This window comes from Alosa pseudoharengus, unplaced genomic scaffold (genome assembly GCF_046254945.1).
Source record: "Alosa pseudoharengus isolate Yale_2024_CS ecotype anadromous, Long Island Sound unplaced genomic scaffold, YU_APseudo_1.1 YU_APseudo_1.1_scf_15, whole genome shotgun sequence".
NCBI classification, from domain to species: domain Eukaryota; kingdom Metazoa; phylum Chordata; class Actinopteri; order Clupeiformes; family Clupeidae; genus Alosa; species Alosa pseudoharengus.
This window is the reverse complement of record NW_027468620.1, coordinates 24018983-24090751: the sequence shown is the minus strand read 5'-3', so window position 1 is coordinate 24090751 and position 71769 is coordinate 24018983. Positions and strand designations below refer to the sequence as shown.

General features: G+C 42.7%; 3 protein-coding genes across 5 annotated transcripts in view; all 3 read left to right on the top strand.

Moving 5' to 3' along the window:
• Positions 1-4093, top strand: part of lgalslb (lectin, galactoside-binding-like b) — a 7440-nt gene extending 3347 nt beyond the window's left edge. For both annotated transcript variants that reach the window (XM_076285966.1, XM_076285965.1), the window contains one exon: positions 1-4093. This exon is cut by the window's left edge and continues 57 nt beyond it. In XM_076285966.1, the coding sequence (XP_076142081.1) occupies positions 1-87 (87 nt within the window). In that variant the 3' untranslated portion in view covers positions 88-4093.
• Positions 4094-6265: 2172 nt separating this feature from the next.
• aftphb (aftiphilin b) lies at positions 6266-25123 on the top strand. Of its 2 annotated transcripts, XM_076285963.1 has the most exons (10): positions 6266-6448; positions 10069-11646; positions 15393-15556; positions 16696-16822; positions 17124-17180; positions 17501-17620; positions 18932-18992; positions 20623-20727; positions 22499-22622; positions 23908-25123. In XM_076285963.1, the coding sequence occupies exons 2-10, from the start codon at positions 10108-10110 to the stop codon at positions 24044-24046; spliced, it is 2436 nt and encodes an 811-aa protein (XP_076142078.1). In that variant the 5' UTR covers positions 6266-6448; positions 10069-10107; the 3' UTR covers positions 24047-25123. The 2 variants fall into 2 exon arrangements, with proteins under 2 accessions (XP_076142078.1, XP_076142079.1); XM_076285964.1 differs by lacking the exon at positions 20623-20727.
• Positions 25124-27033: 1910 nt separating this feature from the next.
• On the top strand, positions 27034-66768 carry abch1 (ATP-binding cassette, sub-family H, member 1). Its single transcript, XM_076285961.1, has 20 exons — positions 27034-27170; positions 28242-28390; positions 29694-29853; positions 34446-34600; positions 36449-36556; positions 38130-38223; positions 50900-50974; positions 51478-51664; positions 51984-52080; positions 52506-52674; positions 53874-53974; positions 55260-55330; positions 55511-55560; positions 55963-56019; positions 56188-56258; positions 56716-56804; positions 57425-57528; positions 59359-59518; positions 61479-61583; positions 64853-66768. The coding sequence occupies exons 2-20, from the start codon at positions 28257-28259 to the stop codon at positions 64957-64959; spliced, it is 2094 nt and encodes a 697-aa protein (XP_076142076.1). The 5' UTR covers positions 27034-27170; positions 28242-28256; the 3' UTR covers positions 64960-66768.
• Positions 66769-71769: the final 5001 nt, after the last annotated feature.

The following is a 71769-nucleotide window of genomic DNA, read 5'->3' as shown; positions in this document are numbered from 1 at the left end:
TTTGACTTTTATCACAAAGTGAAGTCCTTGCTATCCATCGACATGATCAGGATAGACGGCAGTCTACAGATCACCAAGCTGGGCTGAGGGCAGCCCTGCGGGTATGCACGCAGGCTGTGTCGGATAACCTCTGTCAGGTGACTGTGCCTCACCTGTTCCCCCACCTGATCTACACCCTGCACTGCTACAGGAGTTCGGGGTTCTTCCCTGCTCGATCTTGAGCTCACCAAGGCATCACCCTCCTCCACCCATGGCTTGTCTCATCTCTTGCTCTCCAGTTCTCTCTCTTTCTCTCTAGGGGCCCTTGGAGGGGCCCCATATGTCGGTGAATGGTTGCAATGCTCAGCTTCGTGTGTTGTTCCTGGAGCAACGCTTTACAGTTCTGCTCTCCATTTCTTCTGTTCTGATTTTTTGTTTGTTTGTTTGTTTGTTTTTGTCAGGGATGTCACAATAATACAGTATGCACTCTAGTTCAGCAGAGAAAAGCTATAGGATGGTCTGCTGCGTACTTGCTGCTTCAAGACTTAAGTGCAAAATTTTGAGTATTAGTGTCAGTCTCACAATGGGAAAGAAGTTCTAGTTAAAGCACTCAGGAAATAACTTTAGGTGTATTTATTCATTATAAAAGGCATATTTTGTAATCAGTTGAACATTTATCGTACATAGCTATAAATTGAGTATCGTCAGCATTCTTGTTTATCAGCTTAGCACACAATATTAACATATATCTTCCAGTCAAATTGGGTACAGTGCTTTTCAACAGTATATGTATTTCAAACCCAGTGAACAAAATGGATATATTGCGCTCTCTCTCAATGTAGCAGCATTTTGACAGATGATCTTGATGTTACTGATGTTTCTTTCACACAGCTCTACTCCCAGGTTTCTGTTCATTGCAACCATTCATTAATGAGATTCAAATCATGCACTGACATACTGTAGAATGTAATAGACACAGGAGTGTTAAAGCCCTTAAAAGAAGTGATGATTAGAGAGGCTCAGAGCTGAATCCACTTCTGTTTTGCCAAATTTCCAAGCATATCGCAAGGTTTGATTTCAACACTTCAACAAAATTCTCAATTACATGGCTGTACTACCCTCTTCAAATGGATTGGGATTTGATTCAGGCTTTAACTAGATTTATGTAGTAGTTGTACAATGATTGAAAAAAAAACAGAAAATAAATATACACACAGCCATTGACCTATTTTACAGAAACTGTAGGGACCTCCTCTCAAAGTTTACAGTAGTGTTAGATTTCTGTGATTGTTGTGATGATGAAAAACAGGGCTGATTTAGTTTTTTCTTGAATGTACAGCACAGTACTTATGGTTCTCTTCATAGTATGAATATAAGGTGCATAAAACCGTTTATGAAATAGGCCTGTCGTCTCTTTGTTTCTTCGCTAAATGTAAAGATTTAACAGCTTATTTTATTTCATGTTGCAAGGCTTTGCTGCCATTTTTGGGCAATTCTTATCAAGTTTGCCATGGTTGTGCTTCCTTTGCACTGCATTTTTTCCCCACATGCTAGACATGACATTACTCTTTTTTGGTTTCTCTCCTTCTTTAGTCATCAAGGAAGTCCCCTCCGGGAGCTCTCCCGCTTTGAGGCTGTCGGCGTGCATGTCGGCTACCTTATCTTAACAACTTTCCTTACATAGTGTTCATAAGACCCATGGCACCTGAGTAATCGTCTCCATTTGTGTGGGGCTGAAACATGACATGCAGCCCTCATGCTAGCTCTGCACTCAACAGTATTTTCTGCTCCCTGCACTGCCACAGCACGTCTGTATCAAGTTTAAAATACCTCCTGAGAGCAGTATAAGGCTCGTGATAAAGCCATGTTACTGAGTTTGTATTGTTGTTTGTGTGGTGTGTCCCCCTGTGTGACTTGGCTGAGAGGTCCGCTGTTCTTCATGGAACTTCATGGAACTTCTCCTGAGCTTGTCTCTGACCTGGCGGCGTGCAGCTTGGGTGGAAGCACTGAGTTCATTGTGAGTCAGTCTCTCCGTCTGTCATGGGCCAGAGCCGGACCCAGAGTCCGTATGCCTGCTCTGAGGCTTGGCTTCCCTCTGCAGTGGTCGCTGGATGAGAGAGGGATGTCCTGGAGAGAGAATATGGTACAGAGATGCTATTGTGCTCTGCTGAAGTTGTCCATTGTCCAGCTCACTGCTCCCATTGTCAGACGCTGCTTTGGTCCTGCTTCGCTCCTCCCACAGGCCGACTCTGCAGTTAAATTTGTTTACTATTGAAGTGTTTTGAGTCATAGATGAGCCATCAGAATTTTTTCCAGATGGGGGCTTTTGCTGGTTTCCATGGTTTCGTAGCAGATGTTTGATCACAAAGAGCACCACCCAGCAGTCTGCATGTGCAGACTCTCTTTACAGTGTGCTTAAAGTGTTATGAAGTCAGTTTGATTCCTAAACCTATGCTCTGAATTTCTTTTTACATTCACTAGAGTAATAAAAGCAATAAAAATGCACATCTCTCGGTAATACTCTTATTTACTGGAATAGATTATCTGACAGTCTTCCCAAGTTGGAGCAACTGGCACGGTCCATTTGCATAGGGAGTCATTGTTCCTTTTGGACAGCGACCCAGAAGCGAGTAGTGAAAATACAGTGCAAGAGGAAATCACATGCCCAGACTTGGCAGTGTGGTTCTGAAATACTATTTTCCCTGCTTGTTCTAGATATAATCTTGGCTATGTTACATTGGTGCTTTCATTGTTCTGTGAATAATCTGAGCAGAGACGCCACTTCGGACCCATTTTGAACATGAATCGGTGCGTTCTCTACTTCACCCCACCCTTCCCCACTTCACCCACCCACCCAGTACAGTGCTGCTCACAGAAGAGTACAATGCACACTTGGGAGATGTTTGGCAGATCAAAGGAAAGGAAGGGAAGCCCAGGATTAAAGTCTTTTTCACAACTGGGTCAGACATGTTACTGTCAAGTTAAATGGATATAATTGGAGTTTTGAATCTTTTTGTTTTAATGTCATTTGAGCGTAAAGAAATCCAGAAGCTCATGTTGGGTGAATGAAGGATGTAATGCTGCCATTATCAGAGTTATCTGTTATGATTCCAATCTTTATTTTTTTTTCTATCTGATGCTCATAGTTGTTACCAGTGTATGCTCAATACAATTTGATCAGTGCAATGTTATTTACTTAATTATGAAATGAAGGAAGTATTGCTTCACATGGATGTCTTGGATGTTGTCCTTGGATTCTAACCAGCTTTGCTCACTGGGAGAAAGCTAAAAATAAAGCTTGTATTTAGCCTCAAAACAAATTTCCCGTAGCTTCTCCATTTTCAAAATGTTGTCATAGACCAGTTTGAGCTGAATGTCTTTGCTCATGATTGTAACTAATTGTTACTATGCCTTTTGGACTTTGGATGTAAATATTTTGAACAGGGTGAACTAAGGTCTGTTTTTAATATTTTAAAACAACAGCATAAGTGAAGTGCTATAGGGGTTGATTGATTGTGTAGGCGGTGTATCCAAGTACCGGTCTGTCCTCATGTACCTGCCATGCTGAAGTAGTTAGCTTATTTTCAGTAGTATCTCTTAGCATGTCTTTTTTACTTTCCATTGCTCTGTAGTACAGAAGTAAACAGCTGAAGTCTGGCCCTTATTTTGTACATCAGCATATTAAAAGCAATGTATTAATGGGGTAGCCTAATGCCTAGAGCTAGTTTGTGCTGTTGTGTAAATGTAATGTGTGGTTGTCCGATCATGTTTCATTTGAAAGCATTTAAGTAGAAAGGGCTGCAAAGTAAAAATGGATTCCCCAGCATTTTCATACCTCCAGCAACCATTCCGAAATGTGCCTGTTGAAATATGGCATACAGGATGAGTTTAGAATCCAAGAGAGTGTGCGAGTTGATTTGAATACTTGATTCTAACCAAATCTTTGTTTTACCAATTGACTTACGAATTCAAAGCACTTTTAAACCACACAGAGGCTTAGTACACAGAAGACAGAGCTGATGAATCATGTGTGATTTGAAAACATATTTTATAAATCTAGTGCAGAGACACAACGCAGCCAGTGTAAATGACACAATAAAATGTTTCAACACTATGGGCTATTTGTAACTTGACTCCCTTCTTTCCATTCAGTGGAATAGTGCAAAAATACTTGATATCTGGAGAATTAAATGGTTTAATGTACTTTCCTGAAAAGGTAGATATTGCAACACACAGCTTATACCATTAAACCATTTTCAGAATTCAAACTATTCATTTTATGTACAGCACAGGCGAGAGTGGTATAGTTCAGTTGGTATTTTACAGATTATTTCACCAATTGTAACACTGCAAATGTTGTGTACTCTTATTTGATTTGCAGACTAATAAACAAATAATCAAGAAGTTCTACTTAATGCCTTTCACTTTCAGAATTATTAGTCCACCCTGGGACCAAAGCACCATCTATGGTGTGTCTATATCTGGCAGGACACATGTTCAGTTTCCATTGTTGATAATCTTCATTTATGAATGTTCCATTAATACGACACTTTATCATACCATACCAGGCCGACATGTTAAGTTGTCTCCGGCCGGAAATTAGCAGGAAGCAAGAAAGCATGTTATGTTTTTAGAGGGGTCCTGCAAAACGAGATCTTCTGGATGTTTAAACATTGTCTGTAGCTCCCTCTATGTCTCACTGATGAGTAATGCAAACATAGCTGAGGCCACTAAATCAGATGGGTTTTTTTTGAGGGTTCAGATGAGTTCAAACAGCAATGGATTAAACTAGCTAATGTTGGCCTGGATTTTACTGACAAATGTTTTTCATATTACAAGATTAAATGGAAAATGTATCTATTGCCCAAGTAAGCATTAGATCTTCATCAACTTAATTTAATTCAAAGTTCAATTGTATTTTATACGATTTCGTTTCTGTTCCTTGCTGGATTTTTCTGACAGTTTATTTATGTTACAGTTACTCCACATGCTTGGGTTCAAAATGCATTTCTCCTAATATTTAGTGTATTTCTGAAAGTATGTTCCACAAGGTTTCTCTTTACTGTATCATAATAGTGAGGTCCTCAGTCTACATGTTTTGAAGTAGCAAATGCTTTTCTCACATTACCCATGATGAACATTTTTGCATGTTCATAACAAATACACCCTTGTGTACACTCCATACACCCCTGTCAGCAGTAGCATCAAACGTCTACTTTCTGGAGCTTGTGGCATCTGCAATGATCTTCAATGAACTGTGAAAGAAATGTAAAAGCTATATGAACCTGCAGTAGAGTGTGTGACTACAGAACAAGACCCTTATTATACAAATACCATGCCAATATTAGCAGTAGGACTGTGCAGGAATAAAGAGATAGGCCTAATAAATGCTTCCCTCATCTGAAATGACTGGCTTGTTCATGTAATGGGGATTAAAAACATTTCCTTTATTTTTGTGCAAGCTAGTTCCCAACAATCTAGCAAGTCTTTGACATGCTCTGAAACCATGTGTGGATTTTTATACACACATTAAAATCGCATGCATCTTCAAAGACATGAACTGATGTCCTTTAACATTAACAATCTAATTAAAAAGCTTCACTTTGGTAAAATGCTGGTAGAAGTCCAACCTTTGCAGCCTTATTTGCATCTGCTTTGCAGTGCAGTACCTCACTACAAGAAAGGGAGTTTTGTCATGGTGTCAAAGGGAGAGGGAAAGCTGTGTGAAAATGAATGGTTGGAATTTTCTTCTTTGTTAACATGTTCCCTCAGCTGATCTCCTCAGTAGGTCAACTACTGCTTTGGAACAGTTTTACCCCCTCCTCCAAGACCATTCTCACTCAGACACATATATATGACAATATCGGCCTGTAAAACAATAAAATAGTCTATATAATTCCATTTAAATTAATATCAGATCACAATATAGCTAAAATAGTAGGCCGTTATAATGTCAATAAGATTACATGTAGATCCCTATCCTACATTTTTATTTTTCTATGAAGAAACCAAAGAGAAGTTACCTATATTTCAGAATCAGATGGCAATGAACAGGCATATAACATTCCTATTTTTTATTGACCGGACTCATTTCGGAATGTTGGGGAGTCCCACAGCTAAATGTTGCTACAAAAGTAACAGGTGCCATACCGAGAAAGACTTTGTAACGCTTTAAGAACACTCCCATTTTGTAAACAAGACTCATTTCCGGATATGACGTTTTTGAGACGGCCCCCTTTCCACTCTTTCAGTTGACAAGAAACCTTGCATGCTGGGAAAGGAATAGTTGAGAGAGGTAGAGGTTGGAAAGGATCGTTGGAAGCGTCAGCTGGGCTATTTTAGCCTTCTTTGCAAAAGGCAGTTGCCAAGGATTAGCGGAATTGCACTTGTCTGATTTTCTGCCATCGGTAAGAGGGATGCCGCTGGCTTTTGGGCCATGGACCACATCACTGGGTTAATAACGTTACAGGTAATTTTTTGCCAGCGAGTTGCTAGCTAACGTCAGTGTTTCAACAACACAGATATCATTAAATGTCTTCCCTGGCAACAGCTCATCTAGAAGTGTGAAATAAATATGCCAGGTGTTATGTTGACTTGTATGGACAGTTTTGATCCTAAAGATATGGAAGCTATCGGTGTTGGGCAGGGAAGATCATATTTGTCACATTGCTCTAGCCGGGTCAGTAATGCCCCAGGTTACGGAAGACACTGTTTTTCAAGTCGGCGCTAGAATAGCATCAGAGTTTTGTTAGCGCACCTGAAGTCCAGAGCTTCGCTTATTCTTGCAAGTAACTCAGGCTAGGCAGAGAGTTGTTAACTTTCATGTTTGTTTAGGTCTTCATCTAAACTCATGTGACAGACCGGTTATTCAGATATTCTGTGCCTATAAATAGTCGAAGGGTGGCCTTTCTTATCGTGTTACAAACATGAAGCCATCGGACGTGATCCTACCTAGCCTTATAATAATCTTCTTGATCATAATCTTAAGGTGCTTATCGTGGCTAATCATAACTTTGCCATATCTTGCAGCCTAAATATTTGTGAATTTGCTGTTGAAAAGTGAAAGTTGGAAACGAGTGGACTGACAAACCAGTTGCTTTCGAAGAAGATTCAGAAGAAGTGCAGATTTGTTCACAAAATGATGGATACAGCAGACATACAGCTGCCACTGTACCCCATTGCACATTTGCATATCATGTCAGTGTGGGTATAGCGGTAGCTAGAGAAAAACAGCAGCCTAGTTATTGCCTTTTTATATTTTATATATACTTTTTATAAGTGTCAAAATCTTACTGGGAAATATGTCCATAATACCTGATGGGCAAGCTGGACCGTTTATAAACACCATCCCTCCACATGGCCCAGCAGTAGCACAGACCCAATGCAATAATGTTTCTGCAGCCATCGTACAAAAACAGTCTCTGTTACTGATACTGATACTCCCTGGGTAGAGGTCAAATTACAACTGTCTCCGCTGCATGCTATTTATCGGTAGGACTTTGTTGTGGCCATCTGATTACTCTTTGCCACAGTTTTTCAGAAGGTGGTATTTCACAATGATCTCGCTGTTGACTGTTTCAGTCTTAGTCTACCGCATAGTGGTAGCCCCAGCGTGTGTTTATTGCAGTAACTTAGTTAGGGCTCTCAGAAGTGTGTGTGTGTGTGTGTGTGTGTGTGTGTGTGTGTGTGTGTAGCACCAGAGGTTTGACTCTGAACACAATGGTACCAGGATAGGATGCCCGGCTCAGTTTCACAGGTCCAAACACTGTCACGTCACAGGGTCTGCGGCTGGCCTCTCTTTCCATGACAGGAGCTGGAAACGCCTTGACAATAAGTGCGTGCGTGTGTTCCACTGTTTTTCACCATAGCTGGACATCAACGGCTAGAATGTCTTTATGATTGCTTTGTTGCTGTTTCACAGTTCCCCCGGGAGTGAAGTTCCCCTAAGGTCAGCAGTTATTGAATCGCTTGGAGGGGAAGCCTCAGTTGTTTCAACATTTCAGCACTGTTGTTTTTTTCATCACACACTTCCCTGTAGCTGAGTGCAGATAAAACATTTTTAAAAAAACGTGGGAGGAAGAGTGATCGGCTGGCTGCTACAATAGGAAGGTGGGAGAAATAAAAGCCAAAGAAGATGAGGAGAGAGAAACCAGAGCAGCGAGGCTGTTACTGAGGGGTGAAAAAGAGAGGAATCAGTGAGATGGATGGATGGAGGGGAGGTGACATTGTGGGAGTAAGAGAGACAGTTCAGAGAAACAGAGATGAAATGAAAGAGGAGGACTGATTCTCCCATGCACCATGGGAAGGGAGATGTTGTGAGAGTGTGTGGGCAACACTGCATGAATACGTGCATGATTGTTGTCGTTTTTTTTTCTCCCATGGCATGCTCACACTGAGAACAGGAGAGTCCAATGTAGAGAGTGCCCAAAAAGGGTTGAAGTGCTGGGTAGGCTTACTATTGATTACCCGTGACCTCATTCGGCTGGTAGCTTGTCCCCATTCTGCCCGAGAGGCTCCCCAGCTTAAGAGCCACCCCTCTTCCTCCTGACCACCTGAGCGAGTTCTTATCTCTCTATGATCTCTCCTCTCCTTAATGGAACGCCTGTCCTCCTCGTGCCCTTGAGCCGCTACCTACCACTCTTACCCAGCCATGTGCAAAGCCTTCTTGGCATAGTACACTCGACTGTTCTTTCGTTCAACTTGGAGGCATAATCGGCCACGTGCAGTTTATTTATAGTACAAAGTGCCAAAATGGTGCGTTAAAATTAAATTGAATTTAGTGCACACCAATCTGTCTAGATACTTAAGGAATTGTGCCCAGGATTGTAAAAATGAAAGTGCAGCCCACACGTCTTGGTTGCTCTGCTTTATTTAATCTACACTCCGTGATTACATAGCTCTGCACCTTTGCCAGTGAAGCGCGTAGGACTAACTGAAAATAGGCTGAAATGTCCTTGGCTTTTACATCATGGCTAGGCCAGGCCTCATCAACAAATGCTTATCCATGGCGTCTATATGGATTCCCTAAATTTATTTCAGTTTAGTTATTTCATAAATTCAACACATTGGTTTATGCAAATGTGTACAGACATGCTAAATAACTACAGTAGGGAAATGTTGCCATTGCACTTGCGGAGAGGTTTGGCCTGTGTCCCTCCCAGTGGACTTGGTCTTGGTTGCTGTTGAGCGTGTTAAGGCCAGCACTCCGAGGATGCACTGAGGGAATGTTGTGGTTCTGATCCTGTCACTGTGGCTTTCTGAAGGGGTGTGTGTGTGAGGGGGATTGATGATCTTCTGGTTGTCCTCTGGCTCAGTGGCTTAGCCCAGCCGGAGAGAGGGGAAGAGGAAAGGGTTGGGTTGGGCCACGGTAGGATGGTGATGTGTTTACTGGCCTGGGTGTGGGGAGAGCAGCTGAATAGGTCAATGGATTTGAGCCATTGGTTAGAGACGTATTCAGGCTCATACAGACACACACACATGTAGTATGTGTTGCCTAGTGCTTTAGCATAGTTATTGAGTGCCTTTGCCACAGGTTTGGGACGCATGTTTTTCCCAACTCGCATCCCCTCTGACCCTTGTCGGCAAAGCACATGGTGGGAGACGCTTTGTAATTACAGAATCTGTGACTTGGCTAGCTACCTTACAAAGTCAGTCAGATTTCCCCTCTGTGGTCACAACAGGAAAGAGTGAAGTGACTGTAATCTGATGGTGTTGACCAATCTCACCTATCAGTGTGTTTGTGGCAGTGCTTGATGTCTGCTTGTTAGACTTCCTGTTTTGCTGGAGTGCAGTGTCATGCTGATTGAACTCACTTCTGCTTGGGGTCATGTGACTTTGTCATGCCACATTATGCATTCCTAATTCCATTAATGCATTCCTAATGCTAATATGACTGATGCTAATATGCTAAAAAGTGCAGACTAAACTCCCGCAGTGATATTTCAGAATATCATAATGCATAAAAAGTCTTAAATGTCGTTATTGTGGTTTGAAAAGCTGAAGATTAGTTGAAGGGAATCCTTGAATCTGTGATAGATCACGTGAAACTAGCTCTGGCAAACATTGATGGGTTTTTTCCTTTTCCTCCAGGTGTCTGTGCATGAGGCCCCCAGGTGTGGCTAGGGGACCATGGAGCCCGACGTCATGCGCCTCTACTCCTCCTCCCCCCCTCCAATGGACGAGGGGATGGAGGAAGAGGATGATGAGTTCGGGGACTTTGGGGGCTTCGGCGGCGCCCTGGCCTCCAGCTTCAGCCTCTCAGAGCTGGACACGCCCCCCACGGTCTTCAACCAAACGCAAGCCTCCGACACGCCACCCCCTGAATTCCCCATTGGCTCGACGGCTCCTGGTCCCTGTAAGGTCTCTGTGGTGGGCTCCAATCCCCTCAAGCAGCCAGCAGACACGGCCCAGGATGAGCCGGACCGAGACTCCACAAGATCCGAGGCGAGTGGGCCAAGGACTGAGACTGGCAGCCTCTACGTGAATGGAAATGTGGCTGTCACGGAGCCCTTAGCAAACGGTTTCCCAGAGACAGATGCACAGGACCCCTCAGAAGACACCACCGCCTCTGCCTTGAGCTCCAGCTCTCCTTGTGTGCACCGTGGGTCAGAGGACACTGACCACAGAGACACTAGTCAGCACAAAGCAGCCTCAGGAGAAGGGACCAGCTTACCCAATGGCTTCACCAAACTCCATACTCACACAAAGCAGGAACAAAGTAGTGATGCCCCAGCTACGGTGGCCCCAGAGGAACAAGAGACAATTTCCGTGGAGGAAGACTCAAAACCCAGAGACCAGGGGACATCAGTAGAACCACAAGGCCCACCGGGCTCAGGACTTCACACACAGGCCCAGTCAGGGGCTACTGAGATGCCGCCCAGCCCCAGTTGCATCAGTCAGGATGGAGAGGTTCTCCCAGAGGGACGGGACTCCGAGAGCAACGTCCATCCAGCAGACAAGGACCTCCCGACACCCTCGGGTCCAACGCGGACTTCAGTGAGCGACGACTTTGCCTCCTTCTGCGAGGTCGTGTCCCCTAGCGACCTGGAGGAGTTCGGGGACTTTGGCGACTTCAATAGCACGGCTCCAACTTCCACCACCGAGGGGCCACCTCCGGCCAGCGTCCCCGAAGACGACGACTTTGCCGGCTTCGGGGAGGCAGGGGCGCACTCCACTCAGGGCTTCACCGACTTCAGTCAGACTGAGTCCGGCGCACAGGACGGAGGCTTCGCCAGCTTTCCCGCCCATTTCCCTGCTCCCTCTGATGCTCCGCCAGAGGCCGGCGCAGGGCAGACACTCCCCCAGGAAGCCCCAGAGGAGGACGCTGGGGCCGAGGAGGACGCGGCGGAAGGCCCCGCCCAGGGGGGACAGTTCGGGGACCTCCCCGTCAGTGACAGCTTTGCAGATTTCCAATCTGTGCCTGTGGGCGGTGGTGGTGGTGGTGGTGGTGGGAATGATGCCGGGGAGGAGTGGGCTGCCTTCGGGGAGCCTCCGGTGGATGACCAGGCAGGTGCAGCTGGAGATGGGGATGGCTGGGCGGCGTTCGGGGAGGCCCAGACCGAGACCACCGACCTGTCTGAGATGGAGGAACCCCAGTGGCAGGACGGGGCAGCGGTCACAGTCCCCACCTTTGGCAGTCCACACACCAGCAGGAGGGAGAGTCTGACGGTAAGTGGGATTACCGTATGCATACTTCACAGGCATCTGTAGACAAATATAGGGCCGCAACTAATGATTTTTATCATAGTTGATTTAATCTGTCAATTAAATCTTGATTTGTTGACATCCTCAAATGCATTGTTTTGTCCTCCCGCAATCCTCTGCTCTGCACTGTGCAGCGCAGCTGTAGGCCTATGTAGGGATGCTGCTGCTTATCACTCACACACAGAACCTAATGAACACAGACAGCAGAGGAGGAGCATGAATGAAGGCTCCACAGCAAGTGTGTATGTGTGTGTGTGTGAGTGTGTGTGTGTGTGTGTGTGTGTGTGAGAGAGAGAGAGATTGAGAGAGAGTGTGCGGGTGTGTGCTTGTGATTGAGCTCAAGGGAGAATAGGGGTATGTAGGCACTTTGTGCTTAAGAGTGTGTGTGTGTGTGTTGCAGTTTTGCAGAGGACATTGCTGTCATAGCATATCTTTGTCCTGTTTACCACCACTTTGATATGGGTAGACAGGGCCTGTTTACACAGCACCTCTCCTAAGAACACGAACACACACACACACACACACACACACACACACACACGCACACACGCTTCAAAGATATGTGGGATCCTGTTATCTTAAACAGGAAATGAGGGATCCTGTTAGCTTAAACAGGAAAAATGTAAACTATTTTACTTGCACATTTCTTTACACATTATGAAAGTACACAGCTGCAGAGTTTATCAATTCTGGCAAGTGGACAATGTCAATGTCAATGTCAAATTTATTTATAAAGCGCATTTATCAATTCCCATTGATCAATCCCAGCTCCGCCGCCTGCAGTTGGTTCAGAACTCAGCCGCCCGACTCCTCTCCTGCACTAAAAAACGTGAACATATCACCCCAGTTCTGGCTTCACTCCACTGGCTCCGCATCCGCTACCGCATCAATTTCAAACTCCTCTTGACTGTATACAAATCTCCATGGTCTGGCCCCCACCTACCTGTCTGATCTTCTCCACCACCATTCCCCTTCCAGAGCACTACGGTCAGCAGACCAACTGCGGCTGGAAGAACCCAGGGCGAGGCTGAAAACTAGGGGGGACAGAGACATTTCAGTGGCAGCCCCTAGACTCTGGAACTGCCTCCCCCTCCACATCCGTTCAGCTCAGTCTCTAAATGTTTTTAAGTCCCTTTTAAAGACCCACCTCTTTTCACTTGCCTTTGGCTAGTGTCTCCCTTTATGCCCCAGTGTTTAGTTTTAAATGTTCTTTTTTCTGCTTTTCTTAATTTTCTTTTAACTGTAGCCCTTTTTGTTTTGTTTTTGTGCCTTCCTGTTTTTATTTATTGCACTTTATTGTGAAGCACTTTGGTGCGGCTAAGCCGTCTGTAAATGCGCTTTATAAATAAATTTGACATTGAAATTGACATTGTCCACTTGCCAGAATTGATAAACTCTGCAGCTGTGTATCAGCCCCAACAGCTGGCCAAATGAGCAGTGCATGTGTCAGTAGTTTCCCTCCTGGTGTGCTTTGGAAAATGGTTTCATTTCAAGTCAGATATCAAATATCTTGTTCTGTACTCTACACGTGTCCCTGGCCCATTATTAAACAGCACTCAAGGAAGGAGACACAGGCATGGTTGATGAACATTCTATTATTAGTGTCCAGTGTTTCCCACAGAATTAAATTCCATTTGTGGTGGTTGGTTTGCAGAATTAACTTGAATACAACAGTTTTTAACAAATTAGCACAGCGTGGTTATGATGCTAACCAGATTTAAGCACAATTTAGTACAACCTGGAAAATCATTGTGTGGTGGTCAATGTTGATATTGTGGTGGGCTGCCACAAATAAGTCAATGTATGGGAAACACTGGTGTCATTATTAGTGTTTAAACACATTTAGCGATCACAATAAGGATAGCTTCAGTCTGATTAACGTCTTTGACTATTGGAACTTGAGTTTGACTAGCGTAGAAATCCCAACAGTGGAAAAAGGGAGAGTCTCTCACTCTTACTCAGTCAGTCACTCACTCCTACACATACTGGTATAAACCACAACTCCCCTACCATCATGTAAGCACTGCATCCAGCATCAATGCTCCTGTCTTGTTTAACTCTCTGTGTCTTGATATTGATATTGGGATCAGTGTATCTGATAGCTAGCTTACGTTCAGCAACAACTGCCTAATGTAAACAAAGACTTCCCAAAGTCTCCTACACTCCAGAGGACAGGCGGATAGCAATGTCAGGCCACCTGTGTTTTCAGCTTGCTTACCTCCCAGCTCTGGGTTTTCACTAGTTCCCTTTCTGAAAAAGTCCACTGTACTGCTTGATAGAGCACTCAATGGAGCATGCTAAAACTCCATTAAGATAATGGGAGGGGAAGGTGTGTGTGTGTGTGTGTGTGTGTGTGTGTGTGTGTGTGTGTGTGTGTGTGTGTGTGTGTGTGTGTGTGTGTGTGTGTGTGTGTGTGTGTGTGTGTGTGTGTGTGTGTGTGTGTGTGTGTGTGTGTGTGTTGAAGAGGTCCTATCCAAATCTGGTGTTAAGGAGGCTCCATTTCTCTTCATCAAAAAACGTTTATTCAACTTTAATTGCAGGCAACTTGTGCTGATTGAGTGCATGGCAATCATGCTAATGGTATGCCATGCTAAAGTTCAAGATCACTTCACAGTTGCAGCACCCTCTTGTGGCCACACTCCGTTGATACGCAGAAAGCCAGCAGGCCACTAAGCTAGAAGTGGGATGTGTGTTCAGGATCATCCATTTTTCAGTTAAAAGGCACATATCCAGTATCAGTTCTTTCTCCTTGTCTTGAAGAATTTATAATACTCCTGCTCTGTTGTGCCAGTAAAAGAGACGTAAAAAGAAGGGCAGCACCATTGAGCTCGGTGGGAGGTTGGTCCATTTCCAGCGTTATGCTTTCCCTGTCCAGTAGAGCATGTTCTGATCCAGATCTTCCCAGGGCTCATGTTAGGACAGGCAGGGGTCAAAGCAATGAGACTCTGTGTGTGTTTACTTTTAAATCACCCTGTGTCAAAGATTATTGAGAACATGTTGATGAACCATCTCTGTCTATGACATGAACTGTCAATTGTAGTTAGTTTGGTATGTTTGTTGTTGTTAAGAATAAGACCCTGATTCTGAAAGTATGAAAGTGCAGTTCTTAGCTTCCTCGAGCTCTTGCAGAGTTTATAGTGCCAGTTGTTTCCCTCTTAGTGTGCTGTGGAAAATGGTTTCATTTCAAGTCAGATATCAAATATCTTGTTCTGTTGTCAGGATTTTGTGTGTGTGCGTGCGTGCGTGCGCCTTCCACTCACATTCTGCCCGACTCACCATTAAAGTGCCTCCTCTCCACTCCCTCCATCTCTCTGTCTCAACCTCATCTCTTATCTGTCTCTCTCTTTCAGTTCAATTCAATTCAAGGCTAGCTTGCCTTTATTGGCATGACAAATATTCCTTTGCATTGCCAAAGTAGGACATCAAACAATACTATACAGAACATACAATAGATAAGACATTTATACATATAAACTAGTGTGTGTGCGTGTGTGTCTGTGTGTGTATCTCATGTGCTTGAGTATAGTGTTTTCTTTGTGTGGTCCTTGCAATGGTGAGGAAAGGCGTACGTGTGTATAGTGGTGGTGTCTAATCATTGTCCCTCGTTCTATGGCATTCTCTCTCTTTCTCCCTCTCCCTCTCTCTCTCCCTCTCTCTCCTTCTCTTCTATTCTCTCTCTCTCTTCTATTCTCTCTCTCTCTCTCTCTCAGGCATCTCTGAGCTCCAGAGTCCAGAGGCTGTTCCAGGCCAGTTTCCCCCACGTGGAGGCTCCTCAGGTCGGGGAGGAGATCCCATCACTCAAGGTCTTGCTGGTACCCCAGGAGCCTGAGCCCAGGCAGGAGCAGAAAAACCAGACCCCTTCCTTTTCTCATCGGTGAGCTGCAATACCTGTTGCATGCCATTTCACTGGTTACCAAGCTATACCATGTGAAAGTTCTAATGACGCTTTTTGACAATGGCTCACAAATGGTGCACAAATCGCAAAAATTTAATTCAATGGAAAGCATGGGAACACAGATGGTGTTGAGCTTACAGAATAGCAATATGCATGTTAGTGCACAGTGTTCTGAGCTATATGTAAAATAGGATATTGGATTGCACGGTGATTACTGTGTGACATTTTCATCTTGTCCGTCTCAGCCTTAGCTCAGGTAGGGTACTGGTGTGTGCTAGAGCAGCCGGGGAGTTGGAGAGTGGGTGTAGGGGTCAGTGAGGACAGCCTTAGCTCAGGTAGGGTACTGGTGTGTGCTAGAGCAGCCGGGGGGTTGGAGAGTGGGTGTAGGGGTCAGTGAGGACAGCCTTAGCCTAGCTGGTCCAGCAGGGCTGAGCTCAGGGGGAGGCCACGGCTCACTGCCCTGATGAAGGCCTGATATTCTGGCTGCACTCCCCTCAGTCACGCAGGGCCGTGTGTGTGTGTGTGTGTGTGTGTGTGTGTGTGTGTGTGTGTGTGTGTGTGTGTGTGTGTGTGTGTGTGTGTGTGTGTGTGTGTGTGTGTGTGTGTGTGTGTGTGTGTGTGTGTGTGTGTGTGTGTGTGTGTGTGTGTGTGTGTGTGTGTGTGTGTGTGTGTGTGTGTGTGTGTGTGTGTGTGTGTGTGTGTGTGTGTGTGTGTGTGTGTGTGTGTGTGTGTGTGTGTGTGTGTGTGTGTGTGTGTGTGTGTGTGTGTGTGTGTGTGTGTGTGTGTGGTTTTAGAGGACATGCAGGGCTATAGCTCTGCAACTCTGGTCTGTAGACTGAAAGAACGGCATACTTACAAGCACGCAAATCCGAGGACCTCATCCATTTCTTCCAGCTGGTGCTTGCAAAACTTCTTTTCACTGAGGCAGCATTAAAGTTTTGCCAGTATGCAGAATTCGGTTGCTATATTTGTCTTTGCTCATGGAAGCCCTCAAGTGGGCTTAAAGTGCAGCATCCCTCCCTGTCCTCATCCATAGCCCTTAACCTCACTAAAGTCACCCCCCACTCCACCCCCCACCCCCAGCTCAGTGCACTCAGTCTGTCTCTCTGGTTTCCTAGGGAACCACAGGACATGTGGTGGCACCTGCAGGAGATCCACAGCGCCTTCAGCCTCAAGTTTTTATGGGGAGGTTCCCATAGCAACAAGCAGCTGCTCCGCTCCCTGGCCATGGACACCAGAAACATTGTGGGTCTGGCCGTCTCTCCTTGTCTGTTCGCGTGGCTGCGTCTGTGTCTGTGTGTGTGTCTGACTTTTTTTTACAAACAGTGTGTGTGTCTGTCTTGTCATCCTGTTTTCCGATCTTTTCTACATACAGTGTGTGTGTCTGTCTTGTCATCCTGTTGCTTTTGTATTTCACGTCTATTGGATATTAAGACCTAATGACATAGTATTGAGTTATTCATGTCAGTGTTTTTCTCTGCATCCATTTAATCCATTTAAAATGGTCTCTAATAACTACTGACCACAGACTATGTTCCTGTCCTAGGTGTTTGCTGGCCAGAAGAAACAGCCAGTACTAGTGCCCACATTTGCTGCCAGCTTGGTGAGTAGTTCTAGTCACCTGGTGCTATTGTAGCCTCAGAAAAGGAACCCATCCTAGATCCTAGTAGAGAAAGCTGTCTTTCAGTGTGTATGACCAGACACACATATTTTGATTACCTTTCCATAAAAATTTGTCTTGGTCAATACATCTTTTAATAGTATATCTAGGCATCTATCCACGCCATGTCTGGATGACATGTCATCTGTGTCTATCATCCATCTCTCTGTCTCTCTCTCTCTCTCTCTCTCTCTCTCTATCTATCTATCTCTCTCTGTATTTCTCTATCTTGATGACCCATTATTCCATTCTCTCTCCATCAGGGAATGCTAGAGCCCACCAAAGATCCAGTGAACACCTCCTCAGCTGCTGGGCCAGTGGCTGCCTCAGCACAAGCACCTCCTGGAGCTCCAGACAGAGGCGCCCCGTCCAAACCCACACAGGTAGGCCCAGCCCCAGGCTTGGGACAGCTCCCATCATGCTTCACAGGTTAGAGTGACATGAACGTCAGTCTCTGAAGAGGCATTGAGGGATAGGTGTTATCCTATGAGGCTATAAATATGATTCTCTGTGGAAAAATGGGAAGCTGTCTTCTTATGGTACACATTAGGTGCTAAAGAAGAACTCTTCAGTGTTGTTCCACCTTATATACAGTTCTGGTAAGTGTGTCACTGAGTTCACCACACCAATTATGGGTTATGATAATTATTTCATCCTGATAATGAATGATGATGAAAATACATCTAACTAACTAACCCAGAGCAACTACGTAGCCCATAATCCAAAGCAGGTCTGAGACCCCCAGAGAATCTATAGAGTGAACACAATATGAATACAAAATGAACTGAGTCCTTTTGTTTTGCTCCACTTTCTGGTCCCCTTTTAGTGGACTGAGTTTGGTCCTTTTAAAAGGGACTATATGTGAAAACACCCTTAGTGTTTAGCTGTCAAGTGCCTTTTCTTCAGGAAGAAGGCTTCCATGGACTTGGCTTTGATCTGTCTACCGTTGTGTCCTCAGTCCTTTGAGTCAGTAGTGGCTGCTTGCATAACCAGTTCACAATGAAAAACAGGATTTAGACATTTACAGTGGGGTGATTGTCCAAAGTGTGTAGCCATTGTACAACCCCAAATTATAAAAAGTTAGGATGTTGTGTAAAATGCAAATAAAAACAGGATGTGATCATATACAAATCTCGTAAACCCATATTTAGCTGCAAAAAGGAAATACAACATATGTAGACAACATATCAAATGCAAATGACAAATGTGTCTATTTCATAGAAAATATAAGTTCATTTTGAATTTGATACCAGCAACACTTTTCAAAAAATGGGGCGACACAATCCTGGAAAGGTTGTGTAATGATAAAGATAACAGAAGGAGGAATATTTCACAGCTAATTAGGATAACATTAAAAATGGTGCTTCCTTGCGGTATGCATTCCCAGTTACAGAGATCATTATTCACTTCACATTACCGGAGATGATACAGTTGTTGCACATCCAGCTACAGTAAATTAGCTCCTCATTAAAATGCAATTAATGCCAGCTGATCAATTTTCACCTAAATAATTCAGTCTAAACAGCCCTCCTGTGCACCATCATTTTCTACTCGCCTGTCAGTTTAATTACCATTCATGTTTATCTATTTCACAAACCCTCCTGTCTTAATTACACCAGAGAACAGTATGTCATAATAATAAAGCTTTGCTGCTGTCACCTGCCTGATGTGGTGTTCCTCCTCCGTGTCCACAGGAGGCGCTGGCGAGCGTGCAGCCTGAATGGAGCAGCAGTGGCCTTAAACCCCCTGTGGATGGTACGTCTCTGCGCCGAGGCTCCTCCTGTAGGGCAGGAGCTAAGACAACCCGCCACGCCCGACAGAGCTCCTACTCCTGATGCACTTTTTCAGTTTTTCCGTCTCCCTTCCTGACTCTTCTCTCTTCTCTCTGAGACGCTACCTCTCAAATGCTCCTTTCTCTTTCTCCCTGGCTATCTATATGTCTGTCTGTCTATCTATCTGTCTCCTTGCACTCTGTCTTTCTCTTGCTGACTTTTACCCTTTATCTCCTGCTCTTCTCTTCTGAATCCCCTCCTCAATGAAGAACCTTCAGGTTGTCATGGTCTTTGATCTCCTCTGTCTCTATGCCGCCACTGTGAAAACTCCAGGCTCTCTCTCTCACATCCCCCCCCCCCCATTCTTGCCTCTGACAGTCCCATTTCTGCTGCCCTGTAATGATCTATTTTTAACCGGTGGTGGACTGCTCTCGCAGCGGAGCCAAGCCCAGAGACATGCTACCTCACTGGGCATTTATGCAAGTCGCACAGCACTGAGGCGTTCTCCCCCCAACACGCTGATGAGTCAATCATACGTCAGATCTGCAGACCTTCAGACTAAAATCACCAGTGCACATCACTTTGTGCAGATTGCATAAAGGCCCTGTCTGTTGAATCTGAACAAAAATCCAAAATGTGCTGGATCTATTTTGTTCTCCATGTCCTACATTGCAGCCTGTTTTTTGTTACAATACCTAAGCCATACTGTGTCAGTCAGTCAGTCTGGTCAACTAATGGTAGGCCTGAAAAGCCGGATATTGGCCACTGTGGCCCCAGATCTTTAGCTACCCTGTCTGTTGAACGTGTCTTGTGAGCGTAGTCTTTAAGACTACAGCAGAGCCGGGTAGCTGCGTTTGTTTACATGCTCTGTAATCAGTGCCCTAGCAAGGTCCGTGACTGGAGAAAGCCATATAAGGTGATTTTTGGGGGTGGGTCTGAACTGTGAGTTTCTATCTTCTATTTCTCTCTTTCTCTCTATTTCTCTCTCTTAATCTATCTCTCCTGTAGAATTTCTTCTATGCCCTCTATTTAAACTGCACTTTTGCTGTTTCATTGCACTTCTGTCTGTACCTTCCCCAATGATTTGTTTATTTATTGTTCTAATTAAACAAGAACAGTGTCTACCAAAACTGCCTAGAGCTGTCACTGTGTGAAGTAGCTGTGGGTTTTTTCTCTCATCCCAATCTCATCTATGAAATTAAAAAAAATCATTCCTTCTACGCTCCTCCTAAATATCTCTAACTACTGCTTTAACTCATACCAAAATCTCTCTTAATGATGCTTTTTAGAAACACAGTAGTAAAGCAACACCTCTGTGCACTTTGCTCATAGACCCTTTGCCTATTTCTAAGGCTTTAGGCCTTTTGTTCTGCAATGCTTTTCCGTGTCTCTTTAAATACAGCGGCCCAGACTTCTCTGTCTGGTTCCCTCTTCCTCTCCTGTCACCTCTGTCGGTGTCCCTGCGCCTGCATCGCTAGCAGTGCCGCTAGTAGTGTTGCTTCAGTGCCTCTTTTTGCTGTGCTGCGCACTTCTCCTGATGGACACACGCTATGCTGACCCTGTATGCTAACCCCAGTGCCGTGTGTGTGTCTGTGTGTATGCGCTACACACAGGCTCCACTCAGCCTCGGGCTCGGACTCTCCCTGCGCTTGAGCTCAACCTCGATTTCTTTGGGCCGGTGGAGGACAGTAGCTCAGGCAGCAGCACCCCTCCAGCAGGTCAGCTCGCGCACACACGCACGCACGGACACACGCACACACGCACGGACACACACACACACACACACGCGCGCGCGCGCACGGACACAAACACACACACAAACACACACACACACACACACACACACACACACACACACACACACACACACACACACACACACCTTACCGCAGAGAATCCCGTTCTCTGACATCCCCTCACTCTCACATTCTTAGACAGATACCTTAAGTCAGCTCTGTGCCAGAGTTTCCCCCAAGCTTTTGTTTTAGCAAGAAATCTCCCATAATCCCATTAGCATTCCTGAACTCAGGGAGGAAATAACCCTGGACTGCATGAATGAATGAATGAAGGAACATCACCTCAGTAAATTGGCCAGATTACCTCGTCCCACCAGTAGCCTGAGGGTAATGTGTTGCAGCCTATTCTCTCCCCTCTGTCAGGCTAATGGCCAGTTGCCATGTCCAAGGCTCCACTCCCCTGTTGCTGTTCTGAGCAGAAAGCAGGCATCAGGCCTCCAGGCTTGGACTAAAACTCTACTAAAACCCAACAGGCTAGACCTAATCTCCACAATTATTCCCAAATCGCCATAAAATTCCAACAGGCTAAACCTGTTGTGAAACTGTGTTTAGACAACCCCTGTTGGCATTAGGCCTTAAAGGAAAACTCGGGTGTTTTTTCACCTAGATCTTCATTTCTCGAGGTCACCGAGTACTGTCGGTACGAAATAAAGCAAAAACATTTGGTGCTACCTAGCTCGCGTTGCTGCAGCCAACAGCTACAGTGCTACACTCTGGGGGCATCTTTAAAATAATGTACTCAGTGACCTTGAGAAACAGAGAGCTATGTTAAAAATTGCTGGAATTCTCCTTTAAGAACACCAATATTACTCCCCTTTGCATGCCTTAGCCCATTATGATTTAACAATAAAGAATAATACCCAATGCAGAAAATGGATACTTTATTTCACACTAAAAAGGTATAACACGAAAATATTTCACCAGTAAAACCTCTTCAAATTCAAAACCTTATTCATGCAGTATGGGGACTTTTGCAAGGGTTGCAATGGAAAAATGTAGTTTTCAGAAGAATCTCTGGCTTTGCTACCTCACTACAAAAAACATACTTTCAAAGGGTATACATATGTTAGTTCCACTGTAACACACATCTGAGACGATCTGTATTTTTGTCTGCGTGGATTGTGTTTGCTGTGCTGCACTGTTTCAAATATCTGGCAAATCTGAACTTCCATCTCAAAGTCTGTGTGAAGTGTTCTCACTCAGAATCACGCAACTGAAAGACTGAATAAGTGATATTGTATACTACAATCACAACAACCCACACTTAGCCATATAGTTGTAAGAGGTTCTGAGCGGGGTCCAAACAAATCTTTCCTCCTTTGTGAGCGCTCTGGTTCTCTGGGTTGCTTTCTTGCCTTCTTCTCTGGACGCTTCTCATGTTTAGTAAGTATTGCTGCTTTTCTTTCCATCCTTCATTTTAGAGCAAAAGAGGGCTTGTGTGTTTTTGGTTTGTTTGTTTGTTTTGCTGTTGTGTGTGTGTGTGTGGTTCATCTCTCTATCTTTTCAGTCAAAAAGCAAAAGGAAGTTTTTTGCAGTGAACGTACATGCTAAGTTAAAGTGACACCTTCTGAGACTGTGTGTGTGTGTTTCTTTGGATTTGTGTAAAGCAAAACAAAGTACATTTTAGTGTGCTTTGCGATCATATCTGTGTTGATGTAAGTGTCTTCTCATCTATCTTTCTCTGTGAATTAAGGTGTGGATCCAGAGTTGTATGAACTGACCACAGCCACACTGGAGTCCAGCAACACTGGAAAAAATGTTGCTGACGCCTTCACACGCCTGATGTCAACTATAGAGCAAAACAGCACATCCACCAGGTCAGAAAGCACTGTACCTGTTTAGATGTACAGGGGGGTATTCCAAGTACGTGGTTTAGTGACAAACATGGGTAAGTTAACTCAGAGTAAGTGGTAAACCTCCTACAACAAGAGCCCTATGGCATTGTTTTGTTAGGAGAATTAAGCCATACAGCTCTTCTACTGAGTTAACTTACCCAGGTTTGTCACTAAACCACGTAATTGGAATACCCCCCAGGTGCAGCTCATAGAATTAGAATGTCATGGAAGTGACTATTGCCCTGCATAGACTGAGAGATTAAAGGCTCAGGAAACCATTGCTGGTGTTTTGACTTAATTAGCTGATCAGAGCTCATCTCAGGTCGACATATCTGTATCGTAAATTCTTTATTCTAATATTTTGAAATTCTGGATTTTTGATTTCCATGAGATGTAAACAGTAATCATCAAATTAGAATAATCAATATTAAAACAAAAAGGCTTGAAATATTTTACCATATGTGTAATGAATCTAGATTATATGAAAGTTTCACTTTTTTAAATAAATTACGGGGGGAAAAATAAACTTTATCATGATATTCTTATTTTTTGGGATGCACCTATACATTGTCAACACAGAGGCACCTTTTAAAGTATGGATATTAATCAGGCCACTAGATGGAGCTGGCGGTAATGTTGACATTTTCAGGCTATAGACTTACCATCAGTCATGGAAATATCCCAGAGATGGTCTGGTCTTTGACATTATTAAGAACTCCATTGTGTTGCTTTAAGTGAAAGATGTTTGGCACCTGTTGACTATAAGTATAAGTATAAGTATATATACTCTTTTAGACTATTTAGACTATTCAGGTTCATCCTTTACATGGTAAAACTGTGTGACACCAATGACTGTATGTAAGTTTTACTTGCAAAGCATTAGTTTCTCTCTCGCTCTATGCCTCTCATACAAATAGCTGTGCTTCTCTGTCTCTCTCTTGTTCTTTTTCTGTCCCATACAGTGACTTATTTACAAAAGGGTCATTTTAAGAAGCAGGACTTGTCTGAGTTTGTCTGTTATGCTGGGATAGTTCTGTCAGTGTTTTTAACATTTTTGTCACATGATTGATGTGGCTTAAATGTGAGTAATGGGTTTGTGTCTAGGTCCGTTCTAGCAAAGACATTCATCCACATACAATATCCAAATGACTGATTGGATTTCTGTTTTTCTGCCGCGTGTGTGTGCGTGTGTGCATGTGTGCGTGCGTGTTTGTGCATGTGTGTGTGCTTGTGTGTGTGTGTGTGTGTGTGTGTGTGTGTTGAGCAGGAGGCCCGTGAGGGATGAGAACCTGAGCGAGGAGGCGGCGCGTGTTCTCAGCGGCCTCCCCAATCTGTCCTTCATGCGGGCCAAAGTGCTCATGTTCCCCAGCATCCTGGTTCCACAGCCTCCGGACTCACCCTCATGACCGCCCAGTCTGCCTCACACACAGTGACCTTTTTAGGTCACATGCTGGTTATGTCACTCTGTCTATGTCTGTCTTCTTCTTCTTCTTCTTCTTCTTCTTGTTTGTCTCCTTTCTCCTCTCTTTGTTTTGATTTTAGTATTGTATAATTGTTTCCCTTCTGTTCTTTTGACTTTGTCATTATAAAAGGTGTATTTATTATTAATATGTGCATTGGTTTCTCAACAGACATTAATGTAGCAGATATCTAGTATAAAGCAATATCATAGCCAGTTTAGAAGGCCTTTTAAGCTGTCATTTATGTAACATGCACAAACATTCATTTACATAACAGACTGTACACAATGAATCCATAACTTTGTGTAATAAGGTTCACATGCCCCAGAGAGGTATCGGATATAATATAAGTATTTCAGGCAATGTTGTTGTTTTCATCCTCTCAGAGTTTCTATTTGTAGAAAGGGCATCATCTTTCCAAATCTGTTGCTTGGGGGAAAACATCAGAACTTAATCCAAAGCTTTTATTCATGTCATCAAAACAATTAAATATCAGCACGGAACATTTCCCATTATTTTTCACTGTTTTTCCTGTTGCATTCTCATTGATCTTTATTTTGGCATGCCTCTGGTTCTTCCTTCGGATAGAGCTACATGAATCCATCCATATATGTAACAAAAGGGAAAACAGACCAATATTCTCCTCTGGATTCTTTTTTGTACTTGTTTGTGATTTTTTTTTTTTCATCTTTGTTTCCGATATTCTGTACATTTGTTTCTCCCTAGTCGTATCACTGGATGTTTTAAGAGGGACTTATTGCACAATAATATAATGGATAAAATGGATGTAATCAGAGTTCATTGGTGCTTTAGACCATGTGTTGTGAATTCAACTCCTTAGAAAAAAAAACATAAGAAAGAAAGGAGAGAGAGAAAATCTTGCTTCGAGGGTCCAATGGAAAATGGTCCTATACTTGAAGAACCTATGAGAGGGTTTCACAACCTGTCTGTGCTCTTTTTCCAGACCCAGTGTGTGAGATTTTATTTTTAGTATTTAACACATTAAACAGAAGCCTTAAATGACACGATTGTTGTGGAATATTCTTAATGACTTTAATTGAATACGTAAGGACAGTGAATGTCTCTCCTAAAGAGAATTGCAGAACCCAAAGGCCAAGTAGCAGCCCTTGGTCCCGACAGTGATCTTGTCATGGCTGGGTATTTGGAAGTCTGTGTGTCCTCTTTGCTCTTATGTCAAAATACCGTGTGTAAATAGCAGCGAGGTTTCAGTTTCAGAACACAGTACTTCTCCTTGAAAAGCTGGTATTAGGCAATTCCACAGAAAATGGACTTTTTGTCACATCCATAACGCCAGTGAAATCCCTTGGCATTTGTATGATGTGAATGATAACATACATTTTTTGTGCATTTTTTTCTGATGTACATTCTTCAGCCAAAAATAGCAAATGCTCAAATTTCATGTAATCATTCACATCATACCATACCATCACATTTTATTGTCGTTATGGATGTTACAAAAAACTTAATATTCCATGGAATTGCCCTATTGGTTGATTGAGACCTTTTCCACTCTTCTACTTTCTCATGTAGTGCTATCCCTCTCTCTCTCTATTCGTATACATACCTTTCTTTAATGTACCCTTATAAGGCCCTGAAGCAGCCTGAGGTATGAATAAACTATTAGTGAGATGGCCTTTGTTGTGCAATCAACAAATGAAGTCTTGTGGGACAGCACAATTGGGAGTTGTGCAAGAGAAAGACAGTTATCACTTGTTTTACTTGTAGAACAGATTTCTAGTGGAAAAGTCTGGGAATTCCTTCATGAATCTGTTATTTTAATGTTAGAAATGTGAACAATAAACGAAAGGTTTATCACAGAGGGTTTAATATAGGATATTCTCAATATCAAACTCTGGACCCTAACTTAATCAGTGGGCAAATGCAAAGAATGAGTAAATTGAGTTCCTGTAGTCAAAGTTCTATGGATCAAGTTGCACGGTGCATTGAGCAGACCCATTCATGTTTGCACTTATTCATGCTGTTAAACTAGCTTATATATCTCTAGTTAGACTTAAGGTTGTGCACTTTGTTGTCATTCAAATTAGGGCTCCATGTCTTAGTCATGGAGAGAGAAAGTGTATACTGTTAGCAGGAACACGTCTTTCACCCACCCTAACACATAATACTGTAAACAAAGTAGAGAGATCAAATGATAGCGCTTTATGTCCCTACTCAAGTGGTTTAACAGAGCAGAATTGGAACAGATCAATCGACAGGTGGATGCAATGGGACTGGAATCAGGTCCTGCTGAAAATGCAAGCCGTGTCAAAGCAAAATGAAAATGAGTTGCATTAACAATGGCAAAAACATGCTGAAAAACGACATCATTGAATTGACTGGTATATTGTTGTGGTTCATATTAAAAGTGGAGTCTCGGGGTGACTGGCACCGAATGTGTTAAAGACCGCGCATCTGCGTGAAGGATGCGGTTTCCACAGCCGCTCTGCATCGATCCCCAGTCCAAGCACCATGGCCGGGGATGGCACTGATGAAGAGGCGCGAAATTCACCCCACGAAAGCACGGCGATGCAGGAAAGGGTAAAACAATATCCTGGTCTTATTGCATCTTATTGTATTATTACCGGTCCCTGTAACGGAATGCTTTATTTTGAGCCATTTCATTGTCGTGATTTGCTGAGAGCGTAGCTAGGGGAAAGCTCTTAGTATTGAGGTAATCTGCTGTACCTACGAGCCTATGTGATCGAAAGACTATTCCAGCTGTCATAATCCTCGATTTAAATCACATTCGTGTTTACTTGACAGGCTGGTAGAGATTAAATGCTGGGAAGGGATTGGGCAGATACCAATGACGCATTGCTTTTGAAAACGAGAAATGGTGTCGCTGAGAACTGGAGGCCGGCCCGGTATTCATAAGGGCTGCGCATCTCGCTGCAGCTTCTGTGCTTCAAGGCGGTCGCAGCAGCTGCGTCTGCTTTCTTCCAGAGAAAGCACTATTAGAGAGAGGATTTAGCGCTGGCTTGGACAGCTGGACTGTTCTAAAAGCCATTTTTAATCACCGTAACTTTGGTGAGGAGCGCCGAGTTCACCGGTAAGACAGAGCCATATTTTCCTCTTTCACTGAAATGCCAAGCAGATAAGCGAGCCATTTACTGTTAGGTATGTTTGGATAGACTACTATGTCCTTTTCATAACGTTAGACTAAGATAAGGTATGAGGACGTGTTAAGACAACTGCTCTAGACATATGTAGATCTGCACATCTTGCATGTTGTGTATGCATATTGCTATTATTGTCGGGTTGTAAAACTCGAGCTCATCTTAAACGAAATCCAAACCAGTTTCTAGAGACTGTTAGATGATCACTGTAATGTTTATCGACCTAATAGTTCCTCTATTTCTTGTCGGCTAACAACACCATGAAATATCCGTCTATGAAATATGCAGCAACAACAACAACAACAAAAACAGGTGAAATAAACCAACGCAAAAGGCAACTCTGTCCGTCTTTAGCCCGTCTGGACAGAGGAGGGAAACTTTTCTTATAATCATATTTTCGACTATCATAATTTCATCTTAAACTATGTTGCTTCTTACACGAAATGGAAGATTATTATGACAGAACTTTGACGGTTGTTATTATGTTATAATGTTAGGATGACATGGTTTCACAATTCACACTTGCCATATTTGTTTTGAGCGCCAACGCCTGGGTATAAATAAGGCTACAACTCTCATGAAAGCCCTGAGGGTAGATAAGCAGCACAAGATCCCGTGGCCACACGCTACAGTAACTTACCATATCATCTTAGCTTTAATCCTCTTCTTGAAATTAAAGATTCAAGATTAAGTAATGTACTTTCAAAGGAATCTGGGAAAGCCTGACAAGAGCAGGATAAAAGATTATGGTCCATATGACCTAAATAAGCAACTGGCTGAAATTTACGGAACATACCTGATTCTTACAGGATCTGTAGCATGCGAATCATTGTTTTATTTCCATGTGTTTCAATCAGTGAAATATTTAACAGGTATTGTGAGCTCTCCATCTAGACACAGGAGGTGCAGGTGACCTTGGTGCATTGACTGAGCACTTCTCTCTCTCTCTCCATTCACTCCCCTTCTGTTTCTCTCTCTTTCTCTCCCCCTCTCTGCTCTTCCAGTGTACAGAAGGAAATATGAGGAGCGATCTGGAGGCCCCTGCATCCCCGGGAATAGAAGGTGCCGCCATCAGGTGTAGGGATGTGTGTCGCTCGTATGGCAAACTGAAAGTCCTGAACAGTCTCAACCTGACTGTGCCTCAAGGACAGATGTGAGTGCAACCGATGTGTTTGTGTTTGTGTTTGTAGATCAGGTCCAGCTGTGCCTCTCTGCAGTGTTGTGACATGTTTGCAGTGGTGTGTTCTTATGGGGTGAGAGCGAGAGAGTGGTAACGCATTGTTACACATACAGTAGTTTATACAACTTGAAAGACAATTCTTCAAGAGCCTGCTTGACACATAGATCCGTTTGTCTGATATTCCACTGATAGCATCTTAAGCATGGTGCTAGCTGACAACTTGACACAGATTTCTATAGGTAAAGGAAGGCTTTGAATCACTTCATTGGCATCACTTCATTGGCTTTTTGGTATATGATTTATTTACAATGTAATATAAATCTGTGAAAAAAACAGGCAAATGTACTGGTAAATTGTGTATATATTTATAGGCAGTTTCTTCCTTCCATTAATGGAAAGTGCCTTAAACTAACATGAGATATTCTCCAATAATAGAAATATTTGAATATTTCAATTCCTGTTATTTCAAGGAACCAAGTGAATCTAAAATGAAGCAAAATGTACACAAATTGTACTGCCACTTTAGTTGTGATCAATACTGAAAGTGTTCCCTGTTTGTCTGTCTAGTCAGAGGAATGTTAGCCTTCACTGAGTAGCTTATCTGTCTGTCAATAACTTCTCCATCTGCTCCCAGGCCTGTTGAGGCCCAAACACTCCTGTCATCTTTCTGACCTGTCATCTGTCTGACATCTCCCACAATTTAATGCACACTTGCCATTCCCTGCCCACCACATTCCAAACCCATTGCTTGGTTTGTGTGGCAGGTTTCTCTTGTGTGTTAACACTAAGTGTAACCCTACATCCCCCTCGGTTTTAGAGTGCTTCTCTGTTGACGTAAAGGCGTGGAATAGCCACTGTGGTATAATCACAGCAGGTGGATGTCTGAATGGCTCTTTTCACAAAAGTTCAGGCAAAACATTTTGAAAAAGGTTTCTGATTTTATCTCAATGTAAATTTGTACAGAGGCATATTTGGGATATCTGTGTTTGCTTCAAGATTAATTCATTGTTGGTTCTAATGTAGAGGCATGGAACTTGAGTCTTGTATGTGTATGTTATCATTCTGCCTGTTAAGATGGCTTACCCAAATTTGACCATATCTTTAGTTCAGGTGATATCTCTATCTCGCCTAGTTATTTGCGCTTCAGTGAACATACAAGGCAAGTCAGTGTTATGAAAGTTATTTGTAAGTTACTGATTCGGATCACCAGATTATCTTGCTCAATATGTGTCTTCCATCATTTCCTATGGCATCAATTTTTCCATCGTCCAAACAGCTATGGCCTCCTGGGACCCAGTGGTTGTGGGAAGACCACCCTGTTGAAATGTATTGTGGGAACCCTCAAGATCTCCCGGGGCAACATCACGGTCCTGGGCAAGCCCCCGGCGTTCCCTGGCCACGACGTTCCTGGCAGGATGGTTGGCTACATGCCCCAGGTGAGTCCAATCCAGCTGCCTCGGAAGTGGCCGACGTCCCCACTTTACAGTGTGACACCCGATCAGCTCTGCCCTGTACAGTAATCAGATGGGCGCAGAGTGACATTACTAATCTAATCAGATTACCCCCGAGTGCTGTTCAAAGAGGTAGCCCAAGCCCTGGTCACACAGGCGGAAGTTTGTAAAGTGATATGTTATCCCTCGGACCAATACGCTTGTCAGTATTGGTGCAGCTGAGGGAGAGGATGAGGACACCAGCACAGAGACATGAATAGAATCTGGCCACCCTGGCTGGTGCTAATACATGACATACAGCTCAGAACACAAATAGATATTTGATTTCTTAATCATTTACAAGATAGTATTACAGTACAAGGTTATGTACAGGGTTCCTACGCAGTATGGAAAACCTGGAAAAGTATGGAATTTGATTTTAGTAATTTCCAGGTCTGGATAAGTATGGAAAAAAGGAACAAGGGTATGGAGAAATATTTGTGTTTCCAGACTATTGCATCTACAGTACTAATCACATCACTCAGGTCATAATAAACCATTCCTACTGTTGTGTAGCTTAAGATGTCAGTCCACATCATCAAGATACAATTGAATGGGGGTCCTCAGAAAAAAATCTCTCCCGCAAGGGGACCCTGGTACCAAAACCAAATCGAAAACCCCAGCACTATGCACGTGCCCTATACCTAGCTCTGCTATTTTCGGCTAAAACACTGGTAGACTTTTTTGATTTTGTAAGATAAACTGTTATTGCAAACAAATAATACTGTTTACGGTGATTTCTGAGTTTTAGCCTGGAAACCAGACTCTCTGACTTCGCAGAGAGTAGTCTGGCCTAGATCCATAGGCGTTTGTTTATTTCCGGGTGGGAGGGCACAGTTTGAGGTTTAAAATCATTGGAGTTCCTTTGAACCGCTTTGAACCAATCACTAACAACCGGCGTTGCGTCATACAGAGAAGTTTCTCTGCAGCACGCCCATAACAAGCACAGGTGCATCTTATCAGCAAACAATCACACGTATCATCTGCGTAACTCTCGCCAAAATGCATCATATAGTGTTTTGTGAATGTACCCAAGTCAAACTTTCATATAAATGCATAAGTACGTCCAAAGTAGTGCTGGGCGGTATACCGGTGTATATTTTCATTATGATATGAATTTTTAATATACCGCCATACCGGTGTATTTTATTACACAGCGTTTGGGAACGCTGCACCGCGCGACAGTGTTTCACGGCTCCCACACACAGCTGCGTGTTTCGCGTTGCTGGAGACGAATCCCATTCACTTTACATGGGCTCACGTGATCCGTTGCCGAACTGAATTGTGGGTCCGTCGCGTCGCGTTTCTCCCGCCGCTCGCGTTGAGGAGTTCAGCTGTTGCTGCACCGACAGACGGCACCGGCCAATCAAGCCAATCTACGGACGGCACCAACCAATCACATTACGGTTTTACTTCAAGTCATTTGCATAGCTACCGTCGGGAACACCCACTGGCATGCACTGACTGAACGCAGCTGTGTGTGGGAGCCATCAGACGGGACTTTTTTCACACGCACGCATGGTGCCACTGCGAGGCATAGTGAGGGTAAACACAAAACACCTACTTTTTCCCCTGAAGTATGACCCTTAAGGCTTAATTTCTCTTTAGGTAGGGGGTTTATTTAAGGGTGTTTCAATTGTTTCTTTAGTTAAGGAACAACGTTAATGGATACTGCATTGAAAGGGATTTACCGTCACGAAAATTCTATTGAGATTGTTCAACAGCTGTAACTAGCTGGCTAGTAGGTGATGTCGTTCGTTAGCAACCCATCGAACACAGTGAAGTTTAATGTTCTTATCATTCATCTCACCTTAAGAATATTCGCTGAAATGATCCAGATAGCAAGTAAAGCATGTTATAGACATGCACTGAGCAATACTTGCTGGCTAGTTAGAAATGATCCTGACTGTCATCAGTGCACCAAAACAAACTTTTTTGTTAATGTTTTGCCTAGCGAACCGAACCGAAGCTCATGGCAGGCTAACAAGACATCCACATCCACATGAAGTTAACATTAGCCTACCACTAACGTCATGTAAACCACACAATAACATTAAGGCATGTTTCTGATAGGCCTATTTGACAGCATACCTGTCAACACTCTCGTTTTTCCCGGGTTTCTCCCGTATTTCAAGGTCATCTCCCAGCACCCTCCCGTTTTGTTATTTCTCCCGGAAAACTCCCGTAATTTGCATGGCCATCAAACTTCATTTTAAAATCATTGATGCATTCAGGTTGCCAGATTGTGTATGAAATACACCCTACACATACACGATCACTTGGTTTCAATTTCAACCGTTTTGTCATAGGCTATAACCTGGCAACCCAAAACCCAAATAAGGAAGCGGATGCCAACTGCACAGCCTGAGTCTCGTCTCGTCGTAAGCAAGCGGGCTAGATGAGGGCCTACTCCAGAACTAGCTGTTGTGAAATTGTTGGGAATTTAATTGATTAACACATCACATAAACTGTTATTGAGTGTTGTTGATACACTGAACTTGTTCCCTCGGAACCAAATCTGACAGCAAGCAGCTTTGGAGTTTTGGAAGTAGGCTGCAGGCAGGCAGCTGGTGGATATAACTGGCATGTGCAGTGTTGAAACACGTGTATGAAACGTATACACGGGTTTCCCGTTTACCAACAAAACAAGATGCGCGTGCAGCCGTGAGGCAGAAGATGCTTGGTGGCCGTCCACAACGTTATAAACTTAACCTAAATAGTCGGCTGCTGTAAGCTACAATCGGATTTTATTGTATACCCCTGTTGTCTCAATGATAATAACATCTCATTTCAGACTATATTTCAAAGTTTGCCGTTCATTTGCATTATTAATATAACATCGTATTTTGTCATTTTTGGCGAAGACATGCATTCCGTCAGGGATATTGAACATATTTAACATTCTCTAACCATCGTGATTTCGAATTGGTGCAGTTTTTAGCACAAAAACTCATTTTATTCTTTTGCTCTTTTGCATTGCTCTATGCTGTTCTATGGTGCTTTCTGCCTCTTGGTTGCGCACGCATGTTTTTGTGACGTTGCATAGAAATCCATGTATTAAATATGCAAACACAGATCCGCTACTTTTTGTATTGGTTTTATACAAGATGTTTGTGAAATTTGCACAGTAAAAAACTGTATTTTGACTGCAATTGTCTTTGCATTCTGATTAGATTCTTCATTAGAATCATGAGTGGCTCTTTGTAAACAGCATCATTTTCTGGGGCCATGCAAAACTGCATTAGCCTACCACTAGTGTGGAGTTATTCTACATCATGACAGTAAAATAGACCATCCTTAGTCAATGTACTGCAGCAATTCCTCTCTCAACCTGTAGAAAATGCTGTGAACATCTGATTATGCATGAAAAAAAAATACCGTCATATACCGTGAAACCGTAAGAATTTAGAAAAATACCGTGATATACATTTTTGGTCATACCGCCCAGCACTAGTCCAAAGCGCCACTTTTAAGCTTGTACTACTACTTTTTTGATACAATTGCGTCAAAATCGCTATTTTTCAAATACTATGAAGGCTCGACACAACATGAAACTTTGATCGAAGTATCATCAGTGTCTGTACACATGAACTCGATCATTGAGAACATTGTTGGTGTACACAGAGTTTACTAAAAGAGAGGTTTTGAACAACTCACTTGTTTTTTCTGCTCGCTGCCATCTTGCCATCTTGCAAGGAGTGAGTTGTATCTTTTTAGTAAACTATGTGTACACGAACAATGTTCTTAATGCTCGAGTTCATATGTAGAGACACTGATGATGCTTCGATCAAAGTTTCAAGTTATGTCGAGCCTTCTTAGTGTTTGAAAAATAGTGATTTTGACGCGACCATATAGCCTACTAAACTACAGTTTGACTCAGGTACGTTCGTAGTGACAAAAAGTTTCAAGTGACAAAATCTATGACTAAAGTTTAGCTGACGATATAACATCCTACTCCACTGTGACTTCGTTCGTGACACTCCTGTTAATAGGCTAAACTATTATTCACATTTGCTCAAAGATTTCATAAATATAAGCCCTTTTCGCTCCCTATGTTGATGTATTCCAAGCGATCTGCTTCAGGGGCGAGGACGTAGCCTAGTAATTGAAACACCATGCCTGAGTACATAATCGCTCTCATGGACGCCCTCTGTTAGTTGGTTGGTCGGCTGCCTATCTATCTATCTATCTAGCAGTGCACTAGTCTCCAACATATGTAGTATGTTGTATCAAATGTGAGTGCACCTTCCAACACAGCACTTCCCCATCAAAAAGTATCCATCAATGGGCAAGTGTTATCTGAGGGAAAACAAGTTAATAATAAACATTATTATACAGCTCTTCACAATGCTAGTAGAACACTCCATTGACAATATCTAGAATACGGTCAGAAAAATCTACCGAGAAGTTTGAACATTTGAGTATGGAAAAAGTATGGAATTTTGAAATGGAAAATGTGTAGGAACCCTGTATGTAGTAAATGTGTTATTGTAGCTACCAGTATGTAAAGTGCTATTTGTCTTCTTGATCGGCTTCAGGATATTGCCTTGTACAGTGAATTCACCATCAGCGACACTCTATGGTTTTTCGGCCGGATACACGGGCTCACTTCCAAAGAGACACAGGCCAGAATGGACTTCCTCATCGATTTCCTGGATCTGCCACAAAAGAACAGCCTTGTCAGAAATCTCAGGTACTCGTGTTCCACCTGCCTCAGTGTATCTGTATAAAAGTTGTTTTTGAAAGCCTGCGAAGGACTCCCCCCCCCCCCCCCCACCCATGTCTATACGTGTAGGTTGGTATTGTTACATACATATGAAATGCTATGTTCCTCTGCTGGGTCTTTTGGACATAGTGTGTTGCTGTAGATCATGTTGTGCAGAGCGTGTTTGTGGGAAAGGGAGGCTGAGATGTCCGTATTGTTTGTGCTCATTTGTTTGTTTGCTTTCCTGTTTTCACTGGTATTTATGGAATTACCCACGTTCGGCTTCTTCTGTACGAGGGAATACACAGGACAACGTTTCTTTCATGCCTATGTTATGGTACAGTGTAAGAAGCGGTTAGACCCCAAATGAAGCGTAGGAGAGCAGAAGCTGTGAGTGTGACCCCTTTTGCTTGGTTAACTAATTGTGCTGTCACCACTTGCTTCATTAAAGCTAAAGCCAAAGCCTCAAAGGACATGGACATACTGGGCAACTGGGCACTTCTCCACAATTCCATCCCTCTCTTCTCTCTCTCTTTCATTATCTCTCTCTCTCCTTACCACCCTGGCACCTCTCCAGGCGTCCAGGCCTGGTCCGAGGGGCCTCCCCATTTGCACGGGCACATGACTTGCGGTAAAATGTTCCATTTCTGAGCCTCAGGCAAAGTCCAGTGTGTCCTGAGCCAGATTAGTCTTGGCCAGTAGTGCCCTCACTATCGGTCAGCAGGACCACAGGTGGACTTACCCAATGCAGGAAGCCAAGCACCTATTCAACGGTCTTGTGTCTGCCATTTGGGTTTTTTTTTATAGCTCATGCAGTACCATTGAATAAAAGGGTTTTCAGATAAAAATGCAAAATGTCCAATCACTCACTTCTGCTTAGCTATTTCCCCATTGTTTGAAGTAGAGGAGAAAAGGTTCCATGCCATTTGAAATGAAGAAGTGTGCTCGGCAGCTGTTGCTCTTTTTCATTCATGTTCAGTTATGATAGGTCTGTGATGTCAGTCACATGAGAGCTTGTTGAGCAATAAGTTGTGGTGCTTCCTCCCTGTTTTGCTTCCCAAACAGGTTCTTTTGTGTCATGTGCTACTTTACACCTGACATTCTTCCAAGCCAAAAACATAAACACTCTCTTACACATGCAATGAGTACACACACATGTTTTCTACTAATATACACATACTGTGCATGCATACATACATATATTCATACATACATACATACATACATACATACACATACATAGCCGTTAGTGTATACAAGTAAATTCGTAGTTTAGTAGTAAGTTGACAGTCAAAATTGAATCATGTTCAATGTATTTTAGTGTCAGGGGGTGCACTTGCAAATGGGTAAAGAGTCTAGATCAGTGTCATTGTCTAGTTTTGATAGAAAACAAATCTGCCAATAGAAAAATATGTACGTTAAATGACTGAACTAGTGCCCATTCACCTATAGTTGCTCTGTTGTTTCTCAAGGACACATTCATGTAATCATCATACAATGACTCAGGTTTCTGAGGCATTTGTTTCTCAAATAGGGAAAAACATCCCAGGCATGAAAACCCAGGCCGACCGTGGTACTGCCTGTTGTTCTTGAAGCAAGAGGTCAGGCTGGTTCTTTGGGAATCGTCCTGTCTCAGTTGCTCTACCAGTCACCCAAAGCAATTGGGGCTCACCAATTTTTCTTAGAGAAGACAGAGGTTTGCCTGTTTTTGAACCTGTGGCACTGCAGGACAAAAGTAGCATAGGATATTGGCAACTTAGCAGATGTGTTTTGTAAAGAACTGTGTTTTTGTTTTTGTTTATTTACATGTTTGTTTGTTTGTTTTGTGTGTGTCAGTGGTGGGCAAAGGAGAAGAGTGTCTCTCGGAGCTGCGCTGCTGCAGAACCCCCGTCTGTTGATTCTGGACGAGCCCACAGTCGGAGTTGACCCAGTCCTGAGGGCAAAGTGAGCACCGTCTGTCTATACAATACACAACACAGCACACACACACACATGCACACATACACACACACACACACACACACACACATACACATACATACACATGCACACACACACACATGCACACACACACACACACACACACATACACACACACACACACACACACACACACACACACAGACACACACACACATACACACACACATGCACACACACACACACACACATACACATGCACACACACACACACACACATACACTCACACATACACACACACACACACACACACACACACACACACACACACACACACAGACACACACACACATGCACACACACACACACACACACACACACACACACACACACAGACACACACACACATGCACACACATACTTCAAATGAAGCATTGAAGAGACAAATAGAGAGTGAGTTAGAGAGATGACGAGGGAGTGAGAGAGAGAGAAACAGAAAGAGGGAGAGAGAGACAGCCGTCATTGACAGCCCTTTTAACTCGCACCCGAAGTCGTGTTTTTGGAAGTTGAGCGTGCCTGCTTCAACACTTACTGTAAGAGAGAGACAGCCAAACATGCACTCACTCACACATAAGCACACTTTGACATTTTCACCTGCACCTGTCTCTGGCTGTTCCTGAACTACCAGTCCCTTTCCTCTCCTCCTCCCTCCTCTCCTCCTCCCTCCTCTCCTCCTCTCCTCTCTTCCTCTCCTCCGCCCTCCTCTTCTCCTCCTCTCTCCTCCTCTCCTCCACTCCTCTCTTCCTCTCCTCCATCCTCCTCTCCTTTGCCCTTCTCTCCTCCTCTCCTCCTCCCTCTTCTCCTCCGCTCTCCTCACCTCCTCTCCTCTCCTCCGCCCTCTCCTCCTCCCTCTTCTCCTCCTCTCCTCTCCTCCGCTCTCCTCTCCTCTGACCTCAGCTCTCCACAGCTTTCTCCTCCTCCAGCCCTGCCCTGAACTCCGCTGGGTCTGAGTGCCTGCCTGGCTGCCTGCCTGTATTGACTTACACTCCACCCCAGCCCTGACATCAAGCACATGAGCAAAATAGGCTTGAATAACACTGCAACGCCTTCTTGATGAGCTTTTCTATTGGGACATTTTCACTTTTAGGAGCAACTTTCCTGCCACAGGCTGACAGCTTGACATCTCCACCTGCTTTCATTGTTTAGCTTTTCCTGCAGAATTGGTGTTTTTTTTTTAGTAAATGCACATTTTTTTAGTAAATGCACAAGTCCCACATTCTGAGCTTACTTTGCAGTAATACTGACAGAGTGTCTGAATCAGCAGGAACTCTTCTGTCAGATGGAAAGTTCACTGTCACTCCACTGTGGACCTCACCAAAGGTTAGGCCAATGGCAGTAAGCCAGCTGGCTTTCTTGACTCATCTTGTTACAAGAGACCGTCCAAAACAACAACTGTTCTGCCCAATTGCCCAATCCATGTTGGTTGGTTGGTCTAAATTGGTCTCTCTCTCTCTCTCTCTCTCTCTCGTTCTCTCTCTCTATCTCTCTCTCTGTCTCTCTCTATCTCTCTCTCTATCTCTCTCTCTCTTTCTCCAGGATTTGGCAGCATCTTGTAGACATCGTAAGGGGAGGGCAGGTGTCGGTCATTATAACCACGCATTACATCGAGGAGGCCAGACAAGCCACCACCGTAAGTCTCACGTTGCCTGTCAAATTATGTCCATTTCTCAGTGATTAGTCAAAGACAGCTTAACACAGGACTGGCCTGAGGACAGCCATCATCCCCTTTTTTTGGTTTAATGTGAGAAGTGGGGGAAGGGCCATGTGTTTTGCTTCTCAAAAACAGACCAGGCATGACCGGGCAGGTTCCCCCCAGGTGCATGACTATGAGTCACTAAGATGTATAGGTCAGGTGGATCTTTTAGCTTTGATAGAAAGTGAGCTAGGACAATGAGAATGAATTAATGAAGCGTGTGTGTGTGTGTGAGTTTGTGGGTGTGTTTGAGTTAATGTGTTGAAGTTTAAAGTGGTGATGAGCAAGCTTTGAGTCTTAAAAAGCGCTATATAAATGCAATGTGTTGTTGTTTAATGCAGTGTTCTCAAACTCCCAGCCCGCCAGACAGTTTCTTGCGGCCCCTTGGTTGATTATAATTGTAAGGAGATTTGGCCCACATATGTCTATGAATTTTGCATTTTCATTGGCTGTGTTGACAGAAACATGGGCAGTTTCAAGTAAGTAGACAATGTGACTCATTCTTCTTCATTTAATAATGATGTAACAACCTCTCTGTTTTACGCAAGGACAGAAGTCTAAAGCACCATACCATCAAACAATGCAAATGAGTAGTCTATGAGAAGGAGAGAAAAGCAGCATAACTTCGGAGACACATCTTTCAGTAGAACTAACAGCTAGACAAGACAGTGATGCAGTCGTAAAGCTAGTTACAAGCGAAGCAAGAAGCAAGGGAATTTAATGAAGAACCGTTTCTGAATGACTGAAAGTTAACTTATGCACTTATGCCGCACTGTGCAGATATCGTATGCCTAGAGATGGGATGTTATTTAGAAAGTAAACGTCAGTCTCTCATAAAAAAAATTATGAGAAGGGGTTCTCAAACTTTTCAGCCCGCGACCCCCAAATTAACGGTGCCAGTGACTTGCAACCCCCACTATCCCCGGAGGTGGTAGTAATCTTTTGTTACAATTATGGCTAAAAAATGCTATTTCTAATAGTTTAAAAAATATATATACAGTATTTCTGAAAATCTCGTGACCCCGACTTTGGGAACCACTGCCCTAAAGCAAGACTTGCTAGTATTAATTCACTTGATAAAAGCACGGACGTATGTTAAATAATGCACAACTAGCTGCTTTCGTGGGTTTTCTTAACAAAATGTTTGTAGGTCAAGCTCATTTTCAGCTTCCTAAAGCAGCATGCTGATAGCCACTACTCTGGTGGTTTGATTATTTCTTCTGATTAGTTTAAAGTCTAAACCCACTGTTACGGAGTCGGTATCCCCAGATTAGTACTAATCACTTTTACTGGGCGGCTGAGCCTGGTGCCAAATGAACTTTTGTTGGTTGTTTCATAACACGTGGCTAAAATACTCTTTTTACTGAATCACTGTACTGTGCTGAGACTGTGTCTGTAGTTGCTTTAGTCTGGTGCAGATGTAGACTGACAAGCTTCATAGCTTCAAACCCCATTTTTTTCTCATGGTGTCTCAGCAATAATTTCTGAGTCGGTACCTGCAGACTGGCGATCTTGTGACATTGCCTTGACTGAAACGGCCCAGGTCTTCAGAGTGTGTTTACCCAGTGACTGGATGACAGTGTAATTTGTACAGTACAGTAAAAAATGTATATGTGTCTGGAAAAACGGTCTGCAACATCAGGTTGGAACACGCCAAGAAGCGAGATGTCTGTCAAAAGCATGCCCTGATCTGATATATATATATATAAAGTATTCACCCCCATGGATATTTCCACTTTTATAAATGGAATCTTTAATTGAATTAATTTAATTTGGCCTTTTTTACAATCATTTACAAAAATCTTTCTTTAATATCAAACTGAAAGCACATTTCTACAAAGTAATGTAAATTAATTAAAAATATATAATGCAAAATAAGCGATTGCATAAATCGCTTGGATAGGTCTCCGTAAAGCTTGCACAGCTTGATACTGCAATTTTACTCCATTTTTCTTTGCAAAACTGGTCAAGCTCTGTCAGGTTGGAAGCGGATCGGGTGTAAACATCCCTTTTCAAGTCCAACCACAGATCTTCTATACAGTAGGTTTGAGATCTGGGCTTTGACTTGGCCTCTCCAGAACATTCACCTTGTTGTCTTTAAACCTTTTCAGTATAGTTTTCACTGTATGCTTCAGCTCATTGTCTTGTTGGAAATTACTTGTAAATCTCCTCCCAAGTCGAAGTTCTCTTGCAGACTGAATCAGATTGTCCTCCAGGATTTCCATATATTTTGCTGAATTCATTTTACGTTTGACCTTTACATGCCTTCCAGGGCCTGATGTTAAGAAGTATCCCCACAGCATGATGCTACCACCACTATGCTTCAAATTAGGGATGGTGCGTTTTTGGTGATGTGGAGTGTTTGGTGTCCGCCAAAAATAGCATCTAGTCTGATAGCCAAAAAGCAGAACAGACACAACCATTTTGGTCTCATCAGATCAACAAACCTTCTTCCATTTGACCTTGGAGTCTCCCACATGTCTTTGGGTGAACTTTTTCGAGCTTCGACGGGTGAAGAAAAGTTGGGCAAAAGTTGGGCAAAACTCCCACACCATTATTCTTCTTGAACGTTCACTCAGTTTGTGGTGACAGCCCATCTAAGCAAATTTGCACATTTGTCATATTCCTTACATTCCTTAATGATGTATTTCACTGAACTCCAGGGGATGTTCAGTGACTTGAAAATGTTTTGTATCCATCCCCTCACTTATGCTTGTCAATAACCTTTTGTTTGAGTTGTTTAAAGTGTTCTATTGTCTTCATGGTGGAATTATAGCCAAGAATACTGATTGACCAGTGACTAGACCTTCCATGACTTGACATTTTCTTTCACTTTGAAATTAAAAAGGGGATTTTTGTAAATCATTGTAAAAAAAAGGCGAATAGTTTTTATAGGCACTGTATCAAATGAAATGAAAATTAAATATATGAAATTATTTGGCCTTAAAGTAAGCAGTAGAAAGTGAAAGGAAACGTGTGTTCTGGCTGTATGTCTGGATTTCCGAGAATGTGAGGGTATAGAACACGTGGAATTCTCACCATTTAAGGGGGTGGACAGAATGTTTTTAATGTTTTAATGATGGACATTAGCTGCTGAGTCCATGTGTGAAAATATACTGTAAAATATTATGTGAAATGTATACTGTACATATATTTGTCTGTGTGTATGTTTGTATGCCTTGTCTGTATTCTGTGTAAATCTCTGATGGTGCTATTATTATATGTGTTTTTTGTGTGAATATGAATTTGGGGCTGTAAGTGGACATGTTTCAGTTTGTATTAAGTGTGTTCATTTGTATTTTTTTGTATTTCATTGTGGTAGAATGGTTTGTGGCTTCTTTTGACCCTGGGTCTTTTGGTGACTTTGGATGACCATCTCCATTATGCTCACTCTTTCTCTCTCTCTCTCTTTTCTCTCTCTCTCTCTGTGTATGCTCTCTGTGCGCATGGTTGGTGTGAGTGGGCGGAGGCAGTGGTGAGTGGATGGTGGTTCGGTCGCTGTACCGCGAACGAGTGTTCTGTTTAAATCTCTATTTCTCACTTTATTTCTTTTTGCTTTCTTTCTATCTATTACTTTCTGCTGGAGTACTAAATATATTTGCTTGGTTTAGTTTTCTGACAATAAACGGGGGTTTTTCCCCTAAAGCGACTGTCTCCAGTCTTGTGCTGGAATCATGGCAGAGATTTTTGGTCAACTAACTCGGCGTCATGCTGTTAAAATAGCATCGGCAGCCAGTGTTGAGGATTGTAGTTTGGCTGCCGGAGAAATTGTTGGTCATGAGAATATCGTATCAGCATCTCGCATGAACAACGCGATTGTGCTTTTCTTAAAATCAATTGAGTTTGCCAATCAGCTGACGGAGGATGGTGTGGTGATAGATGGCGTTTTACCTCTGTTGCCCCTCTTTCTACGCCTTCCAAGAAAGTCATTTTGTGTAATGTCCCCCCATTCATTTCTGATGAGATTTTAGGACAAACACTGTCGCACTATGGCAAAGTGGTATCAACAATTAAAGGAACCATATGTAAGATTGTGGGCAAAACTGGTACTGCAATCACTTTCAAATTACTGTAGACTGGTTTTTCCTGACATTGAACAGTTTATGAGCAAATCACGAGCATTTATGCGTGATGGTAGCATCATTGATGAAGAGGGATTTTGTCTAATAAAGATTCTCACAAAACTCAATGTTCTACTGAATGCCAAAGATGACAAATGTTAAAAACCCTTTCCACTTGTGTCCTAGGATGGCTGATTGCATAGGTCCATATATATTTTTTTTCTTTATAATGATGGGTGAATTTCGTGTTGCTTCTTTAAATGTAAATGGCGCAAGAGAAAAAATTAAGAGGCTCTCTGTTTTTGAAACAATCAGACAGAATAAGTTTGATGTTCTCTTTATGCAATAAGCCCACAGTGATGCGTCTAATGCAGCTGCTTGGGCTCAGGAGTTTGATGGTCTGTCCATACTTAGTCATGGTACTTCTAAGTGGTGGGGTTGCAGTTCTGTTTTCTAAGTCCTTTATTCCCATCACTTTTGATGTTGATGAAGTTATAGAGGGAAGACTTTTAAAGGTCAGAGCCCAGTTTGAAAATCGTTTTTTTGTGTTTATTTGCATTTATGCTCCTACACTGGCAACAGACAGAATGCTGTTTTTAAATACTATTGGAAATGTTATAAAAAAAATTGCTGTTCAGAGGATATTCTTATCCTTGGAGGAGATTTAAATTGTACTGCACAAAATATTGACAGAAATCATGTTGAGCTGCACATGCCCTCTCGTAGACGGCTTGTAGAGATTATGAAGTCCAATGATCTTAGTGATATTTGGAGGAACTTTCATGGTGGACGGAAGCAATATACTTGGGCACACTAATAATTGTTTGTCTCTGGCCAGACTTGACAGGTTTTATGGTTTCAAACATCAGCGTAGTCTTTTCAGGAAATGTTCAATAATTCCAGTTGGCTTTTCTGACCATAGTTTGGTTTTCTGTTCTTTATTTCTAGAATTTGTAAAACCAAAAAGTGCCCACTGGCACTTTAATACCAATTTGTTGGCTGATGGCCATTTTAGAGAAGTCTTCCTTTTTTTCTTGAAGGAATTTAGAACCACGAAATCCTGTTATAAGTCTTTGCAGCAATGGTGGGATTGTGCCAAGGTACAAATAAAACAACTCTGCCAGAAGTATACAGCCAATGTCACAAGGAGCATAACACTCTCAATGAAAAAATAGAGGAGGAAATAATCGAACTTCAAAATCTGTCAGAACAAAGGGGTGATCAGGCACCCACTGAAATTCTTAACTCAAAAAAGAAAACATTGGCTGACTTTTTAGGTTTGAGGGCACAGGGAGCTCTGCTCAGGTCCTGCTTCCAGAGTGTGGAGCTGATGGATGTACCATCAAAATTCTTTTTTAACTTGGAGGTAAAGAATGGCCAGAGGAAGTTCATTCATGCTTTGAGGTCTGAAGATGGGAGAATCCTTTCTAATTCTCCAGAAATACGCAATAGAGCAGTAAATTTTTATAAGGAGCTTTATAAGAGCGAAAATCCACAAGATCAAGCGACTGACAAGGCTTTTCTTGGTGACCTACCTAAGGTATCTGAAGAGGCAAACATAACCCTTGGAAGGGTGTTGACCCTAGAGGAGCTGGAGAGAGCCCTCCACAGTATGGAGAGTGGCAAAGCGCCTGGGGTGGATGGCCTGCCAGTAGACTGTTATAAGTCCTTTTGGCCAGAGTTGGGCACAGATGTGCTTGCTGTTCTGAGAGACAGCATCACCAGAGGGGTGCTTCCACTGAGCTGCCGTAGAGCAGTGCTCACTTTATTGCCAAAAAAGGGAGACCTGACAGATATAAGGTCCTGGAGGCCGGTGTCAGTCCTCTGCTCTGAATACAAACTGCTGTCTAAAGTTTTAGCAAATAGACTTGGGGAGGTTTTGGAGCAGGTAATCCACCCTGACCAGACCTACTGTGTGCCAGGCAGATTGATTCATAACAATGTTGTCATTAGAGATGTTTTTATATTGGCAAATACTTCAATCTGGATTTTGGTGTGGTTTCAATTGACCAAGAAAAGGCATTTGATAGGGTTGAGCATAATTATTTGTGGAATACTTTGTCAGCCTTTGGTTTCAGCCCCAATGTTATTCGAATGATTAAATCATTGTATTGTGACATTGAAAGTATTCTCAAAGTTAATGGTGACTTGTGCGCTCCTTTTAAGGTATACAGAGGTGTCCGTCAAGGATGTCCCTTGTCGGGCATGCTGTATAGTCTGGCTATTGAACCTTTCCTTGTAAGGTTGAGGAAGGAGATTGTTGGAGTGAAAATCCCTAACTGTGATGATGTTTTTAAATTGTCAGCGTATGCTGACGATGTGGCTGTCCTTGTTAATGGCCAGAGAGATGTTGACACGCTTTTAAAAATGTAAGGTTGTTTCGTCAGCAAACTTAAGGTAAATTGGTCAAAAAGCATAGCCTTGCTGGTTGGGAGTTGGGTGATTGGCGAACCTGGTCTGCCTGATGGCTTAGTTTGGAATAGGGGTGGGTTTAAATACCTGGGTGTTTTCTTAGGTGATGATGTTTTTATTCAAAAGAATTTTGAGGGGGTAATTGAAAAAGTTAATCTAGAGAAATGGAAATTTCTTTTCAGTATTACTTCATACAGGGGGCGTGTTCTTATTATTAACAACCTGGTTGCATCCTGTCTTTGGCATCGGCTGGCTTGTGTGGACCCTCCTTCAAACCTGCTACCGAAGATTCAGTCAGTCCTGGTTGATTTTTTCTGGGACAATCTACACTGGGTACTTCAGAGTGTTTTATATCTGCCTAAGGAGGATGGTGGACATGGACTTATTAATCTACAGGGTCGAACTGCTGCCTTCCATCTGCAGTTTGAACAGCGTCTTCTCACAGGATCAGTGGACTCAAGCTGGAAAGCTGCAGCCTGTTGTATTTTACAACTTTTTGAAGGGTTGGGCTTAGATAGGTCTTTGTTCTGGTTTAATCCAAATAGAATGAATCTTAATTTGCTTCCTGCATTCAAGGATTAAAGTTCTCCGTCGTAGGACGGATTTCCGTCAATTTGATTTTAGAAATGCCATATTTGAGATCGATGCAGATCTGATGAGAAAAAAATATGGGGGGGGGGGGGGGTTATCACCTTTTCTTTTCCTTTTTTTAAGGCAACTACAAATATTAGGTCCGATGAATCAGTGACCGCTCAAGAAGATACGTCAGCCATGAGTTACGCTCTGTTTAGATGTTGTAGCTACATGCTTGTCTCATTGGCCTGGGGCGTTTGCTTAAAAAAAAAGAACACGTCTGGATGACTAACGGTCTAAAAGTTGGATTATAGTGACAGGTGACGAGGTTGGCCAATCCGTTTAACTTTTTTAGATATGATACATTGTGAGCTCTATGTGCGAATTCGGAGAAGAGGCGTAGGCTGTGTTCTTTCCGTGCATCAATGTAGACAGTTTCTTGCAAACTCTTGTCAGGGGAAGTCATTCATTTTGGGTGTCGCTATGACTTGAACAGACAGCCTGCTATGCCACCCGATGTAACCTATTATTGTTACAGTTTTTAATCAATGCAACTAATATGTGTAAAGCGAGCGACGCAATATAAACCGTAGCCTATGCCATTTATTATCCCGTCTGTTATGACATGTACAACAATGTTTTTCACAATTTGCGGTAGGTTTTGCGGAAGGTTTTGACTGAGCTTGTTAACATAAAATAATAATACTGTCATCATCGCGAACTGTTGAGTAAGGGGGTCAGTCGTGTTTGTGACGCACAGACATGCAGCCTTGTAGCCTATTTTGCTTAGGCCTTCACATTTAACGACAGTAGGTTGTGAGTGTATGTTGACAAAAAATAACCATGCAATTAAAATAGTCAACTTTAAACTTTGCTATAAAATATTATTAATTTGTAGCACAAAACCATGACCAGTAGGCCAACCAGAACCTCGCATATTAGCGTCATGATTTGTGTGCGTCTATTTGGCAAGTCCACTAGCTGTCATGGATGCGTTGTTGCTAAAGGAAGGCACAGGTGTCATAAGTTAAAAAATAAATAGAGATGGGCGGCTGTTGGAAACGGGGGAGAACTACAAACTACATTTATCTATGGCTGACAGTTTTTGCGCTCAGAAAGTAGGCTACGCATGTTCTTTCATAGCGCAACACGACCTGTCCCTCACCATATCGCAACCTCTTGTCAACCTTATACAATCTGATGCTGAAGACAAAAGCGCCCTCTCCAGATTGTCATTATCAAATGCGCAGACCTCCTGCATGAGCACACACAGTATTGCTGCTCATTGGATATCTGAGTTGTCTGTAAAACTCAAAATTACCACGTTTTCATTAAATGCGGATGAGGCAACAAATTGAAATATGAACAATATCTCGAATGTTCTGAGTCATTACTTTGATGAGGAAATGTGAAGTCTTGCAAACTTGATTTTATAGATTTTACTTGGGGTTGAATTGCATATTAACAAGAAAAGAAAAAAATCTCCCCTTTAAACACTTTTGGCCTGAAGTAATTAAATAAGAGTATAAGTTAAAGCCCTTCTACAATATTGCTGCAGTAGAAAAGAACGGCAATGGCTTGTCAGCAATGGTCAGGGATAGTACTGAAATATTGTTTTGTTCATCAGGAAAACTCAATCTCAATCAAAAACACTCTCAATTCGCCTTATTCACATGGCGGCCATTGGCTGCTAAAACGAGGCTACAGGGTACACAAACCATAGGATTGTTATGTTCTATGCATTCACCTGTAGGTGGCATTAATTATATAGTAAGTGTACCCTGTAGCCTCGTTTTGGTTTAAACAATGGCCACCGTGTGAATAAGGTGAATACTCCCTTTACTTTGCTGTTTGCATCTTTTTGTACATTAAAAATCAATAGGTCGCGACCGCAAAAGGGATGCTATCTCTATAGATAGATATGAACAACGTATGACTTATGGCCTTAAAAAAATTCAGTCAAACGATTTTTTTTCACTTTAATCCCTGTGCATTTTATAAGAATATGTTTAAAGTCTGGTCTCTATTTATAATACAACGCCCACGACAGACAAGCTCATTATTCTGGTTGTTGAAGGAGCCTCTGATTCATGGTTCGGTTCTTGATGTGAGTCAGGATTTGTCCCTGGTACCTACTTCTAAGCGTATCAGTTCTGGAGTTACAACCCTTGGGGATCTAGTAGTTTGCTGGTCCTGATTTCAGTAATAGCCATACTTTAGCTCAACACTTAGGTGTGAAGTCCATTAGGATAGTTGATCAGCTACTTGGGAAATGGCGGTCTCCAGGGTCGGACTGGGAACAAAATTCGGCCCTGGCAATTTTCTCCTGGACTGGCCCACCACCCAAAAAAAAAAAAATCTGATTCCCCCCATAAATAACAAACACCCAGTATTATGCTGTAGCAACACTTCATAAACTGAACCCAAACATTAAACATTTAGATTTTAGATCTATAGCCTAATCACAATAACACGGGGGTCCGGGGTGTCTCTTTTTTTAAATTCTGGTTGCTAATCACACCATTTTAAAGTGATTTGAGAGGGACAGGATTCAGGGATAGGCAAGACAGTCTCATATTCTGTCTGTCTCACGTCATGTTACCCCATGCATTAAACCACATGTCACTGCTTGACTAAATGAAAAATATAGGCTACTGAACATGGGACATCGTCATAGTTGACAGAAATTACGTTTTGTGCCAATGTGTTGTAGAAACACAACCACGGCCATTAATTTAATTAACTTAATTTGGTGCAAATCTCCTTTACTTTGGTTATAGTCCGCAATTCCCATTAACTGTTGGCTATCACCACAAGTATAGCCTACTAAACGTTTTTGCCCAAGTTTGTGTGTTTCACTGTCGTTCTGAGCTAAAAGGCTAGGCCTACTATATGGGAAATACTTTGAAGTTCCTTTTGAATAGGATCAACTCCAAAAATGAATGGATTTTCTTTAACCTGTGCTACACTTTTCCACCAAGTTGTGCGAAAATTGTAGACTACCCGTAGTTTTTTTTTATGTTGACAGAACCGCACTACAGTAGCCTACATCAGTGGTTCTTAAACTTTTTGTCTGGCGACCCCACAAAAAAGTATGGCGAGGTCTGGCGACCCCACTTTCCCCAAATCCATTCTAGGTCCTTAGCCTACTCAAATACCCCCTCAAACGTTAACAAATCAAGCAAAAACTAGAAAGCAAAGTCATTTGTTTTATTTACTCCATATGAACAAGAACCAAAAACAAAACAAAACAATCACGATTAAACAAGTGTAGGCTGCCGCCATATCAGATCAGAGTGATGTGCGTAGCGCACGCGCACACACAAGCACGCACACACACATACACATGCAGCATTAGGCCTACAACGTTACATTAATTATATTTATGGCGATAACAATAACAGTATTTTTTTTATTTCCCTTTTTTGGTTTACTATCTTTAACAATTTCAATGGGAAGGGTGGGCATGCTTCCGTGAACATAGCAAGTTAATTCTAGGAGGAATGCTGCATGGTGACACAGAGATTTTCCTCCACGGTGCTGAGCCGACATCTGTATTTTGAGATGTCGTTTCATTTTGACAGGTTTTAAGCTCTCATTCGCCAGAACATCGCCGCAAATGACACATTGTGGGTGGTCGAGGTTATCTTTAACTTGGCAAGTGAATGCATGTTTCAGAAATTCTGATAAAGCCGACGCGCCGTTTGTTGTTTTTTATTCTCACCGGACTGTAGACTTGTCCCGTCTGAGGATCACGGAGGAGTAGACGCACTGGTAGATGGCACTTCCGAGCTTTTGTTCAATGTTTTAAGCAGCCACCTGTCCATTTTGGCTAGTAGGCTACCTATGTCTTTTGTTTTGTTTTACTTAAAATAGCAGGAACAAGTTGAGTTTGCGTAGTGGGAGCAGATAGTTATACATTGTTTCTATCAGCGGACCAGTAGCCCATAGACTGAACCAGATCTCGTTGAAAGACGAAAACATCTCTCTCTCTTCTCTTAACTGCGTAAATAAGAAAAAGGCAGAAAAGGCCAATATTATTTTCCTTTGTTTCACCTAATAATAATTTCAGACTGAATACAGAAATACAGAATACAGTGGCGACCCCACGGAAGTTTTTGGCGACCCCATTTGGGGTCGCGACCCCTAGTTTAAGAATCACTGGCCTACATGGTGCACTAAATGGAAGCTGGTAGCGCGTGCAACTAACGTCTATAAAAACAATACATTTATGGAATAAAACTAGACCTCTGGTTACTGTTTACGGTTAAACTGTGATGTGAACACCAGCCAGCGGAGGGCACCTACTAGGCTACCATGCACTCGTAGGCTATATTTTCCCCACAAACCTAGCGGCTGCTTGGACAAATCCACTTGAGGGGTGGGGCAGTGTGATCGTAACACACACTGAACCTGTCATGAAGAGGCCAAAATGATTGACCTGTCACCCCCCAAGCCAAATGGATGCAACTGCATTTATAGGCTAGGCTTATGCACTATGCCTACATGACGGGTCGCAAATAGGCTAAATAACTTAAAAGAATAATAAAAAATCCCGGAGCTCACCAGCCCACATGCGGACCGGCCCACCGGGCATGCCCGGTTGTACAGATTACCAGTCCGAGCCTGGCGGTCTCTCCTAACTGGGGAGGAGATGCAATTGCTTGGAGATTATTTTGGGGGGGAGTGTAGCCCTGACTGCCATGACCCCTTTCCCAGACTTACTCTACTTCCAGATTTAACAGGTTGCACTGGTTGCTACTTACTCCCAGATAGTTTAGTTTTCCTGGGTCCTACAGCTGCAACTAGTAAATCATTGTATTAACTGTGTGTTCTCTCCCTAAATAAAAGGTCTCTGGACAAGAGGGTGGATACACCCTGGCGTGAAGTTTTGCAGGTTGAAAATGATGTCAAACCACAATGGCAAGCGTTGTACAAGTCACCATTAACTAAAAAAGCTGGCGATCTACAATGGCGTATTCTGCATGCTGCAATAGCAGTGAATGCTTTTATTTCTGTTTTAAATCCAATGGTTGATCAAGGGTGCCCTTTTTGTTCTGTAAGGGAGACTGTATTCCATGCCTTTATGCACTGCCAGAGACTCAGACCTCTTTTTGCTGTATTGATGACACTTTTCTTTAAGTTTGATGAAAGTTTATCTTCGGAGTTTTTCATTTTTGGTTTTAAATATGTACAAAAGCATCGATTCTAGTGTCAGCTCCTAAACTTTCTGCTTGGGCAAGCAAAGATGGCGATATATGTTAGTCGTAAAAGGAAAGTTGAGCAGGATGTAGATGTTGATATTCTAATGGTGTTTTCTATTCTTGTAAGGTGTCGTATGTTGATTGATTTTCATTTTTATAAATCTATGAAGATTTTTGATGTTTTTGAGGAAAAATGGTGCTACAACAGCGTGTATTATGCGTGATACAGATTGCACATTACTTTAATTAACTTTCCTAACTTTTACTTTTTGAGTACAGTGTCAAGTTGATCTTGATGTATTTTTAAGATTGTAATAAAGAGTTTTTGAAAATTCAAATTCTCTCTCTCTACCCCATATGTAGGTGGGTCTGATGCGAGGTGGGCAACTACTTGCTGAGGCTCCACCTGAGACCCTAATGGAGCAGCGCAACTCACTGGTGCGTTCAGCACACTAAACAGCACACTAAAAGCTACGCCTTTCTGCTCTCACAATGGCTTACATAAGCAAAGAAGTGTTTTATACTGTGTCACTGCAGTGTGTGTGTGTGTGTGTGTGTGTGTGTGTGTGTGTGTGTGTGTGTGTGTGTGTCTGTGGTTAAATGGTCTTGAACCTTGCAGTCGTTCAAATGCTATGGTTTTCAACTCTCAACAATATATATTTGCAAAATGTGATTGGTGATCCATTGCCCTTTTGACATGTTCATGGACTTGGATGCTATACTGTATATGAATGCTGTACTTGGCTTTGACTATGCTGACCATTGTAGTCATAGTTGTAATCTTAGCCGTGTGTGTATGTGTGTGTGGGTGTGCGTGTGTCTCTCTCTCTATGTGTGTGTGTGTCTCTCTCTTTCTCTCTTTCTGTGTGTGTGTGTGTGTGTCTGTCTGTGTGTGTGTTTGTTTGTGTTTGTGCCTGTGTGTGTGTGTGTGTATCACACAGACGCTGGAGTGTGCCTTCCTGCAGCTGTGTGAGGATTCAGACCAAATGGTGTCTAAGCAGGAGAGCAGCTCTGAGGGGAAGCTCATGGTGGACAGCCAGACTCCAGAGGCTTACAAGGACGAGAGCCGCCCCATCCTCAGCTCAGGGAAGAGCCCCTCACCGGCAGATGAAGTGCCCAGATTTACAGGTACTTCTGATAAAAAGGACGACAATGGAGAGATGCCTCAAAATCCTATTATAGGACTAAATACAGCATTAGTGTAATAACACATCAATAAGGAACTATAATGTATTTATTTTGCTCTCTCTCTCTCTCTCTCTGTGTGTGTGTGTGTGTGTGTGTGTGTGTGGGTGTCTGTCTGTGTGTGTGTGTATGTGTGTATGTCTGTGTGTGTGTGTGTGTGTGTGTGTGTGTGTGTGTGTGTGTCTGTCTGTCTGTCTGTCTGTCTGTGTGTGTGTGTGTGTGTGTGTGTGTGTGTGTGTGTGTGTGTGTGTGTGTAAATCAGCGGACTGGAAGGTGAGGGTTCGGCACGTGGTGCCAAAGTGGCGGAACGTTGCTGCTTTGGTGATTAAGACACTGGTGCGGATGAAGAGGATGCCAGGGTAGGCTCCTGATGATGAGAGTGGTGGTGCTGATGCTGCTACTGATGATGATGATGATAAGGATGGTGATGGTGGTGGTGGTGGTGCTGATGATGATGATGATAAGGGTGGTGATGGTGGTGCTGATGTTGCTGCTGATGGTGATGATGATGATGATGATAATGGCAGTGATGGTATTTTTGCTGGCAGATAACAAAGACTGAGCTTTTCAAGCATTACCAATTGCTGCTTTGTTTTTTATGGTGAACACACCAACGTAACAGCAATGATGTTGATCATCAAAATAACAATACAAATATTTACAAATAATGCAAAAATAACAGGGTTTTTTTCATCATTAAGATGTCTCCCTGTAAATGTAGGTGTTTTATGTTTGAGTGAGGCGATGATTGGAGTGTGTTGTGCCCTGGCCTGTGTCTCCTCAGGTCCCTGTGTTTCCAGTTCCTTTTGCCCGTCATCCAGATCTCTCTCATGTGCTTGTGCATTGGCGGGGATCCCAAAGGCATTCAGGTGGCCGTGGTGAACAACGAAACCGGCACACACTCATTCAGCCGATCCCTCCTCTCCTTCCTGGACAACTCCAGCATCATCCAGGTGTTGTCCTTTTTCAGGGTTCCCACGGGTCACGGAATTTCTGGAATATCATGGAGTTTTGATAAAGTCTATTCCAGACATGGAAAGTCAAGGAATTTTTAACAAATTTGTGACAAAGTCATGGAATATTAGGGAATTTTGTTGTAGCAGTTTAGAATATACTTGCCAAAACACATTAATACAAATATATTTCCACGCAGAATTGGTATATATCTGGTTATTAGCTTTACTGCTTTTTTGAGTGGTTATGGTTAGCCATTGGATAGCCATTTATTCAATGCCCTTTTATTCATATTCTGCTTTAAAAAAGTCAAAGATTCTTGAACGCTACGTGGCTGCTCTGAAATCTTAATCTCAATAGGTCATGGAAATTCAGGGTTTTTGTCAGGGAAAGTCAGACAACTGGAAATTCAGACAACATGGAATTTCAGGGTTTTTGTCAGGGAAAGTCAGGGAAAAGTCATAGAATTTTATACTTGACGTAGAGTATGAACCCTGTTCCCTCTTACGCTGCTCCCGTGCTCTGTTGCCACTGCTTGGATTTTGCGGTATATCTCGGAACAAGTAGCATCCAGCATCCCCCTCAGTAGAGACCAGTTTTTCTTTACATGTACCAATGACATCTAATTGCCACAATATGCATGAGTTGGTTACTAAGTTATTTATTATAAAGCAACCTGCTTGTAATTAAGTGTGATCAACTTCTTTTAAAACCCTGGTTAATATGATTTGATGGGAGGTGTTGTCAGTGTTGTCTGCGAGTTCAGATGTTTAGTGAGACTCTGTGTGAGAGAGAGAGAGTGGACGTGATCAGGCTCGCTTCCTGTTTGGGTCAGCAAACGCAGCTGGAGAGCTGCACATTTCACCACCAGGTTTCATTTCTCCCCCATGAAAGTTGTTTTAGATTTGTTTTTCTGAACAGACATTTATTTTAAAGAGGACAGGATGTGTTACAGAGCAGCATGTATAATTAAACAAAACTTTTATTCAGAAATGATCGCAGGTCTGTGAATTTTATTTCCCTCAGATTACTGTAATATGTGTTACCTCTATTCATTCATCAGGGAAGTTTTATTAGATAAGTAAGCAAATTAGGTATTTGTTGAAGTTTGATATTAGTGTGATATGTATTTGTTGTACTATATTTGCTATATTTACTATATTCATGTAAGACTGAAAAAGTGTTATCTCCTTCTCAGGTCAACCTGTCCCATGCTGAAGCTTTTGCTGGCATCCATAATGGAGAATATTGGGGAGTCATAGAGTTTGGCAAAAACTTCACTAGTTACTTGACCAAGAGGTGAGCAGCACACTTGTTCCTTATGGGCTGTCTCAGAACTGATGCAGAAGAGTCCTCTACCAGTGTGAAAACTCACACAGGAGATGTCTTGGACACACCAGCCAGTTTAGTTAGAGCTTAACCAGTCAGTGCTCACACCCAGCCAGTGCAGTCAAGCACACCAAGTAAACACCTTTCTGAACTTTCCTCATCCCATATATCTTCTGTAAAGTTGCCAACCTATCAGGGTTTACAAAGATCTCTGGGGTAACTGTGGTGTTTTGTAACAACTTACACTATGATATATGAATTAGTTACAGAGTTGTTCAAAGTTACTCGTTGGTTTGTTCACAGTTGGTGGGTTCAGAGTCTACGCAAACCACAAGTCTTTAACTGACCCATAACTCAACTTCTCTCTTTTGCCTTCCCCATTCTTCGTAGTCACAAGATAAAGCACGTAACTACAAGTGGTGGTTATTTTTCTGTGTACTCCTGCCTTGTTTGAATTCCTATTGGCTGTCCTAAGTCCTGTTTATAACTGAAGAGTTCTTTATGTGAGTTATTCCAAAGTCCTTTTAGGCAAACCCCCACTTGACGGCCATCTTGCAACGAACTTTGGGCCGTTATCAGGTAGCTATTTTCCTATTCAAGTGAATGCGGAGGCACACAGGAAGGGGCGGAATATGTGTAGACTACTGCCATATTGGTGTTACAAACTAACCTCATGCATTTCTATGGAGGATTCTTTTGACTTTCATTATAAAGTCTCTGGTCAATCCCAAGTCTTCAAGACCAGAGAAAGCTAAATTCCCCTCTGAAAGCAAAAGCACTACAAGGCAGTAGACCCATCAGCCATGAAACCGCAACAAGCCTGCTGTGTCAAAGCAGGTCAAGATTTCACCCTTAAGCAGATTCCACCCTCTGGCAAGTTCTGTAATAGCTGTAAACAAACCGGCATCATGTAGTAGTAGGCAGGGTAGTCCGGTGGAGGCTTAGGGAAGGCAGGAAAGGTAGAATCGCATAGCTGAAGGTTAGAATCACCTTGCCACGACAGTGGAAAGTCTGGTCTGGCCTGTCGGTCAAATCGGTCAAGGTGCACACCAGTCATCTTAAGCATGCAAATGTACAACGTATGTAATGCTTTTAATCAGTCAACAATGCATGAAGTGTTTACAGTCATATTACAGAAAAAATGGTTGTTGTTTTTTCTATGACTGAAAATGAAAAAGAAGACATGTGTATGCCAGCATAGATGGTCAGTAAAGTGTTTTTATGTTGTTTTCCTGTTCCTCCATTGTTTCTGTAGAATGCTGAACCCCCGGAGTTCAAGAGATGTGGTGGATGGTGGTTCTGTGCATGTCTGGTTGGACCTAACAAGTGAGTGGTTCATTTGAGATTGCCATGTTGCCAGTTATTGATGTAGTTCATCAGTGCATTTATCACCACTAGGTGGTGGTGCGGGATCGCTCCAAAAAGCCTTACCGTTTGATTATCTGCACAGTTCAAGACACTGATTGAAAAAAAAAATGTAGGCAAACATTTTTTTTTTCTTTTCAGATCGTCAAATTGCGATAATGCTGCAGAAGAAGCTTCATGACGCCTTTGAGGTTAGTGCCATATTTCTACTAATTTTCTTTGTGGTAGAAACCAGCAGGTCCACTGTACAAATAGCCTACCTCTGTGAATGCAAACATAGGTGTGTCCCCAAAGAGTTTGTGACTTATTTTAGCAACATTTAATTCAGAGATAATAGGCGCATTAGGACACAGCGGTTCTAAGAACACAGTTCTACTAAGTACTAACTGGAGAGGCTACTACTACAACTTCAGTACACAGTTCATAGGGCTTTTTCTCTGTTTGCATTCGCACACTGTAGGAACTCTGAGATGATAGGAACTGCAAAAAGTTCTTACAGTGCAAAAGGGCCTAATGTGGGAACTTGAATTCGCTGTTAATTTTCATGGGAAACTTGATCCTTAATCAGACTGCATCCCTATGCTGTGTTACAGGGATTTGTCCAGTCAAAACTGGGTAGTATGGCTTATATGGTAGCTCCTCCTATTAAGGTAAGAACCTGATTGTGACATTTGAACTTTTCATTTAATTTCATTTACAAATAAACCCTAAACACCCCTCTCACAGTGCAGACACAGATATATAAGCATACACACACACACACACAAACACAATTTTGTCAGTGAATATCTGATAATTTTCAGTGCCTGTGTTTGTAGTTTGAGGAGCCCATTTATGGCAGCAAGAATACAGACTTCACCACCTTCGTAACTCCTGGAGCTATTCTGAGGTAGGACATTTTCAACAGAGCATGTATTACACTAGTTCATGTTATAGCATGGTTGGCGTAGCCAAGCATATGATCTCTGATAGATTCAACCACTTTCAACCTTTTGACTGTACTGTGATTTATTTTGCATCAGTTTATGTATTTACCTGCACATATGGGCACATAGAAAATGAAAAAAATAAAATAATTCAAAATGACTGCAATGCCCTGAGCTGACAGTAGATATGTGTCACAGAGAGATATCTTTATTTTTGTGTTGAGTAAGCACTATCATGTGATGTCATTTTGGTAGGAAGCACGCAGTGCTGTGGTGTAATTTTGTGAGTAGCTTCCTGTGAGAACCTCACAGTGAAAAACAACTTGTGTTAATTCTGCTGTTTCGATTTCGTTTTGTTCTGGAAACCACTCTTGATTTCTCTCTTCCGGTCTCTCCCCACCACACCCCCTCTGGCGACAGTATTACTTTCTATCTGGCTGTAGGCCTGACTGCTTTGTCGTTTGTGCTGGAGAGAAAGGAAGGCCTGCTGGACAGGTGTTGGGTTGCAGGTATCACATATATATGATCATTATTTGAATTATGGACATTTTAGTCTTCCATTGTACCACACAAGGCTTGATTGGTGTCTGCTCTACATGCAGCATGTTCCATGTTCTTCCCATTTTATGTATTTTGCTATTTCAAAAGTACAGCTGGAAATTAACTATAGTCTGTATAGCTCAAAATAGGTCATTTTTGTCTACTGGACTCTTAAAGACACTGTTGAATAATGCATACTATTCTTAGTTTTAGCACCTGAAGAGTTTCTGCATAAACCCTAAAACACCTCCCCAGCCTGTAATCTCACACTCTATTTTAAGAGCTGGTTTGTAATTAGAAAACCCAACAGGCTGGGTCTCTTGAGTATGTGAGACTAGAAGGAATGTTAATGTTAGATGATAGATAGATAGATAGATAGATAGATGATACATGGAGGATAGAAAGATAGAAAATGTATATAAGTAAGAAAGAAAGTAAGAGTGAGATTGATAGAGATAGAATGAGACAGAGAGTCTGAGGAGGGTTGTGTTCAGTGAGGCTGATCTCCTGTGTGTGTGTGTGTGTGTGTGTGTGTGTGTGTGTGTGTGTGTGTGTGTGTGTGTGTGTGTGTGTGTGTGTGTGTGTGTAGGTGTAAGCTCCCTAGAGACCATGCTTGCGCACCTGTTCTCCCAGCTCCTGGTCATCAGCGTCCAGATCATCCTGATGCTCCTCTTCATCCTCCTCGTCTTCAAAGTAAGATATACATACACACACACACACACACACTATTCCCCCAATAAAGACATTCACTCAAACCACACAATACACATGGGCATATGAGTAACACAGACAAAAGAAGAAAATCATGAGACACAGCGGGAGAGAAAGAGCAAGGAAGAAAGACAAAGAACCACACAATAGGAAGAGGAATGAAGGGGAGTGAGAGAGAGAGAGAGAGAGAGAGAGATAGAGAGATCAGGGGGGAAGAGGGAGAGAAAGGACAACAGAGTTGCTTTGTTTTAAATGGGTAGTGTGATGTGTGTGTGGGTGGCCCTCTGTCTCTCGACTGCATTGTAATGAGGCAGTGCTGAGGCGGCCATTGTGTCCTGTGCATCTCGGGCCCTCCGCGGCTGCCCAGGCACTAGCACCAGAGCCCAGCGCTCATGAATCATGCAGTGTCCACGGCTCATGTTCCGGCCTGCCCTTTCAGCTGGGCCCCGTCTGTGTGTGTGTGTGTATGTGTGTGTCTGTCTGGTGTGTGTGCGTGTGTTTGTCTGTCTGTCTGTCTGTCCGGTATTTGAAGGTGTGTTTATTTAGACAGAAATGTATGTGTGTGTGCGCGCGTGTCTGTTTGTCTGTCTGTTTGTCTGTTTGGTGTTTGAAGGTGTGTTTATTTAGACAGAAGTGTGTGAGTGTGTGTGTGTGTGTGTGTGTGTGTGTGTGTGTGTGTGTGTTCGCGGATGCTGTGGGAGTGTGTTCTGTTTTTTTGTGTGTATGTGTAATTGCGGTCATCTCAAACTCCCCTCTTACTGTCTCTGCCTCCCTCTCTGTCTCTGTCTCTCCCTCTCTCTCTCTGTCTCCCTGTGTCTCTCTCTCCTAATCGCACTAGCTTGGCCATATGTGGTTACGCCGCAGGTGTTTATTTTAGAGGCTGTGAGGCCCCGGCTGGATAATGTGATGATTTTGCACCCAGACAGAGTGTCCCCCACCGGAGGGGTCAGCACGAGGACAGACAGACAAACGAATGGAAATTCGGGGAGCCGACGGCATTGATTCTCAATAAGCACGTGGCAGGGTCCCTAACGGTACTGACATTTGCCTTGTAACTGAGGTGCTGTGGAGGGAGTGGAGTGGGGGTGGGAAATATCACTTGGGCAGAATCCACAAAGACAAGTGAGGTCGGGGCATTATAAATCTGCCTCATCACTTGCGTACAGAGTCTATGGCAACCGGGGCTCAGAATGCAATCGCCACGACGACAGTGCTATTGCTGTGGTAACCACTGAGCACACACAGAGGCTGGTCCAGGGCTATTTTTGGAGTGGTGTGTGTGTGAGTGGCAGTTGTGAGTCCACAGGCCTGCCTGCCTCTGGAATAGCACCGGCCCGAGAGGAACTGTCACTGGGACACTAAACATCAGCACGCACACCTCCTGCAGGCACGCGTGCACACACACACACACACGCACACACAAACATGCACATACACACACATCTACACACACACACACACACACACCATATGCAGTCTTCTTACTACCACACAAGATATGTTTCAGCACTATATATGCCCTGGAGATATGAAGATACACCTGGAATTTAGCTGCCTAAATATATTATGTTCTTTATGACCTCTCGGTATGTGGCTTTCAAGTGTGAGAGAGATTTATACTGTCCCAAATTAAGAGGGAGCACTATTAAAGTCACTGGTGATCTCACTGAACTCAACTTCATTCAGTCCATGTCAGCAACCATATCTTCCTTTCTTTCTCTCTCTCTCTCTCTCTCTCTCTCTCTCTCTCTCTCTCTCTCTCTTTCTGCCCCTCTCTTCTCTATCCCTTTCTTTTTTCTCTCCATCTTCCAGATTCCTAATGAGGGATCTCTGGCCCTGGTCGTCTCTTTAATTATTCTGCAAGGGGTGACAGGAATCTCCTTCGGATTGGTCATCTCATCTGCCATCGATGACGAGCAGTCTGCCAACCAGGCTGCCCTCGGTGTCTTTTACCCCAATCTCATCATCAGCGGTGAGTATCACCACAGCATTTTGAGTTAGGGCTACAACTAACGATTATTTTCATAGTTATCAATTATTTTCTCTATTAATTGATTAGTTGTTTAATTGATTAAATGTCAGAAAATTAGGTAAACATTTTCAATCAAGCCAAAGATTTTGACTTCAGATACCTTGTTTTGTCTACACACCAAACATATTTAGTTTACTGTCATAGAGATCTAAAGTAAAGTAAAGCAGGAAACGATTACCAAAGTAGTTGGCAATTACTTTATAGCTAATCGATGAACTGATTATTTATTTTTTTTAAGTATATATTTTTGGGCTTTTTATGCCTTTAATTAGATAGGATAGTGGAGATTGACAGGAAGTGAGTGGGAGAGAGAGTCGGGGTGGGATCCGGAAAGGACCACGGGGCGGGATTCGAACCCGGGTCGCCGGCGTACGGTTCAGGTGCCCCAGCCAGTCGCGCCACTGCTGGGGCCATGAACTGATTAATTGTCGCTAATTTATTCATGAATGGTTATTTTGGGCAGTGAAATAGTACATTAAACCAGTGTTTCTCAAACTTTTTCAGACAAAGGACCACTTAACCACTAAAAAAGAAACGCACGGACCAAATAGCTAAAAAAAAAAAAAGATTAGACCTACTTCAACAGTATATTAGCCTACACAATAGGCCTACTCACTGAACCACCTTGCTTATTGTCTTTGCACTTTGCTTATTGTGTCAGAGGATTTATATGATTTAAACTGTCATAGATACTGTAGTGTTGCAGACCTGTTTGGATTTACATACAAGTTGGTTCAATATTGCAAACAACTCATCTATATTATATTTTACCAAGTCTGCTCGCGGACCACTTGGGATAGCTTGCGGACCACCAGTGGTCCCCGGACCACACTTTGAGAAACACTGCATTAAACCACTTAAAGTCAGGGATTTTATGCGATTTCAAGCCCATAACATTTTTGTCACATTCAGCAATCATCTCCTCACACCCGCTAGCTGCTCATTCAGTGATTACACTGTAAAAAAAAAAAACGGTCTCTGTAGGCAGCCCAGGCTCCAAAAACTGGAAACAAACAAAGTGGGGGCAGACACCAAAAAAAAATAAACTCATGGATGCATGGATATTTTCTGGGAATAGCCTACTGAAGGTAGGGGTGAGCTACCTCTCTGGTGTATATCGTTTGGTCCTAGGTTAAAATATAATGTAGGCTATGTTTTTTTTGCACAAAAGCATCTGCTAATAAATTAAAACATTTAAATATAAACATAAACACAGACAATTACGGCTTCCTGTGCAATCCCTGACTGCGCCTTTAATGAGTCTGCTGGTGTGAGATAACTTGCCTGGGGTGAAATCACCCAGGAAGTAGCTCCATGCTGGGAAAAGGTTGTGGGCATGACTTCACTGTCATATGAGCCAGCTCAGTGCTCAGCTCTGATAGAGGGAGAGGAAGGCATGGAAGAGTGGGGCTACCTAGAGACTGAGGCCAAGGAGGAATGTGCTCTGGACAGGGTGGGTCATTCGGCCAGGCGGAAAAAGGAAGCCATCGGCCTTTAATGAGATCATGACCCCACTCTCCGCTGATTAATCCAGAGACCCAACGCAGCCCAATCAAACCTAGAATCACATGCGCTGAAAGCCATGCAAACACACACGTAAATGTGTGATGTAAATGATGTAAATTGCCTTAATACACACACACACACACACACACACACACACACACATACGTACATTGATTTATATCTCTCCACTATAGTCGCTAAATGCAAACACATACACACTCACTCTCTATCTCTCTCTCTCTCTCTCTCTCTCTCTCTCTACATCTCTCTCTATCTCTCTTTCTCTCTCACACACACAGACACGGTACTCTTAGAAACGTCTATCGATTGATTGTCTCTTTAGGGCATGTTGTTGATGTGGACGTGGTTCTCTGTGTGTGCTGTGCTCCCTCAGGAGTGATCTGGCCGGTGGAGTGCATCCCCTACCCCCTGCGCTACCTCAGCCTGGCCCTGCCTCAGACCTACGCCTCCGAAGCCCTGCGCTGCATCATGTACAGAGGTGAACACATACACAAGCACACATGCATACGCACTACACACCCATAGACACACAGACTTATACAGTTTACCCTCATGTCTTCTATTGCACTGAATCTTGAATGTTGTACAGATAAAATATCAGGTACATTAATAGTGTAAATGCATAACATGCAAAAAGCACAAAAACACACATGTACACACATGCAGTACAATTACTTCACACTCACACATAAACACATACCTGAGGACAACCAGGGACACATGCCTACACATGTGTACACATGCAAATACTGTTATTGATACATAGTTAGAGACATAGTTAAATGCACAAATTTGCAACACATGCCCAGGTAATGCATGATTTTGTTCATAGTAGCACAAACATACTGCAGTGAGTATCTACACATAACCGTAATATTATAATACTATTGAAGGAAGGCACAGTATACTGAGATACCCCCACAAGCACGGGCTCTGTTTCATGTAGTGAAATAGCATACCAGCGTACACACACACACACACACATACACTCACACGTGGAAGCAGAAGCACGTGTAAATGTCCCTGCAGGTTCTAATGAGTGCTGACACTCCAGCGTGCCGCACCCACTTCCTCCCTTATGTAACTCATCGCACAGCTCATGTAACACAGGCGGTCATAGTAGCTGTAGCTGTTGTCATTGTATATCACCCATGCTTTACACGAGACATACATTACCCATAGTCATCGCTTTCTCTACTCACTCCAGCAGCAGCAAGTCACTCATGGCGCGTTTAGTCTGCAAAGCAGAGGGAAAGCTTACGAGCAGAATTGAATGTGTGGATATCAACACATGTGAAGATTGATTAAGACATGATGGATACATAAGACCAAAATAATTGATGATTACTGATTAGTGGGGTTTTGTTGTTGTTGTTGTTGTTGTTGTTGTTGGTGTTGGTGGTGTTTTTCTTGTTGATTAGTACGTCTACACTGTGGCACTTGAGTTGAGCTCATTTTCATCCCTCCTGAATGTTTCACACTGTGGCCACCACTCTCGTCCCCTCTTAAGATTCTCGTCCCAGAGTCGGCCCAGTGGTCAGGTGCTGCCGCTGGCCTCTGAATTATTCAGCATCCGTCTCGTCTATGTGCTCCCTGGGATCATATTCAAACAGCTCTCAACGTTTCGCTCCTTCTTATCCCTCTCAGGCTGGACACCGGCTACCGACAGTGGTACAAGGGTTGCGTGTTGCTCCTGGTCCATTGGGTGATGAGAAGGGGTCGATACGGGCCAGACAGGAAGTCTTTGTTTATGTACACTTTGATACGAGTAGTCATCCAGGAAAGTATGAGAGATTGACGGAGAGAACCTGAGCCTTGGCTAAACAAAAGGCTCAGATCCTTTTCCTCCTTGGTGCTGCCTTTCACATTAATTACTTTTCTTGGGACCGTGGGTTGTTTACTATGAAAAATACTTTAGTCACCTGTTCCACCTGCCTCAGGCATCTGGTTACCCTGCTCCATTAAATGGCTAGAGGGTGATGGTAATTTTGATACCATAGATTTAATAGAGACCCAGTTAGACCAATAGTATGAAAAATCAGGAACAGAGTTTATTTACAATGATGCGCATCAAGGGAGAGACAGCATGACTTCACCTAAAGATCCATCAGCTGCTCTAACTAGACAAGGAAATAGTTAGGGTTTAAGTATCCTTCCAGGTTGACGGGAAATGGCGTTGGTCATCCCATAGTTGCAATACACATAACATGTAGCCTATAGTTTTAGACACATTCTTTCTCCTAATTATTTTGTGGCATATTTGATTGGCTAACACACAATGTTAGCAGCACTGGGATGTTTTGAATAGGCGTCCCCACCTTTATCTTAGTTTGGCCCAACTAATGCTGCTGACCATGTGTGGCTGCCACAGGCAGACAAAGCTGCCAAGTAAGTTAACTTTTCCTCAACAACGCAGATGAGGCGGATGTATTGTTAGATTCAAATAGCTTTGCAGCTCCGAACAAACTATGCCAAATTAGTAGTTCAAGCAGGGACAGGTTGACACTCGACATGTTAGTATCAGAGAGTACCTTTAGCAGACAATTGCAAAGCAACACATACACATAACCCATAGATCAGAAACATACATAGACATACATGTTGAGACATAAACTCATAGACTTATGTTCCTGATTGGTTACCGTAAAGTGACTGGTCTCAAAATGTGACAGATTGTCCAATTTAGCAACCCAGTGATGGTGATCCCCCACCCAGACCTGGCATCAATCATCTGTAACTCTCAGGAGATTTGTTGACTTAGACCGGTTTTGTGTGCGCACACAATCTGTTCCTTGTTTCAGGGGGCAAAATGCCCAATTCTGTCAAGGGCCTATATAGCTTACAGCTGACCAACCAGGGTTACTGTAGCGTATCACCCAACATGGACAGTAATCTTGCTCAACTGAATCTCCCTTGTTTCCAGCTAAGGACTATAGCACTTTAAAGGAACAAAACATACTACTTACCGAGAGCGCGTCTTACCAGCGGGCTGAGGGATCACACACAGTAAGTTTGGTAAAAAGAACAATCCTTAATTCAATAGATCTATATAATCCTTATCAATCTCGGTAGAACCTCCATAAACTGATGGTAATTTTGATACCATAATTTAATAGAGACCCAGTCAGACCAATAGTATGAAAAATCAGGAACAGGGTTTATTTACAATGATGCGCATCAAGGGAGAGACAGCATGACTTCACCTAAAGATCCATCAGCTGCTCTAACTAGACAAGGAAATAGTTAGGGTTTAAGTATCCTTCCAGGCTGACGGGAAATGGCTTTGGTCATCCCATCTCACGTGTACTACACTGAATCAGACTCTGATTAGTGGCAACCTGGCAATCCGGAGCAGATAGACTGACGCAGCTATGCAGAACAGTGAAACACTGCAAAGTCATAATATTCCCACTTATCTCTAAATACAGTCACACACAGATATACACAGGGACAGTACATATATCATACAGTCATTACATAGAATCATACTTTTAGTATCAAAGTGACCCACTTATGAGAAATGCAGAACATTAAACCACATATTGGAATATTGGACATAATGTTCTATTCCACTTTCTCTCAGTGAACATTAAACCACATATTGGAATATTGGACATAATGTTCTATTTAATGTTCCACTTTCTCTCAAGGGAAAAAGTCTACATACTGTATAGCCTACTGTATGTAGTACGTACTGTATGTTTAAGTGATGGGGATTTGACCTCTGTTCATTTCATCTTTCCATAGGATGGGGTCTCACACGACTGATGGTATGGAGAGGTTTCGCCGTCACTCTGGGCTGGAACACCTTCTTCCTCATCCTCGCCACAGTCATCCTCAAGCTGAGGTCGTGAAGTCACCTTCCCAAGAGAGACGTGTTCGGGGACGAGGGAGAGCCCCGTCAGAAAGAGACCCTGACTCCGCAGCCCGCCGTTAGGCCTCTCTCTCGTGCTCCCTCCGCATGAGGTCTAACCGACAATAACACTCTGGGCCTCCAGAAATGAAAACAAGGGTGGATGCCTGGACTTGTCAGTCAGAGCCTCAGTCTCTTCGTCCTCCCTGTCTTTATCACTGGCAGCTGCAGAGCGAAACATACCTGTTGACTCTTCATTGTTTTTACCTGAGACATGCTAATATATGCTTCTAGGCATGTGACGTAAAATGACCAACTATAAGACAATTAGTTTTTTATATCAGTGCAAGACATATAAGCATTTCTAAATGTGAAACATATTGATATGGCAATACCTATAGCTGAACCAGCAAACTAGTATTGTGAAGGAAATAGCTGAGCGGACAAAAGGATATCTACCCTTGTAGTACCACTGTTTTTGTTTGCCTACAGCTCCGACCTGATTCTCTCATCCAGTTGCTTAGCAGAATTGGTGGCTGTATCCAATCAGGTCATCTGGTGCTCTCCACTCTCCACACAAGTTTTGCAGATTGTCTGTGCCTGTGTTCCCTATAGTGAAGGGGACTGAGTAGTTACACATTAATCACTGGAGGGGAAATCTGTTGATCTGCCACAACATTTCCCCACCATGCAGGACAGAGGGGGACTTATTTTAACCAAGCATCGTATATATGTATATCAACGCAAGCAGACAAGTATCAATGTCTAAAACCTTGCATTTATGATGATGCACACAATGCTGTACATATTGTGTCTATAGCTTTTGTGGCATGTGAAACAGTTCAACAATGTATGCCAGTGTCAGGTGGAAACTGAAAGAACTGATAAGAATCATTGTTTACATTCAGGTAAAGCTGGGTGCCTGGACCACGCAACATTTGAAGTGAAAATTGCACGTCTTTTTGTGTTTCCTTGTTGTATTGATTTTGTATGATTGTATGCTAGAGCGTTTTAAGGTTTTAAATCCCAAAGCCATGTGGTATATCTCACAGCATGTGACAGTATAGTACAGCATAATGAAGTATTTAATGCTAGATTTGTATGAAAGTTGCTGTCTTTTGACGACAGTGTTAGTTGCCTGGAAGTGCACATATTCTTATACACAGGAAAAGGATTAAAAATAGAATGAAGAGTAGGAGAGTGAAAAAGAGATTGTACCAATATTGCTTATGTATGTGAGATGCTTGGGCTCTGGGACAAGACAGTGAACTGTATGTTATATTACGAGTTCTGCTTAATTGCCAATTTATACAGAAAGTTCATTTCGCTTGGTACAATCCTTATAGTATGAAGTGTTCTATTCAATTCCATCTATCCCCTCCATAGCCATACAGCTGTTTTTGGTCATCTGTTTATTTGCATTAAGGGACAAATACATATTCTTTGCCTTCTGTTTATCTCATCATACACAGTTCATGCTCATCTTTCTGTTATTATTGTGTTTTCATTTTTGTTTTCTTTTTTGACTGTTTACTGTTGGGACCACCCCATGTGCCTCCACCATTCCAGCAGGACTCCATGGCTGTTGTGTGCAATTTTAAAACACTTATGGACAGAGATGAATATAGCACAATAAGCCTTACAGAGGGCGTTGTGTTCTGCCTGGAATTGTTGAGAATTCTGGCATTCTACCTCTCCCGGATCCTGTAATTATGATGTCTTGACTCTATCTATCTGCTATATGTCAAAAGAAATATATAAAGAGATGTTTAACTTTTGTCTTTTTAAAGAGTAAATTTGTTCAAAGATGTGTTTGTGTCTGGAGCTGTATTTTGTTTTACAAAAATATTCCATCTTTAGCAGTGAGAGTGAACATATATTTCTTCAAGTGTGCCATTTCAGGTCCTCGTCAGTGCCCGTCTGTCATGTCCTGTTCAGTGAGCATGTGACTGACTTAGAGATGGCAGATTATTCACCACAACAGATAACAACCAAACGCTCTTAAGTATGCACTATATGTTTTAAAACCTAACTTTAGTGCAACACGCTTAGCACATCCAACCATTTAGGTACTCCTCTGATTGCCCAAACAAGCCCAAAGGGGGTGCACGTGGCTGGGGTGCCAGTTGAACCCATCTCCCCACTCTCTTATCAGCTTCAGTGCCCTCATCTTCCCCCCACTAGAACACCTATTTGCACTTCAAATGTGGGGATCAGACGGGGAGACTGAAAAGAGAGCGAAAAAGAAAGAGAGCAATGTATAATTTGCACACATCACCTCAGCTGAACACAAACTGCATCCAAACTAATGTATGCTAGCTAGCATCAATGCTCATTTGTAGTCTGAACCATATACTGGATACAGAGATACATTCGTTGGTCTGAATGAACTTTAGCTAACAGTTTGAATAGCAAACAACTAACATGCTTATTAGCTTGATCTGCTGGTAGATTATGTACTATAAAATGTTGATGTTTCGGGTCCATTGGAGCTGCCACTAGTCCTCCTGGTGCTGGAACAGGGAGAGGCCACAAAGGGAACATGCCCTCTACAGGGGAATGTGGCACTCCTATCTCAGGGTTTCTATCAGTGTATGAGGAGGATACCATTTTAGTTGGTGCCACCTATGTGATAAAGGAATGGCATTAGTGATATCTCCATGCTGCCGAAAAACTTTTGACCCCCACATTCTGTTCGCACCTCTGCCAGAGAGTTTCTGGAAGTGAGTCATGGGAGGATGTTGCCCTCGCTGGCCAAGAGTCGTATCTCTAAACATTTCAGCTATTTGTCATCCCAGTCAGCTTTCTCTTGACCTCCATGGTCAAGCAAACAACTCTAGCACTACTTTCATTCCAGGTTACAATAACTTGTTTCTTGTATACCTCTTAGTCTTTAGTGTGAAAGGTACCCAGTGCCCGGTTCATGTGTTGGAAACAGCAGACAGTGGTGGTGGAGTAGCTACAGAGGTTCGGCATCTCCGTGCAGATCAAGAAGCGGGTATGGAAAACCTCTGCCTGCTCACAACGCACCGCAGTTCTAATTGCAAGGATGTGGCGAGGTAACTGATGACAGCTCCAGATTACAGCTCTCACCTCTGCAATTAAAAACAGCAAGCCTATAAATACCTCCCTCTCGCTTCACACGTTTATGAAGGCACCCCTTCAAAGACTGGACATACTGCTGAAGGGAACATTGAGTTACACTGGCAGGGAAAAAAAGATAGAGATAGCATATCCCACATGTTGGTCTGTATTTGCCACCTTTTCCACTGTATCAGAGAATCCACTAAGGTGTGGAAATGAAAACAGAGGGGCATTTGTAGGCTACTTCTGAAACATTGGGTTGTAAAGCATGGACCGCTGAAGATTAAGTCTATTCAGGATTTAAGTCAGTTTAAGAGTTCTACAGTGATGAAGAGATCTAATCAGTTATACAGACCACAGAAATAAAAACACAGAAGGTTTTCATAGCAGGCTTACTATTTTCCATCTTACTCTCACACACACAAATGAAAAATCCATGCAATCTTGCATGCTTGCAGCAGGTTTGTGATATTCTAAACATTCTGTAAACATCTGTGTACATGGTAACTGTTTCCATGGTAGCATGACAACAGTAACAACGTGCAGGTCAACCTCTAAATACAGAACTGTTGGAAAATGTAGCCAATATTTTGTTTAAGTATCACAGTTGGAGGGTTATATTTTATCCCACAATCCTTGTCTCATCATTTCACATATAGCCTCTGTTTGTGCGACACCTACATCAACAAACTTTTGTCAGCAGCAACATCAGCAGAATGGCTCTGGACTGAAGAAGTTGTTGCTAGGTTTTGAGGGTTTATCATAACAACAACTGGTCATAAACCCACCTCTAGTAGGACAGAAAAGTCCACTCTGGCCAATGGCCTGGACTATGTTCCCTGTATTTTGTCATGTGACCAAATAACATTTCCTCCTCTTTCTATATTCAGACTCCGGAATGTTTACAAACCAAGTAGGTCACCTGATAAGGTCAGAGTTATACATATTCCATTATCATCATGTTTCTTTCTCGGCTGTCAAGTGTCAAGGGTGCACAATTCAAGCTGCCAGTGAATATGTGTGTAGCTTAAAAGGTATATCTGAAAAATATTATGTTCTGCAGACTTTCTGTGGCACAAATACATTTTGCAGAAATTCATCATATCTTGCATAACTGAAGTTTGTGTTTAGATTTGAGGAGGTCTGGAAAAGTAGTGCAGAGGTTGCACTGTTGCCAGGGTGACATAAACAGGGTTTACAAATGTACTGGTTGGACACTGCACGCAACACATAAATATGGGGATGTGCAGTGCCTATGAATAGTTTCTTCTTGTTTGTGTGTGTGTGTGTGTGTGTGTGTGTGTGTGTGTGTGTGCTCTTATAATATTATTTTGCTAAACTTCAGACTGTTCTTGATCTTATCCCTTGCTCATCGGATGCACTGCTGTGGTGAGGTAAGATATAAACTGAGTTGCAGAGAATAAATCATCTTTTTTTCCTGTTCTCTTTATGTGAACCGAAACAAACATGAGGCATATGCAAAGAGAGATATGAAACTTCTGGGGGCATCCTTGTGGGAAAGGGAGCATAACACCACATCAAAGACCCACCTTTGGAATGAGTTGCATCTCCTCTGAGTGTTTTACAGCAGACAAAAATACACCAACCAGCAATACAGCAACCAGATTGCCGTTTCTGTCTTTAGCCCAGAATCCCTCTGTCTCAAAGCTAACTGCCTGCAAAGGTGTGACAAAGCCATGCAAGATAATTAAGGGATAATGTATAGAACGCCGGTCATTATGGGGAAAATAAGTCCCGACAGGGCGAACCGGACCCCGACGCGCCAGCGGAGGGGTCTTGTTTCGCCCTGAAGGGGCTTATTTTCCCATAATGACCGGCGTTCTATACATTATCCCGCTTATTATACGGCTACTTGCCAAAACGAAAAAATAAACTCCATGATATGTCTCTTTAGCCTACACTTATTTGTTACCGTTTCGTCGTGGCTTTTGCTGAGAAACAAATAGTTCGCAACACGCTGAACTTGAATCAAACTTTCTTTAGAACACAGCTGATCAACCGTCTGCTTTCACTTTTGAATGAAGTTCCAAGCGCAAACTCCGTTGCCATTGACAGCGGTCATTCTTGTTTTCAGAGGTCCTTTCCCAAGAAATAATGACCGCTAGAACTTTCGGAAATCCCATTCAAGTCAATGGAGCGTTCTACTTGCATTGTGAAGAGCCGTATAATAATTCAAAGCAGTGTCCATGTTAGCTCCATCGATAGCACATCAACAACACACCCCATAACTGTACACCTGGCATGAACCAAGAACTGTGTACTTCTAATAGACCCTGTGGTGTCAGCAACTGTGTGTTATATTCACAGGCTGTGTGTTTTATAGCCTCGTGACAGAACCTAGATTTGAAAGGCATGTGTGCTTTTGATTACCTTTGACTGCAGAGTGCAATTATTTTTGCTCATTTATTTTGAAAAGGCACCAGACATTTCCATTCAGAATGCACTGGTCATATGCCATATAGGGACCTGGAGAATGCACTTGGCCTGTGCCAAGGGAATAGGGTAGGAGACATGTGGTGGCAAACAAGTTCATGATCCAAGAGCCAGCACATTCTTTCCATGAGTAGCAAATTTAACACAGCTACGCCTTGTGCTTACAAACTGATTAAATTAAGGAATAGGTAAATTATCTTACTGAAATAGTGCAAACAGTATTTAGCATGAATATGATGAAAATTGTGAAAATATACTCATGTACAGAGGTAACAGCATCAGATTTTATGCAGTGATGTAGAATATAATTTCTTGGTAGGGAACAAATGTTTAGGCCTATAGCTACTACTCAAGTGTTATGGAACAGAAAATAATAATAATAGGCCTAATATGATAAAAGTGTATGATGGATTTCCAAATCTGCATGGCACAGACGTCCAGCATTTTCTTAACATGCAACTGCAAGCATATTCTGATTAATTTAGAACCAAATCTGAGTTGGTAAAAATGTGAAAGTTGTAGTCTAGGCCTATACTTGATGAAAAATATATATATATTAACGAATCCATGATAAAAAAAAGTTATCAAAATATTCAAAGTTTGTGGCCTACTGATTGTTAAATTATTCACTCAGACAGAATAGGTAGGCCTACTGCTACATTACCAGCCATAAGAACGCATCAGCACTTTGATGCACTACAGACTACAATATCCACAATCCACTTCGCGCAATTAATGACGCGGCATTTTTTTTCTCCTCCTTTCTTCAGCTAGCGATACAACTCCACCAAAATCTGTTTATGTTCAGAAGAAGCCACGGAGTGAAGGGCACTCATTGAGTGAAGTCGCTCTACTCTTTTTGATGAATGTAGAAAAAAAAATCAAAGGACTTTCAAAATACATATCTAGGCATAGAGCACACGATTACCACGCTCTTTTTGTGTTGTGTTTTTTACTTTACATCGTTGGAAGACCGCTTACCTGCCTTTGTTAGCTGGATTGGCTAGCTTACATTAACCAAAGCTCGCTAGCTTGCTTGGTAGCTAGATATACGTTCGCTAGCTACGGAGCTGTTGGTTTTACGGCAGATTGTTTTTACTGAGCTAACGGGCTAGCAAGCATCTGCTGGCTGGCGCTATACCAGCCAGTTTGTCGGAGGACTGTTCTTATCTCTTTCGTTTTGGACAAGTCAGGATCAACGTTACAGCATCACTGTAAGTAGAATCCCACAGTTTGTGTTCCCACAGAGCTGTAAACATTACACCAAGTTAGC

Excerpts from the sequence above, each read along its gene's own strand:
- aftphb (XM_076285963.1), top strand. The coding sequence starts at position 10,108 with ATGGAGCCCGACGTCATGCGCCTCTACTCCTCCTCCCCCCCTCCAATG. Across the intron at positions 18,993-20,622 it reads CCTTAAACCCCCTGTGGATG|GCTCCACTCAGCCTCGGGCT; the intron begins GTACGTCTCTGC and ends CGCTACACACAG. Across the intron at positions 20,728-22,498 it reads CAGCAGCACCCCTCCAGCAG|GTGTGGATCCAGAGTTGTAT; the intron begins GTCAGCTCGCGC and ends CTGTGAATTAAG.
- abch1 (XM_076285961.1), top strand. The coding sequence starts at position 28,257 with ATGAGGAGCGATCTGGAGGCCCCTGCATCCCCGGGAATAGAAGGTGCC. Across the intron at positions 34,601-36,448 it reads AGCCTTGTCAGAAATCTCAG|TGGTGGGCAAAGGAGAAGAG; the intron begins GTACTCGTGTTC and ends TGTGTGTGTCAG. Across the intron at positions 50,975-51,477 it reads TGGAGCAGCGCAACTCACTG|ACGCTGGAGTGTGCCTTCCT; the intron begins GTGCGTTCAGCA and ends TGTATCACACAG.